General features: G+C 37.2%; 3 protein-coding genes across 6 annotated transcripts; 2 read left to right on the top strand and 1 right to left on the bottom strand.

The window, feature by feature from the left end:
• Positions 1 to 1,962: 1,962 nt before the first annotated feature.
• LOC116262325 (uncharacterized) lies at positions 1,963 to 11,583 on the bottom strand. The gene is made up of 8 exons (XM_031641577.2): positions 11,270 to 11,583; positions 10,158 to 10,523; positions 9,801 to 10,060; positions 9,361 to 9,502; positions 8,712 to 9,083; positions 8,441 to 8,572; positions 4,664 to 4,792; positions 1,963 to 4,581 (listed from the first exon to the last, which is right to left on the bottom strand). The coding sequence occupies exons 1-8, from the start codon at positions 11,390 to 11,392 to the stop codon at positions 2,215 to 2,217; spliced, it is 3,891 nt and encodes a 1,296-aa protein (XP_031497437.1). The 5' UTR covers positions 11,393 to 11,583; the 3' UTR covers positions 1,963 to 2,214.
• Positions 11,584 to 44,419: 32,836 nt separating this feature from the next.
• On the top strand, positions 44,420 to 54,900 carry LOC116261784 (protein gamma response 1). 4 transcript variants are annotated; one of them, XM_031640638.2, is made up of 6 exons: positions 44,420 to 44,783; positions 44,883 to 45,032; positions 45,206 to 45,322; positions 46,265 to 46,338; positions 49,031 to 49,869; positions 53,532 to 54,900. In XM_031640638.2, exons 5-6 carry the CDS (start codon positions 49,074 to 49,076, stop codon positions 54,257 to 54,259), a joined length of 1,524 nt encoding a protein of 507 aa, XP_031496498.1. In that variant the 5' UTR covers positions 44,420 to 44,783; positions 44,883 to 45,032; positions 45,206 to 45,322; positions 46,265 to 46,338; positions 49,031 to 49,073; the 3' UTR covers positions 54,260 to 54,900. The 4 variants fall into 4 exon arrangements, with proteins under 4 accessions (XP_031496498.1, XP_049936288.1, XP_049936287.1 ...); XM_050080331.1 differs by having other exon boundaries at positions 46,265 to 46,396; XM_031640640.2 differs by lacking the exon at positions 46,265 to 46,338 and having other exon boundaries at positions 44,424 to 44,538; positions 44,711 to 44,783.
• Positions 54,901 to 56,954: 2,054 nt separating this feature from the next.
• On the top strand, positions 56,955 to 58,078 carry LOC116261913 (ATP synthase delta chain, chloroplastic-like). The gene has a single exon (XM_031640852.2). It carries the CDS (start codon positions 57,090 to 57,092, stop codon positions 57,849 to 57,851), a length of 762 nt encoding a protein of 253 aa, XP_031496712.1. The 5' UTR covers positions 56,955 to 57,089; the 3' UTR covers positions 57,852 to 58,078.
• Positions 58,079 to 72,089: the final 14,011 nt, after the last annotated feature.

Genomic DNA, 72,089 nt, shown 5'->3' with positions numbered 1-72,089 from the left:
TGGCAGTTCAGATGTGCGTAGGGAGAAGTATAAAGTGTTGTAACAGGAATACTTTAAAAGTGTTGTGTATGAAAATGCAATTGAGTACAGTTAGAGAATGGTCTCAAGGGCCATAGTGTTGCTAGTCGAGCTAGGGACTTGTGGAAAAACAGTTATCTAGTTAGATTCTCATGGATGGCTATACCTCGCATTGCAGTGGTAGGGTGCAGCACCTAAGTTGCACTGCTGCCATAGTTGATGTCAGTATAACCCAGGACCATGGAGGCATATGGGATGGAGGGCCTTTTGGGCCTCATTTCTAGGTAATAGGTTGTTAACCTCCTGTTCACCTGGAATACGTGAGAATGGGACCACCCTTCTGCATCTCCTTCGTATCGACTGAGTACAGAAGCTAGTTTCCCTTCTTTTGTATTTTTTTTTTTGTACAGATTTCACACCATTTTTTTGTTAATAATATTCTGGGAGGAATACTCCCAGCCAGTTTTTTGTTAATAATATTCTGGGAGGAATACTCCCAGCAGGTTTGCTTTGGAAGGGATAGAGTTTGTAGTATGATACATCACTGGTCCACATATAGGGACCCAGTAAGGTTCAACAGCATCCAATTAATGGGCTCACCGGAGTCACCGTGTTGTTTTTCTTTTTTCAATTAATGGGCTCAATGTGGAAGACAGGTTAAAACTGCACAAGCAAATAAATTAAGTTTCATTTCAAAATCTAGTTTCCATGAGTTTGAGAACCTAAAACTGGAAAGCCAGTTTCATGTCATCCAAACACCGCGCAACGAGACCCATGAATAGATTTGTGACATCAACGGCACAATGTTCCTTGCTCTACCAAAGCAGAGGCTTATAAAACACTTGAAATCAGGAACAGCAAAAGCCTTCTGGGTCTTAATCCCAGGATCTTTCAGTTGCCTACGGGCTACAATAAAGTCGCCTTCAAACGTAAGATGCTCAAAGGACCCAACTTGGGAAAAATAACTATGAAAAGTGAAGCCTCATTCTGCTGGTCGAAATAAAAGTACCTGGGTTTCAGGGAACCTTGACTTTCAAAGAGTTTTAGAGTGTCGTCCAACTGGTAACCCTTTGTACTGTACAGTTACATACTGTAAGATCAAAAGATTTGATGTTCAATGTCTTCCCCCCACCATACGAGTGGTTTCAGTCATCAGAAAATGCTGGAAGAACACATATAACAACCACAGAGAACTGTGGATGGAATCACAAAATTAAAACTTAAGAAGCATAATCTATTGATGAACCGTCTAGGTTGCCAAAACATAATCTTATGACCACTCATTTTCAACAAGCTCAAACTTGATTTCATAACCAACAGCTCAACACAACACAGCAGTGGAGCAACTGGCAATCAGCTCGTCTCCTGGCCAATATGCACATTCTTTTCCAGCATTAACGATCATGTGCATTGGGCCTAGTCACGAAGTGGACGACTCGTGAGCTAAAGCTCTGGAATCTGAACTCTTATGAAAAAGTTTACACGGTTTTATAGAAAGAGCTTGTTTCTCAAGTGGAGCGATTCTGAACACACTTTGAGATGGTGCTCCCTCTAGCTCTAGCCTTAATTCGAGATGACGATGTGGATAAACCCCAAGACTTCAATATTTTTGACATCTTGTGCCGCATGAATCAACATGTTTTCTGATGGTCGTTCAGTTTGTCAACCTGAAGTAACAGATCTTTTGCAAATTGAAATGCTACCCGATATCAGAAAATAACACTCCCATAAACAGTTTCAATAATTTATTTGACTTGAAGCTAATGGTAGCACAATTCGATGCATCTTCATGGTCGATCTAACCAGACAACCATTAACAGTTTCCAGTTTGAAACAAGATAAGTTGGTCTTTGGATATCACCAAGTTCGTTGCCTCTTCAGATATCTTCAACAAGCAAAGCAAATACAATGCATAGTTGAATGAAGGATACCAATTTTTGCAACTTAAATATCAAAAAATATTTCATTGACTGGAAATCTCACCTCATACAGGAAAAAGCATTAAGAACCTCGCAGTATTTTTACAGTCAAAAACAATAAAAATTTGAATAGCAATCAAATGGAAAACAAAGACTCAATATCTTAGAATGTATAGACTATACTGTACCTAATTACAGGTTGCAGCATGCCCACAATGGAGGACCTCGGAGGTCTGTTCTTGCTGAAGCAAAACATTTTCAAAATCTAAGGGAGCAATCAAAAAAATGCAAACCGACTCCCTTTGCTTGCTGCAAATAGGCTATATTCTTCAACCTTTCCTTCCTCCTTTGTTTGTGCAACACCAGATTGAATAGGAGGAGAAATCTGAGAACAAGATCTCAAGTCACCAATAACTTCCTCTTTTAAAGGGGCTGGCTTCACAGGGAATCCAGCAGGCCTCTCTGTTGAGCTACCAAAGTGGAAGAGGGAAAATGTTCGTTCATCATGTGATGTGAAGTTCCCTACTTTTCCATCTTGTAAATGTGAAAAATGCTCTGGTCCAATATGGCTATGACTTTTGTGAAAGGGTATTCCAAAATGATTATTCACCATTGGAAGTGCATTGGATTCAGAGGACAACCATACATCATTTGCTTCATAAATCACTGGTTTTGATGGCCTGCTATGTTCTCTTAAGTCCATGCTAGTTTTAAATGGATAAAGCGGAAGCTGGCCAGCATTTAATGCAGGAGGCAGGGTTTGATAGGCTCCATATGTCATGCAGAAGCGAGACGATCCATTAGTTTGTAAACCGAAACCCAGGGGTTGGGATACTAGGAAGCGATCAGGTTGAGGAAATGGCATTAGACCATTGGTTGACGCAGCTGGCCATGCAGTAGCTGTCTGATAGTAGCCCACACCATGAGCAGGAAATCCAGGAAAATGAATGCCCTGACTAGGCACTGTGTGCATGTTTTGCAAAGGTTCCATATCAGCCATCCTTTGATTAGTCCACACTCCCATCCCATTGCCTTCAGGATAACAAACTTTGGTTTGCTCTTTAGCTGAGAACCCAGGATTAGAATCAACCAGGGCCGATGTTGCGGTACTAACATCAGGCAAACAACTAGATGAAATCATATCTGCGCAACAATCTGATGAGTTCTTGTTGTACATACTTAAACTTTCTCTTGATTGAGATGGGCTAGCATCTTCGGAATCAGATGTAGACAAGGATTCTCCATTATGAACACATGAAGTAGCAGTGCTGAAACCTCCTTCGCTAAGACATGATGAACTACTATCAGAGCAAGAAATGATTGTTGAAGGATCACATGCAGGATTCATCCCGTCAATGAAATTTGTTGGGCATGAAAGAGCTTCAGTATGATGAGAAGCTTTCATGTTCTGATGGGAAGGATCAATTCTAACTTCATTCCCTTGGCAACACATTTCTAAGCTAGAACTTCTTAACCCATTGATGTTATGATGGTCTTTGGAGTTCACTGCAGAATGACATTCAGCTGAAATTCCTGAGACGTCAGAGGAATTCTCATCACATGACGACTTTGGTAAGTCACTTGACTGGCATTTGTTCCCAGTCATACCATAAAGCATCTGATCCTCATTTCTGTCATCCTTCTGAGCATCAGCATCCTGTAAAGTAACCATGAAGTTTGAGTTGCTTTTGGCAAATTTTCTCCTTGACTCCAAAGGTTCCCACACTTTTTTGGTATGAAGAACTCCACGACTAGTATGAGAATTCCCTGATCCACCCTTAGCTCTAGAAAGTTCACGACCATCACTTGACAAACCATCACCTCGGAAATTACCACCATTATACAATGGCCTACCACATTCCACTGATGAATCAGACTGTAGTTTAGTTCCGCAAGATCTAATAATAGACAGTTGGTTTGTCTTCACCCTGTATCCATTATGAAGGGTACGACTGCCAGAATGGGTTTCATATCGTTCATGTGTCCTAAAGCTAGAAAATTGGAAATGACCACTGTTTTTCGGAGCATAGCTTCTGAAGCTGGGTTTTGAAAGTTGGCATCTTGATTGTCTTTGAATTCCATTAATATTTCTGGAGGAGACTCCTCTACGACCATGTATTTTTGTGTTTGATTCACAATCATGGATCTCATTTCCAGTCACAAGACTCTGTCTGCTATAACTTTTTGATGCAGGATCTACAAGAGGCTCCTTCCTAAATTTCATCTTCCTTCGTGACAATTTTAATTGTTCAGATGCCAAGAAACTATTATCATCTCTGGAGTTGAGCATTTCATCATTTATACCTGAGACCTGCAAGCTCTTCTTCTCTGTTGAGGTAACGTCACTATCTTTAACATCAAAAGACTGGCAATTAGTTGGGGCAGCATCTCCTTTTTCCAATACTGAATCAACTGAATCAGAGAAGTGAGATGACACATCTTCAACATCCAATAAGGAATTATTTGTGGATGCAGTAAAAGAGGGATGATCTTCAGTTTCACCAATGTTATTATCTACTTCCTTTTCTCTTCCCCTCATTTTTTCCTTTCTTCGCAATTTTTTCTCCCTTTCCTTTGTTCTTTTCCTCTCCTTCTTTTGTTCATTGTCACGCTTTTCTTTCTCTTCTTCTTCAAGTAACTTGATCTGTATAAACCAAATAAATAGTTCATGAGATACCAAATGGATAGAAACCTTCTGCGAAGTCAACAAATGAATGGACTCTTACTTGCTTCTGAAAGGCAATAATCTCTTTGCATGCCACATGAACACGATCTTCCAACAGCTTCAATGCCAAACAAACAAAAATGCTATGTGCATTCTGCCTGGCAGTGCCTTCACGAAATGCCTTCTCAACCTGAAACAAACTTTGTAAGCCTCAGTTGCAAATTCTCCCAGAATGAACATGCACAAAGAAACAAAATTAGCATGGAAATAAAATTGTTCCTGACAATTTTGTTATTCTTCGACATGGCAAACTTGTTCAAGTAGCAAGACGTAAACCATAACTAAGATCATCCAACAACTGCAGAACTAGCAAATCTCCCATCCCATAGGAAACCTGTTATGTATTTAGCTTTTAGGTAGTCATATGGGAGTGGAATATAGTTGCAGCATTTTATTTATTGTAACTCTTATGGATTCCCATGGAAGAGTGCATACATACATACATATTTACATGCATATGAGCACATATATGTGTGAAAGAAGATTACACGTTCACGTATAAGAGAATAAGGTGCAATTGGGTTAAACTATATAGTATAATATATTTTCACATTAGCACCACTTGTACAACAGGCAATTGTGGGTCCCTGTAATGTAGCTTGTAATGAAGATTTGGACCTCAAACAAGGGTCTCCAACATTGCTAAACCTCCACATTTTTGGTTTGTTGAGCTATATAAATTAATGAATGATTTCCACCGGACATGGTCTGAGAAAAGCAGACTTTAGGATATGGTGTAAAAGAAACTTCATATTCAGTGGTATGAGAAAGAATCTCACAAGCCCTCTCTTCCCAGAACTGGTCTTATGGAGCAAGGATTGGACTGACTAGGAAGTGTAGGAGGGATTTTCTTTCCCTAAAGTTAACGCTTCTTCTCTTATTGGACAGTAAACCACCCATCACTATCCTCTTTCATGGTACATAGCTTCAATAACTGGAGGTTGAAGGAACGGCTCAAGCACACCATAGGTTGGAGGTCTGCACTTTGCTTTTTCCCATTTGTTTCAACTTCCAAGTCAACCAGATACTCATAACAATGGGAATACAACCTAGCTATCCAACATGTTTTACTCATAGTGGCCTTCCTTTTTCTCTATGAGAGGCCTTTCTAGTAGAGGTTCTTCATTAATAAACTGATGGGGGCATAACCCCAGCAGGTAGCTGGAAGCAGCTCTATGCATTGATAGCCAAAGGAGGAATTCTCAACAGAAAGCAGTAAATACATCATCTACAATTTTATGACGTGTTTTGAACATTCTTACCCTTAAAAATAGAATAACTTCTTGTTGACTCTGCTGAAGCTGGCCTTTTTTTTAACAAGTACTTTTGCATAGAGAAAAACACAGTTGTGATATACAAAATGCAATTTGCAATAATCCCATGCATGGTTTTAAAAGTTCAGTAATCTCATAAAACTATTACAGGTGAAACCTCTCCATGGTTCTTTGCCATTAGAAAAATTAATATGAAAAAGAAAGTTCAGTATCATTGTGGGCATCTAAGATAATTGCAGCTCTCTTGCTTATAATTAAAACAAAATTAGACTGGGTCACCAATAACTAATACAATGATACAAAGCGGATTAGATTGTTACATGGTTTTCAGCAATCCATCATCCTTTATATAAATATTATTGCAAGACAGCCCAGAATATTCAAGAATTCATCTAGCTAAGCTTAAGCTGGGCAAGTTTGAGTGAGTAACCAGCCAAATTGGACTAATCCGCTGTGAGTTAGTTTCACAGGTTGACCAGAGAATCCCCCTTTAAAAGATATTTCTGGGTTAGAGTTCAGGACTTGGGTCAACTGTGGTCATGGCAGGAGCAGGCAGTTTTGGGAAATCTATGAAATATAGTGTCATAACTCTATGTGCATGTATAACGATGCATAGGTCACGAAATAACTTCCTGCCATTCCCTCCTGCTTAAGAATAAAAAAGGGAATCACATTGTTACACATATAAATACTTAAGGTCCTGCCTATGCGTCCAAATTCCTTCTGAAAATACCTACACATCCAAATTCATGCCTACATTTCACATCCATATGACTCGTACAACTGAAGTTGCTATGGTTATATACATTAGTAAAAGCATGCCTGTGGCTTTTACTTTAGTAATTCAGTTAATGCTGCCTGACGCAATCATAATTTCTTAGGAATGTCCAAGTACTATACAAAGTGCATCTTTCAAATTATATCAAAACAACTTGATTCTGCTCCTACCACACATTGATTCAACAAAATTGTGAAGCATATGAATTATAGTGGAAACTCAAAAGAATGTGTTCTATTCTCAATATGCTACAACAAGTAGACTTTAAAAATTAGAAATATTAGAAAAGAGAGCAGTGGAGGTCCTCAAAAAGGTTTTAATCTAAGAATTAAAATAGACCATATAGATGCTCTCTAAGATGTACAATAATGCAAATTATACCAAAACAGCAAGGGTGCAACTAAAGCTCCCAGGAAGAGAACTCTGCTAGTTGTCTTAACAACAGGTCCAGGGCCTTGATTTGTGTTATCACCTAGGCTCTGTTCTCAGACCAATAGGTTTCTGTATCACAAGTAGATTTATTAATATCCAACACCCCCCCCCCCCACCCTCTCACCCTCACACTGTACTACCCTCTCTCTCTCTCTCTCTGTGTCTAAACTCTAAATAGTATTTGCATTTTAAACAGTCAGATTTTTGTCGGGTAAAATACAGTGAGCTTAAAAAAAAGGGGAAAATATGGTAAATTGTTAAAAAATTAAAAAATCTTAACAATTATGGAAAAGTAAAATAAATGAGAAACTAATAAGACAACATCAAAAAATAAGTAGATAAGCAACAAATAAAAATTTTAAAAATAGAAAGAAGCAGTGTGGCATTAAAAAACATAAAAAAACATGTGTTTTTGTGTTTTTTTTCAAAAAATGGTATTTTTTGTGTTTTTCAGCTTACTTATTTTTCCATTTTTAATGCATTTTTTCCAAAAAAAACATATTTTTTAAAATATATCAAAATTTTTTTCCCCTCAAAAACTCAGGAAAAATATGAAATAAGAAAATGATACTTCCACTTTGGCATTGTTTTTTATGTGTGTGTGTGTGTGTATGTGTGTGTATACACAAACACACATGTGCATGATTGCAGCTCATTTTCTTAAATCTGGCTTCACAAGTGAACTCAAAATTTTCATACCTAAATAAGAAAAAAAACAAAGCCAGATACAGATATTGGATTTCATGGAGTTTTAGATTCAATGGCATTAATTGCTTTACATTTGCAAAAAAATAGGAATCCTACCGTCCAATCCATGCATCAAATTTTGGACGTTTTTATCCAGACCTACAGATTTGAGTTGTATAACTTCATTGCTGGAGCTTGATTTCAAAAAAACAGCCAGAGTCCAGCTGGACAGCAAAAAAGTAGTCAATTGCTGAATTCACTTTATATATATACCTTGTCATGCCTGCATCCAGGGTTTCTTGAAAAATAGTGCACTGATGCTCACATGACATAATACCCAAAGATAGAGTATTCAAACCAACTAGTCATTTAGGGCCTTGGGCCCTTCACTAACCAGTGTCCACACTCTGACTTTGATAACTTAGGCCTTGACCATTAATCCTTATAGCAAGTAGGTATACCGTATACCAGCTTTCTTTTCATAATCAAGAACTCCAAACTATAGCCTTAGTCCTTTGACAATAACAAGATATACATTCACGAACAGAAATGAGCTCAAAATTGGAAGCAAAAATAAAACAGGACCAATTTGCAGGAGTAAACCCACCTGTTCTTTGAAAATAACAGTTGCAGCATCCAATAAGAACTCCCTTGCAAGTTCCGGGCTCTTTGCATGCCTTTGAGGTCGAGAGCCATCACCATCAATCTCACTGCCATCCCTATCAACAGAATCATCATCCTACAAAAGGAAACTAAGACATCTTAACATTGATATGATGAACAAGAACTTTGGGCACTTCTACAACTTGCAACACTATCATGACTTTAAGAATCATGATCAAGAACAAATTCAGAAATCATTAGAAAGAACATATTACATCTTCTTCTTCAGCATCTTCTGCATGTTCAAAGAACTCTTGAATATTCTCCCCCTTGTTAATAGTAACAAACCCATCTCCCACCATTAGCCTGCGATGGACACATGCCCGGCCCTTTAAGGCATGTGCTTTTACAGCCAACTCAACACAACGACCATCAAGCCTCCAAGCTCGCAGTGTGATAAAGCATCCACTCAGTCCAGATAAATCAAGACCATCCACTTGGACATTGCCATTCATACCAACATCCTGAAACCCACAAATGTCTGATTTTCCTTCTGCCGTTCCAACAGCCCATTCAAAGTGATGGTAAGTATCAGCAGCTTCACTGAAAGACTGGTGCCAATCAGCTTGAATTGAAGTATTTGATACCTGAAAAAAAAAAAGGAAAAGAAAAAATCATGGATGGCCTATGTCACTATTATAGCTCAAATTTGTGTCCATTTATCAACAACACAGTTCTGCAACATATAATAGATGTACAAGGTCATACTATTTTCCACAAAGGGCAAGATGAATGTCGTTAACGCATAATAGAGAAATAACAAAACAAACCACCATATGAAACACTTGCGGAAAAGGTACCTGTTACCATAAGTTAACTGGAGAAAAATACTTCATCTAAGAAAGCACGACTAACCAAACATACCTCGTAATGAAAGGCTGTATCTGCAACACAAAACCAATTGGTACAACGAGGTTCTCTTCTCATCCTCTTCAGTTCCTTCAATTCTTTGAACTCACGAATGACGTTCCTTCTACAATCTCTGCAAAATCTTTTGCTGTCAAACCTGCAAAGATTAAAACTAATTCTTACAATTAATAATGAGAAGTAAAGATGAACATTAAATTGACTGACAAGAGCACCATGTATATGCAACTGTAGCTATTTCTCGTACGCTAAAGAGACCTGTGACACCAATATATATGGGAAAACGTTTGTTTAAAGCCCAGTCTCATACCATTGATTAATTTTTTGGAACAAATTCACTGTTGCTAAAGCCCAGTGCTTCAACAAGTTTAGATCTCCCATGTCCCATGCAAGCATGTTAAACTAATCAGATCCACACCATGTTATGGAATACTGACCTATATGTAAGTCTTTCAATAAAATCTTCCTCCTTCATGCGCAATAGAGAATTTCGTGTTCCGTCACCCAAGGCAGACCAGAAATCCACAAGAGTTTCACAAGAAAGTCGTGCTGTATGCAGAGCACAAGTTTCTCTTGTTCCATGCCCCCTTCCATAGTTTATCATCCCTTGGCTTATCCAACCTCGAACTCCACCCCCACATGCATCAGGGTAGAGCAATTCCCTCTCATGCTCTCTTGCTCGTGCACTGTCAAAAACCTGAGAACAGAAAGATTGGAGCATAACTTACTTCAAGGAAAGAAGGAAGCAAAAAAATCTGATTAATCATGTCTACTGGTACCAACGTCTCACATACATTTTGAAGTGTATCAAGAGAAGCCCCATCAAGAAAGCAATTCAACAGAGTCAACGTCCCATCTCTGGTTGCAACTAAGCCTCCCCATGGATGAACCAATGGGTCATGGGCATCATCGTGACAGTGCAAGGACGCTCTCATGGATCCATAGCCACTCTTATTTCTACAGCTTGAAGATTTGGCGTTGAAATTCCGTTCATTCTCCTGTTGTAACGACTTCCCGTACATGACAATCTGCGAGAATCCTTCAAGAAGTAGCCCATTACAACGAGAACAGTAGAGATTCTTCCTTGCCTGTTCAAATAGCGCCTGTTTTTCGACTCTCAATAGCTTATGCCTCGACACAGGTGACAGTTCACTCCAGAACTGATCCAAAAGTAACATTCATATAAGAAAAATTACAGACGAAGCCGCGAAAGCAACAAAATAATAGTCTATTTTACTAAAAAATGTACTCCAAATTGAGAGAAAGGAAACAATGCAGCAGTCATAGCCGCAGAATAGCATAACAGGGCAAAAAACAAATCCTACAGTGATCAATGACTGGTTCAGCTCATCTTATTACAGAAAACTGACCTTATAGATGACTTGTACAAATCTGTTGGTAGCCTAGCAACTATAATGGAACTTGTGATTGAATAAGCTAGTTAGCCTTTAGAGCTTCATATAAAATCGTTAGAAACTAAAAATCAATATTTTGACAAGCTTGTCAGACATTAAAGGAAAAGAAAACAGAAAGTAAAATCATCAATAAAGACGCAAATTCGCTAAAAACTGTTAAAGTTTCTCCTGGAATCGGATGCAAGTACTCCACAATCGCATCAGATTTTACTTTCTCAAATATCATACACCCCATATGCAGCGAAAATAATCAATCAACAATTTCATCGCCTAACTAGAGACCACTGTTATTCATGAAAACACTAATTCATATCGAATAAGTTATTAAACATACAGGTTTCCGATCGAAACTCCAAATAATTCTAAAGAAAACAAACCACATCCATTCGATTTTCTCAAAACGTAAAACAAGAAGGAGCTAAAGCCCAAAGAACGAAGTCGGGCAGAACCAAAGAGGGAAAACCGATGGCGGTTTCAAGTTATGCGTTCACCTTCTGGAGCTGATCATAGGAGACGTCGTCTCCAATCTTCGACCAGAGGCCGTTGGACGGCCTCGATCCGGAGACGCCCGAAGAATTACCGAGCTGAGCATTCTTCTGCGTAATTCCAGGCATTTTTTAACCGATCGTGCGCGCTTCCATCCCCTCCGGATGAACCCCGCGACGAGACTTGTCAATCTCCACCGCAGGATCCCGTCGATCGGTCGGATCGGATGACCAAGATTCGTAGACAACAGATCGGAGAATTGCCGGTGGAGATCTATCGGCGGAAGGGAAGAACGACGAGGAGGAAAAATGGAGGAGAAACGTGGGATTGGAGATGATGGCTCTTATAGTTCGGACTGGAGAAGATTAAGACGATTCTCGGATTTGGATCTGTCGCTCCGCTTTGCTATCTCGGCAGGCGGAGGAAAAAGAAAAAAAAAATATAAATATCTTTTTTCTCTTCTTTTCCCTCTCTTCTCGAGCTTGGTGCTAACAGATCATCGAACTGAACTGATCAAATATCGTTTAATCTTGCTCAAATTAGAAATCCAATTCGACTTCGAAAATTAGTTTCATCAACAGAAATTGTAACCAAATTTGAATTCGATTAGCAATCGGATTTGAATTTTCTTATGGCATCGATTGTACTGGACTTTTAATCTAATGGAAGATCAGCTTGTATTTCAGCAAGTGGCATCCTCTTTCCAAGGCTCACTTGTATGATGCAGTCAGAATTATGAAGTTCTAAAAGTAAAATTCATATTATTGATGAAATGGGAATTGTGTTATCAAGCGAAGAGTTTTGCTTATGGAATTATACACTCTTTTCAGAATCAAATTTCCAGAATTATGATCCTACCCTAAGAGGTGGAATTATGATTTCTGTATTCTAGAATTTTTTTTACCTTTTTTTTTGGCACAAGGCAGGAAGACTTTGATTCATGAATTCTACAATTTTACATCTCCTTTCATCAAACAAGTAATTTTCAATTCTAGAATCAAAATTCCATAATATCAAATACAAAAGCCAACAGGAATTGGAATGAAAATTCCAATCTAGTTTGAGGTTGAATTTTGATTTTGGAATTCTGATTCCAAAATCAAAATTCTAAGCCATCAAACAACCCCTAAAAAATGAGCACAGCGAGCCTTAATCAAGTTGGGTTCATTAACCATGAAATGTGAACCTAAGCATATTCAGAATGAGTTGGGCATGAGCGCAACTTTTACTACTAACTTTACACGAGCGTTTTGTAAGAACGTTTATTTTCAGTAACTGCTTTATAGACTTTAGTATTATAAATATGATTTATTTCGTTAGAGGAGATGTTTGTTAATTTAGTGTTTAGCCCATCTATAGCAGTTGTACTATTTGTTTAGTGAGTCATTCAGTAACTTCCTTTGGCCATCAACTGAACTAATCAATCTGGACCATAAGTGTTTCTATGTGGATGGCTATTTCAAGTACTGGCCCAAAACATAATATGTCAAATGTGAATCACATGAAGAGTTTGAACCTGGCTGAACGCTGGTGGTATTCTTTAATACATGAAAATCAAAAGGACAATGGTGTTTTTGAGTGGCGAACGGGCGAGTTACACGTAAGAACTTGCCGTCGAGAGGGGGATGATGACTCGAAACAGCTGCTAATAACTCATAGGCTAAGGAGCAGAAAGAGGAATCTACTTAAAAGGTGTTTGCCTCTAGTTAGCTAGTTGGTGAGGTAATAGCTTACCAAGTCAATTTCCAGTAGCTGATCCTCGTGGATGAGTTGGCCATATTGAAACTGAAACTGGCTTACTTGTAAGCTTAATCATAAGGTATGTGTTACATGCTGCTTTTGGGCAACCTTCTCAACAACTAAGAGATCTACTTGAGCCTCCAATAATGTGATCTCACCCAACAACTTTTTTCCATTCCTCTTCTTTGTAGTACCAGAAAATGTTCTTGTTGGTCAATGCCAAGTATATAGGTAGTGATTTCAAATTGATAGATTAATTGCGCTCTAGCGTATCATAGGCAGAAGATGATATATATATATATTTTTTTGAGATGATAGTGGAAGCTCTCTGAACTAAGAGTATATTGGCGTGCTAACACACTTTCAAGAGTTAAATTGCTTTATGTTGCATATTAAAGTTCCTCAAAGCTTGATTTGCATTCCTTTGAACAACTGGGAGCTGAGACAATTATTCTATCAAATGATATTGAGTATGTTTCTTATCTCTTCTTGAAAAGCAAGTGAGATATGTTTCTTATCTCTTCTTGAAAAGCAAGTGAGATATTCTTTGCAAAATTGTGTTCAATTTTATTTGTGACATTTCTATCAGGCACCCTTCTATCAAATGATAATGAGTATGTTTCTTATCTCTCCTTGAAAAACAACTAGGATATTCTTAGCAAAATTGTGTTTAATTTTATTTGTGACATTTCCATCAATTACCCTTAGTTAGTTGGGGGATGAATTAGTACCAATTAGATTTTTTGAGAAACCTATTATGAAGGAATTTGATTTGGTTAAACAATATGATCTTCACAACTAACATTAGTTTCCTAACAAACTCAATATGTTATCTGCTATTCAACATAGTTTTTTCTTTTTTCAAAATAACAAATTGTAGCCAATCAAAAAGATCATTTAACAAATCCAGAGAGAATTTAAAGCCCACTAATAATGAAGATTCAAAACATCATACATAGAGCCATTTAGAAGCTGAATTGAGCCAGCTCAAACCTAGCCCAATTTTCATAAGCCACAACTTGAGCTCAAGTTAACTAACTTGACATTGGCTCTCATGCTTATGAAGTTTGAACTCAACTCAAGTAAGCTCAGCCGAGATATGGTTTGAGCTTAGCCAAAACATTTATTAAAAATTTATTTTTTTTACATGAATGGTGATGACTAATACTGTTAGATTTTTTGAGAAACCTATTGAGAAGAAATTTGATTTGCTTAAAAAATGTGGCTATGAAGAACCATATATATTTTCTTTTCAAAATAACAAATAGTAATCAATCAAAAGGATCATTTGACAAATCCAAGAGAATTTAAATTCCACTAGTAATGAAGATCCAAAACGTCATACATAGAGATGTTCACAAGCCGACCTGAGCCAGCTCAAAATTAGCTCGAGTGCCAGAAACCACAAGTTGAGCTCAAGTTAACTTGCTCTATATTGGCTCTCAAGCTTAAGAAGCTCGAACTCAGCTCAAGCCGAGATATGGTTTGAGCTCAGTCGAGCCATTTATTTAAAAAATATTTTTTTACATGAATGGTGACAACTAGTACCAATTAGATTTTTTCAGAAACCTATGGAAACAAAAATTGATTGGCTAAACACTATATGCTTCAAAACCAATTTTAGTTTCCTAGCAAACTAAATATGTTATCTAGTATTCAATATGGTTCTGTCATATTTTTTTTTTCAAAATAACAAATTGTAACTAATCAAGAGGATCATTTAACAAATCCAGGGAGAATTTAAAATCCATTGATAATGAAGATCAAAAGCATCATAAATAAAGTTGTTCACGAGTTGAGCCAAGCCAGCTCAAACGTAGATCGAGTGTCATAAGCCACAACTTGAGCTCAAGTTAACTAACTCGACATTGGGTCTCAAGCTTATGAAGCTCAAACTCAGCTCAATTAAGCTCAAGCCCAGATATAGTTTGAGCTTAATTGGGCTATTTATTAAAAAATTATGTTTTTTACATGGATGGTGATAGTACCAATTAGATTCTTTGAGAAGCCTATTGATCAGAAGGAATTTGATTTGGTTAAACAATATGTGCTTTATAACCAATATTAGTTTCCTTGCAAACTAAATATGTTATCTAGTATTTAATATGGTTTTGTCATATCCATTTCTTTTTCAAAATAACAAATTGTATCTAGTCAGACAGATTGTTTGATAAATTCAATAGAATTTAAATTCCATTGATAATGAAGATTCAAAACATTGTTCATAAGCCTGACTTAGTCAAGCTACTTATTAAAAAGTTATTTTTACATGAATGGTGAAGACTAGTATCCAATTAGATTTTTTCAGAAGCCTATTCAGAAGAAATTTGATTTGGTTAAACAATATGTGCTTCATAACCAATATTAGTTTCATAGCAAACTAAATATGTTATTTAGTATTTAATATGGTTCTGCCATATATATATATATATATATATATATATATATATATATATATCTTTTTCAAAATAACAAATTGTAACCAATCAAGAGGATCATTTAACAAATCTTGAGAGAATTTAAATTCCATTGATAATGAAGACTGAAAGCATCATACATAAAGTTGTTCACAAGTTGCGCCGAGCCAGCTCAAACCTAGCTCGAGTGTCATAAGCCACAACTTGAGCTCAAGTTAACTAACTCGACATTGGCTCTCAAGCTTATGAAGATCAAACTGAACTCAATTAAGCTCAAGCCGAGATATGGCTTGAGCTTAGTCGGGCTAGTTATTAAAAAATTATGTTTTTTACATGAATGGCGATGACTAGTACCAATTGAATTCTTTGAGAAGCCTATTGATCAGAAGGAATTTGATTTGGTTAAACAATACGTGATTCAATACCACTATTAGTTTCCTTGCAAACTAAATATGCTATCTAGTATTCAATATCGTTTTGTCAATTTTTTTTTCCAAAATAACAAATTGTATCCAGTTAGATAAATCATTTGATAAATTCAATAAAATTTAAATTCCACTAATAATGAAGATTTAAAACATCATTCATAAGCCAGGCTTAGTCAAACTACTTAGTAAAAGTTATTTTTACATGAAGGGTGAAGACTAGTACCAAATTAGATTTTTTGAGAAACCTGTTTAGAAGGAATTTGATTTGGTTAAACAATATGTGCTTCATAAACAATATTAGTTTCATAGCAAACTAAATATGTTATCTGGTATTCAATATTGTTCTGTCATATCTTTTTTTTTTTTCAAAATAACAAATTTTAACCGATCAAAAAGATCATTTGATAAATCCAAAGAGAATTTAAATTCCACTGATAATGAAGATTCAAAACATCATACATAGAACTATTTGCAAGCCAAGTTGAGCTGAGCCAACTCAAACTTAGCTCGAGTGCCATAAGCCACAACTTGAGCTTCATTCATGTTCATTTAATTACTCTTTTATCCTGGGATGCAATGTAAACATTGGATTTGCTGATCTCCACAAAAAGTCCCAATTGTCTTGTACTTTCTATTTTTAAGTACTTATAAAATTCTCACGAAGAGAATCAATATTTGAATGGCACACGTGTCCTCAAACATGTAGAGATACAATCAAATTGATTTAAATATTATTTAAAATATTTATTATTCATAGAATGTAGGAACCAAATTAAATTTCTTGCACTACTTGTCTCAGCCCTCCCAATTCATTTGAGTCTCTTTCTTTCCGACATACTCCCAAGTAGGAATATTTCTCTTTTATTGGTAGTATGATAAAGAAGTAAATTCTACTAGTACTACCATTTGATATAATTGAGTTGACTAATTTCCTTATTGTTTAATTTCACAATTGATTTCTTTATATTTGAATAAGCATATATTTTAGCTTAGGTTGTGTCTGATCCCCATGAATCATATTAGGGAATGAAGTTTCAGATTTTTAAAACCCATTCCACTCCAACAAATGTTGGATGAATTTTTTGCCCATTTGAGGGCTCAACAGGGATGTTGGTTTCCAAATTCTCATCCCACGCAAAGGAGTCAGACGAGTTTCCAAGAAAGGAAAACTTGACAATTGGCACCCACCCAGTGACTGAAACCCATCCTACAGTCATCCACCTGATGGCACAACAGCTGGCAGATGGCCTTTAGATGATCACCTATCAGACAATGCAACGAGCAACGGACAATCAGACAATCATCCATCATTAACTATGAAAAGAAGAAAGAAAGAAACCCTTGACAAAGAGGGTTTTAGGTGATCAAAACCTTGACATATATGGCTTTGATCTCCTAAAACCCTTTACATAGTCTGTTTCTAGTGTTCGAAAGGGTTTCAGTCGCCTAGCCCACTGCATCAAGGGTTTTATACATACATATATATATATATATGTATATATATACCCAACGATGGTAACGTGTGTGTATATACATACGTGTTACCATCGTTGGGTCGACCAGCAACATGCTATTGTGGTTGTGTTAGGGATTTTTTCTTGCCTTGCTATCATGCCATCAATTTGTTCCCATTCAATCAAACAACAAAAAAATAACTCTTGGAATGACAATTTGACACACTGATGCCAAAATGGAATTAGGAACTTTAATCCTGTTCCACCTTTACATGGAATGTATTAGGAATTTCAATCCCATTTCACCGTAACAGTGAATAAAATTTCTAAAAACTTCATTTGAAAGCTTGTGGGAGCAAATGTTACCTCAAATGTCTACAAAAAAAACTAATTCATTTCCTTTAGTTTGAATTTAACCTTAAACAATAGAAGTTAGATTTTTCCATTCAATCTAACTTCATTCTTCATAAACATTTCTTACCATATGATCTACATCATTATTGATGTTACAATGAGGAGCAGCAATCCTTGCTTTATTTTTTTCTAGGGGGAGTCATTCTAATCTTATGTAGATAAAACACATTAAGGAGAAAAGAGAGCCCAATGATCCACATATACTTAGACTCCTGAAATTTTGTTAGTTGATGTTTTATCATCTCAATATCAAGGTTCTATCATGAAAAACATTATGCTACAAAATTCCTTGTATATCTAGTTAGATCATCCAATCAACAATTATTTATTTTTCCTCAAAATTGAAATTAAAAAATTGCTTATCTATGTGCACACTACTCTACTCTTTTGAAATATTCAAATTAGTTTGTTACCTAATCAAACATAAATTGTAACACCCTAAAATTTAATCTTGTATTGAAGATTGTGGGAAATCTTCAAGGGCTTATAAGGGGGATTGATTAAGAGATCTATTATTTTGATTCCTAACCTTTCTGGGGTTGGAACAGAAGCATCTAGAGGGTAGATTGGAATTTGCCAAATTAAGAGTTGTAGTTATCAAATGATGGTTCAATACTCGGACTTGCATCTCATATGTGTGGACACATGTACCTTAAGAGGGAGTGGCTTGTAAGACCTTGAAGTTTAAGTGTCACACCCCAAACCTTTTGACACTCCATTACCCTTGAAGTTTAAGTGATAGGGCGTAATGTCACAAGACTTATCATGAAAGCCCATCACATATACCACAACATGTAAAGGTCTCTCAATGGCCACACAAAACACACTTAACAATCATATTCACTTCATTCATATTCATTTCATTTACATTAGCTTTAGTGAATTTACAGTTCCTGTGGGTGGAAACAGAGACACGTGCACACCATGGGAGACCTATAGCCAGGAGACAACCCCCGTGGTGGCTTGAAACGATATGGAACCATTCACGCTGTAGTAGAAGAACATTCGTCCATGGATATGTGAATTCTAATGAAAGATATTCAGCATTTCCAAGGACACCCAGTTTGGAAAGGTGGGAGCCGAACGCTCCAAACACATCATATAACAATACCCTGGGGCATTGCATCGCCTGCGCTCTAAACAGGCGAGAGCAGTGGCGAAGGTGGGACAACTCCAAATACATTGCCACAACCCACTGGCCTCTCATCTCTTATTTTTTCTTTCTTATCATTAAGATTGCACATTCACAAAATGACTGGCTAGCTCATGAGGTTGGTTCAATTCACGAGTGCACCCATACCTTCAATTGCCTCCACACAAGGGCTACACATAACGTTAACATTCTTAGCTAGCCATCATGGCATTACGGGTGCAACTACCCTTCAATTTATTCATTTGTATTATGTCCATGGCAATGCATATGAAATATTACAACAATCACATCACTCATTACATCAATCATATCTTTCAAAACTTAGCGGAACCACAGAGAGTAATCTTGATCCATGATTGGTTCATAGCTGTCCTATGCAGTTATCATTCTATGAAGCTTTGTAATGCACAATTGGGGTCGAAAAGAAACTTGACTCGATACCCCACCTCATTTGTCCTAAGCAGTTATCAATTCTAGCATACACATGCAATTGCATAGTAATTTTCAAATCAAAACTTATCACATAAGCATTCAGTTCCCATGTACACATTCATTCAATTGCATCACAATCATTCATTCACATCACAATCACAGGATCCAACGATTCTAGAAACACACATTTAAAAGTTGGTCCTAGGCAGGGATTTACCGTCATACTTGTCGCACATCCACAAAACACTCAAAATTCCTCGAGCTTCACGTCTTATTGCTCAAGGTCTACTAAACATGCCCGATGTACCTACAAACACAATCAAGCGATAAGTTCTCTACTCATTTCGCTTTACAATTTATACAAATATGAAACATAATCATTGAGGCATGTCATCGCCTCAAGAGGGTGTCAACGAGTAGTATCGACCCACAAAGCCCTCAAAAAGATCTCTTCCCAACTCTTTGATGTTACCATCAAATGATTAGAACTCAAAACTTGGATTCGACTAATCACATGTACATTTCTCACTTGCTATCCTTAGTTGAGGCGTCTTCTCAAAATTACATCCAACTCACATGCTCTTTCTCAACCAACAACGCAATAAGCCCATCGACAATTGCATGCACCACATGTCTACAAAAACGGTTTTAAATCTTTTCAACCACATCAAATCTCTGTCATGTTTCCAAATCGCTTTGAAAATCAACTTATCATGCTAAAAGGACAATTATACACGTAGATCCTCATCCTTCTCTAAATAGTCATAAACTTTCTTGAAAATAGCAACATCGCTAGTATACATTCCAAAACATCGAATCATGAGTCTAGCATGCTCAATCATTAATTATATATGCCCTAATAGGTAATATTAGTCAATTTAGGCTCAGTTAAGCCTCGCTCACCCCAATCTTAGAGTCCAAACTACTACAATGTTCCCGGCAGCCACCTCAAATGTTCGATTGAGCACCAACACCAATGATTACTCGCTGCCTTCACCACTAATACCTTCACTTCACTAGTACGAGGGAAAAGATGCGGCCCCAAAGCCCCAAACTGCAAACCGACCAAACAGCTACAAAAGAGTCAAAATCGACAAAAAGGGAGTTCAAGCGAGGGGTCTGTCATGGGTAGGAGGCAGTCGGCTATGAGAACTTGGTTTGACTGAAGGCGGGAGACACTCGGAATGAGGAAATACCCAAAACAAAGAGAAAAATATCAAGAAGAAATGACACATCTAGGGGGAGACAAGAAATGACTAAATAAAGGGAGGTAGAAAACGAGAGATGTGAGTGGGAGGAGGCTGGCGGTAAGGAGAGAGTGCAAGCAGTGAGACGGAAGGGTCACGAAGGGAGAAAACATGCAGGACCGAGGGCGCAGACTGAGACAGTTTGGGTAGAGGGGAGAGCATGCGGGAGACTGGATAGGAGAGGATAGCAGAGGAAAAGGGACCGTGCGGGAGAGAACTAGTGGGAAGGAGAAAGAGAGTGGCGAAGGAGAGAGAGTAGGTGCGAGAGAAAGAGGGCGTGGGCAGATAGACAAGGAGCGGGACATGAAGGAGAAAGAATATGGAAGAGGTAGAGAGAGGTCGAGAGGGCTTACCAGAGCTCTGCCACCACCGTCGCCGTACCTCCGCCACCCCAAACATCGCCGCTGCCACACCCTTCACCTCCTGTTTTCTTGTGTGTTGTGGTCGTAGCAGAAGAGGAGACGAAGAGGGAAAGACGAGGGAGAAGAGGCATCGGGCTCCCCATCATGCATGGAACTTAGGTCCGGGTCTGGACCCTGATCCGACTTGACCTACCAAAACGCAATGTTACATCCTACCCTCCTTAAATAAAATTTCGTCTTCGAAATTTAGATCATACCTCAATGCAAGAATAGGTGTGGATATTTCTTTTGCATATCATCTTCGAGTTTCCATGTGCTTTCCTTCAACCCATGGTGTTGCCATTCCATATTCACTAGAAGAATACTCTTAGTGTGATGCACTTGTTTTCTTTGATCCACAACACTAATAGACATTTCTTCTATTGTCAAAACATCTTGCACTTGAATACCTTGAAAATCAATCACATGTGTAGGATCCGGTACGTACTTTCGAAGTATGGAAACATGAAAAATGTCATGAACATGACTCAAATTATGCGGTAGTGCCAATCTGTACACCACACACATCTCCAATCTTCTCTAATATCTCAAAAGGTCCAATGAATCTTAGGCTCAACTTTCCTTTAACACCAAATAAAAAAATGTCGTTAGTAGGTAAAGTTTTCAAGAACACATGATCACCAACCTCAAAAGCTAACTTTCTGCGTTGATTGTCGGCATAGCTTTTTTGTCTACTTTGAGCAGTCAACAACTTTTTCCTTATCAATTGTACTTGGTCGGTATAATGTTGCAATACCAAAGGGTTCTTGATCTTGTCATCACCCATTTTGATCCAACAAGTTGGCAATTTGCATGGCCTTCCATACAAGGCCTCAAAAGGTGTCATCTCGATACTAGAGTGGTAACTATTATTATATGCGAACTATGTCAGCTTCACATATTTATCTCATTCTCCTTTCCAATCCAAAACACAAGCACGTAATATGTCCTATAAAGTCTGAATGATCCTCTCAGATTGCCCATCAGTTTGGGGGAGAAATGTTGTACTTAACTTAAGCTTGGTACCCAATGCTTTTTGCAATTGCTCCCAAAACCTAGAGGTAAAACGTGAATTTCGATCTGCGATAATAGACTTTGGCACTCCATGCAATCTCACTATCTAGCAAATATATAACTCTGCAAGACTTTCCAATGATTGACTAATTCTGATTGGCAGAAAATGAGCGGATTTCGCAAGTCGATCAATAATCACTCATATGGCATCATGTTGTCTCCTGGTGTGTGGCAAACCAACAAAATCCATAGCAATGTCCTTTCATTTCCACACTAGAATATCAATCATCTGCAACAAGCCTCTTGGTCGTTGATGTTCTGCCTTGACCCACTGACAAACTAAGCACTTGCATATTCTGCAATTTCACGCTTCATTCCATGCCACCAAAACTTTCTTTTCATATCATGAAACATCTTTGTACTGCTAGGGTGTATAGCAAATTTGGATTTGTGAGCTTCATCAAGCAACTGACACTTCACCCCTTTATCTCTAGGGACCCACAATCTTTGTCGAAACCATAATGAACCATCTCCATCTCAATATCAAGAAGAATCTGTCTTCTTACTTTTTTTTGTATTTTTAGCAAAATCAAGATCTTCCTTTTACTTCAATATAAGCTCTTCCAACATAGGACGTCGTGTCAAGACAGTCATTGTTGTTTTGTTCTTGTAACAAAGGTGAGGTTGCCTTGCTATCACATCTTGCAACAATGTCCAAGAACAAGTCAGCATACTGCACATCGTTGCCTTAGCATTTCTGCTCAAAGCATCAGCCACCACATTCGCCTTTCCCGGATGATATGATATTTTGAAATCATATTTCTTTAAGTATTCAATTCATCTTCTTTGTCTCAGATTGAGATCCTTTTCGGAGAATATGTACTTTAATGACTTCAATGCGAACACAATTGCTCCCAATTGCAAATCGTGAGTGAGATAGTGTTTCTCATGTGCTTTCAACTATCTTGATGCATAATACACTACACGACCATGTTGCATCAATACAAAACTATAACTGATTCCTAATGCATCGGTATACACCACAAATCCAGAATGACCCGATGGAAGCACCAAAATAGGGTTGGTGGTAAGCTTGTCCTTCAAAGTTTGGAAACTCTTTTCGCACTCTTTGTTCCAAACAAACTTCACTCCTTTTTTCAATAACTTAGTCATGGGCATAGCTATTTTTGAAAAGTCTTGTATAAACCTATGATAGTATCCTGTCAATCCCAAAAGACTTCTAAACCCAGTTACGCTACATGGCGTCCTCCAGTCTTGTACAGCTGATACTTCAGCCAGATTAACAGAAACTCCATCCTTTGAGATCACATGATCAAGGAAGTTTACCTTCTCTAGCCAAAATTCACATTTTGATTACTTGACATATAACTTATGTTTGTGCAAAACACCCAACACATTCCTTAAGTGATCTATGTGCTCTGTCTCCCTATCTGAGTACACCAAAATATCATCAACAAACACAACAACAAACCAATCCAAATAGTCTTGAAAAAAAACCCGATTCATGAGGTCCATAAACACTGCAGGAGCATTGGTCAACCCAAAAGGCATGACCCTAAATTCATAGTGCCCACATCTAGTTCGAAAGGCAGTCTTAGCAACATTTTCCTCCTGAATCAAGAGTTGATGGTAACATGTCCTCAGGTCAATCTTAGAGAATACCTTCGCATTCTTGAGCTGGTCAAACAAGTCTTTAATTCTAGGAAGTAGATACTTATTCTTGATGTTGACTTGATTCAACATGTGGTAATCTATGCACAAACGCATAATTCCATCATTCTTCTTAACAAACAATACGGGTGCTCCCCAAGGTGACACATTGGGTCGAATGAAGCCCTTATCTAAGAGCTCATGCAATTGCTTCATTAATTCTTCTAACTCTGATGGTGCCATATGGTATGGTGCCTTAGAAATATGAGTTGTCCCTGGTAACAACTCTATCTTGAATTCAACTTCTCATGTTGGAGGCAAACTCGATAGCTCGTTAGGGAACACATCAGGGTATTAACTCACAATGGCAGCATCATGTAACTTCACTGGCTTAGTCTCACTGGTCAACACGTTGACCAAGAATGCAACATTTCCTTTTTCTAACAACCGTTTAGCCTTTAGTGTAGACACCATTATCTTATCGGTTCGACTAGCTTTTCATGCTTAGAATTCCATTGGTTTCATCTCATTAGTCAACAATTGTATCTGCTTCTTTCTGCAACTTATGTTGACACAATGTGTGTATAGTCAATTCATGCCCAAAATGACTTCAAACTCACTAAGACTTATGGTCACCAACTATGCAGGTTAGTGGTGTTGATAGATCTTCATGTTTACATCAAGTAGATACTAACTACATGAATCTTGTGCATGCATAGGGCTGACCACTTTTAAAACATATGGCATCATCCTAGCTGACACTTCAGTGAAGTGAAAAATTGACTAGATATAAATAAATGAGTCACCCCTGCATCCAACAACACTCTAGCAATATGAGAGCCAACAAGTAAAGTACTTTCAATAAGATCATGTGCCCGTAGCTCCTTCACGGTAGTTGCGTAGACACGTCCAGTCGTCTTTTGTGCACTAGAAGGACTGACCTTGGGCTTCTTCAACTCTTTTCCTCGCATTGTGGGGCAATATTTGATGAAGTGCCCCATCCTTCCATAGTGCAAGCACACTCTGGTCTCCTGATAACATGGCTTTCCGGGGTGCACACATGAGCATGTGGGGAACCTTAGTGGAGTCGGAGTAGTCACTGCCCCTTAAGTGGTGTCACTACAGTTTGGCATGTTCTACCAGAATGCTCGGTCATCATGTCTCTCATAAGGCTTTGCCCTGCCTGCACAATGGTGGTGCTTGGCTTGTATACGTCCACCATGTGTGTGGGCTTGTCTTCTTGTGATGGTCCTTTTGTGTCCTAGCCTAATCCTCTTCCATGCATCTAGCCATGGTGACCGCCTCGTCCAAATCGCGAGGTCTGCTTGACATAACTCTGCTTCGCAATCCATCACACAACCCATGCACAAACTTGTCTGCTTTGGCCTCATCTGTGGTGTAGAGGTGCATGCAATACACCTCCAAGTGTCGATACTTAGTAACATATTCTTCCAAGCTCAAATGATTTTGCTGCAATTCAAGAAACTCTTGCATCTTCTTTTTTCTGGCATGCACTGGAAGGTAAGTGCAGAAGAAGGAATCTCTGAACTGCTTCTATGAGATCGATTGTTGGCCTACAAACCGAATTTCACTGGTCGATTGCCACCATCTTTTGGCATCACCTTTCAACAAGTAAGAGCCATAATTCACTTTGTTTCATTCTGGCATCTTCAGAAGCTCAAAGATGCACTCTACCTCCTCAATCCAATCCTCTACCTTGTCTAGACTACCACCTCCAGTGAAGACAGGTGGCTACATTGACATAAATCGCTTGAATGACACTGAAGTTGTCTTTTCCTTAGGTGGTGCAGTTGTGTCTCCTGTAGGAGATGCATGGCTCCTCTGATTACTGACCATCGACTGTACTAGCGAGGTCAGTGTCTGCAAAGTTGTCAACAGTATAGTCTGCTGATCAATAGGTGGAGTCTGCCTTGGTGGGGTTTGGGCACTCACACTAGTCTGGGCGTACTGTTGCCCTGACGTACTATCATCCAATGGGGTATGTGCATAAGAATGGGCCAAACTTGGCTCTCTTTGTGCCTCTGCAGCTGGCCCAGCTCGCTTCTTACCCCTATGTTGGTACACCATTCAAATCACAAACGTGCATCAACACAATATCTCAAAATATCAATCACATTCTATACGTATGTTACTATAAAATCAAAACTATAATAAAAATTCAATCAAGTAGCGCGCACCTGGGCAACACGGCTTCACATGTAGGCTTTAACTCACATCCGTAGTGGCGTTTGCCATAGTCCTGATACCAAAGCTGTCACACCCCAACCCTTTTGACCCTCAATAACCTTTTTTTTTTTAAAAAACATAAAACATTGAGGTACGTCGACACAACAATTCAAAAGGAAATGAGCCATGCAATTCAAAACAATAGGAAAAACTTTCCATTATATAATCAAATTTCGTTCATACAAAATTACTCCACATTTCTCAATAACATATGAAAAAATGCTCCAAAACCATGACATTGATGCCTAACAAAAACAAGACATCAATAAGACCAAAACAAGACGCGTCGACACTACAATTGACCCAAAACCTCCCTAGTAGGATGTGAGTTCAACCATCTGATCAACCTGCTGTCCCAGATCTGTCAAAACCTAAAAAATAAAACAACAAAAGGCTTAGCCTTTATAGTATGACAACAAGCCAGATAAATCCCTAACCCTCTAAGGTAAGGGCTCAAATAGGGGGTATAACAATTACAAAAGCAAATCACTATCATGTTGTGATAGGAAGTACAGTCACAAGACTTATCATGAAAGCCCCTCACATATACCACGCCACGTAAAGGCCTCTCAACAGCCACACAAAACACATTTAGCAATCAAATTCACTTCATTATTATACACTTCATTCACATTCCTTTCATTTATATTAGCTTTAGTGAATTTACAGTTCCTGTAGGTGGAAACACATGCACGTGCACATATGGATCCATTCACGCTGCAGCGGAAGAGCACTCGTCCATGGATGCATGAATTCCAAGGAGAGATACTCAGTCTTCCCTAGGACACTCAGTTTGGCAAGGTGGGAGCTGAACGCTCCAAACACATCACACAACAATACCCTAGGGCCTTGCACCACCAGCGAACTAAACAGGCGAGACCAATGGCGAAGGTGGGACAACTCTCAAACACATTGCCACAACCCACTGGTCTCTCATCTCTTATTCTTTCTTTCTTATCATTAAGATTGCACATTCACAAAATGGGTAGCTAGTTTATGAGATTGGTTCACTTCACGAGTGCACCCACACCTCCAATTGCCTCCACACGAGGGCTACACATAACATTAACATTCTTAGCTAGCTGTCATGACATAAATGGTACAACTAACCTTCAATTCATTCATTTGTATCATGTCCATGACAAACAATCGCATCACTCATCACATTAATTATATCTTTCAAAACTTAGTCAAACCACAGAGAGTAATCTCAATCCTATGATTGGCTCGTAGTGGTCTTATGTAGTTATCATTCTAGGATGTTTTCTAATGCATAATTGGAGTCGAAAAGATACTCGACTCGATACCCCACTTCATCTGTCCTAAGCAGCTATCAATTCTAGCATGCACATTGAATTGCATAGTAATTTTCAAATCAAAACTTATCACATAAGCATTCAACTCCCATGTACACATTCATTCAGTTACATCACAATCATTCAATTGCATCACAATCATTCAATCACATCATAATCACAGGATCCAATGATCCTAGAAACATACATTCAAAAGTTAGCCCCAAGAAGGGATTTGCCTGGAATGCTGTCATACCTGTCGCGCGTCCACAAAACACTCAAAACGCCTCGAGCTTCATGTCTTATTGCTCAAGGTCTACTGGACATGCCCGGTGTACCTGCAAACACAATCAAGCGATAAGTTCTCTACTCGCTTCGTTTTACAATTTATACAAATATGAAACATAGCCATTGAGGCATGTCATCGCCTCAAGAGAGTGTCGACGAGTAGTATCAACCTACAAAGCCCTAAAAAAGATATCTTCCCAACTCTTTGACGTTACCATCAAATGATTAGAACTCAAAGCTTGGATTCGACTAATCACATGTATATTTCTCACTTGTTTTCCTTAGTTGAGGCGTCTTCTCAAAATTACATCCAACTCACATGCTCTTTCTCAACCAACAACGCAATAAGCCTATCGACAATTAAGCCCATCGACAATCGCATGCACCACGTGTTTACAAAAACGGTTCTAAATCTTCTCAACCATATCAAATCTCTACCATGTTTCCAAATCGCTTCGAAAATCAACTTATCATGCTAAAAAAACAATTATACATGTAGATCCTCCTCATTCTCTAAATAGTCATAAACTTTCTCTAAAATAGCAAGATCGCTAATATGCATTCTAAATATTCGAATCATGAGTTTAGCATGCTCACTCATTAATTATACATGCCCCAATATATAATATTAGTTGATTTAGGCTCGGTTAGGCCTTGCTCACCCCAATCTTAGAGTCCAAACTGTTGTAATGTTCTTGGCAGCCACCTCAAATGTTCGATTGAGTGCCAACGCCAATGATTGCTTGCTGCTTTCACCACTAACACCTTCACTTCACTGGTACAAGGGGAAAGATATGTCCCCAAACTGCAAAGTGACCAAACAACCACAAACGAGTCAAAATCGATGAAAAGGGAGTTCAAGCGAGGGGTCTGTCATGAGAAGAAGGCAGTCGGCTATGAGAAGTTGGTTCGACTAAAGGTGGGAGACACTCGGAATGAGGAAATACCCCAAACAGAGAGAGAAAAACGTCAAGAAGAAGTGACACATCTCGGGGGATACAGGAAATGACTAAAGAGAGGGAGGTTGAAAACGAGAGGCATAACACGAGAGATGTGAGTGGGAAGAGGCTGGCAGTAAGGAGAGAGTGCAAGCAGTGAGACAAAAGGGTCACGAATGGAGAAAACGTGTGGGACCGAGGGTGTAGACTGAGAGAGTTTGGGTAGAGGGGAGAGCATGTGGGATACTGGACATGAGAGGGTAGCAGAGGAAAAGGGACCGTGTTGGAGAGAATTGGCGGGAAGGAGAAAGAGAGTGGCGAGGGAGAGAGAGCAGGTGCGAGAGAAAGAGGGTGGGTAGACGGATAGACAAACAAAGAGTGGGATAGGGAGGAGAAAAAAGGATGAGAAAGAATAAGGAAGAGGCAGAGAGAGGTCGAGAGGGCTTACCGGAGCTCCACTGCTGCCATCGCCCTTCCTCCGCCGGCCCAAACATCGCCGCTGGCACACCCTCTGCCTCCTATTTTCTTGTGTGCAGCGGTTGTAGCAGAAGAGGACACGAAGAGGGAAACAAGGGAGAAGAGGGAAAGATGAGGGAGAAGAGGCGTCGAGGCCCCCATCACGCGTGGAGCTCGGGTCCGGCTCTGGACCCTGATCCGACCCGACTTACCAAAATGCAACGTTACATTAAGTCCTACAAGGGTTTGTAGGGGGTTAGTCAAGTGAACCATTGTCCTAGTTCTTACCTTTGTTGGAACTAGAACAAAGCAGCAGGAGGTAGATTGGGATGGTCGGGCAAACCCAGAGCCTAAACTCAATGTTGTAGTTGGTATCAAAGCATGTTCAATGCTCAGAAGGTTTCCTATATGCATAGATGTATGTGCTTCAAGGTTTAATCCCATTATTAAAAATTGGGAGAATCTTCAAAGAAATAAAGGTTAATTTAATGATCTATTGCACTGCTTCTTAACCTTTTTCAGGCCGGAACCGAATTAACTAGAGAGTAGGTTAGAATCCATCAAATTAAGCACCCAAGCCCAGTGTCAGAGTGGATTAGTTGTTGCATAAACATATCTTGATTACTATTTACCATTATCAAAGTTATCAATTTAATTAAGTAGAATCTTTTGAACATGAACATTTACAATTTTGTGTGTATTTGATAATGAATTTGCTTCCACATGTATAGATACATATTATAGATTAAGAACATAATGATCTTTATCAATTCCATATTTTTATGTATTACTATCCTTGAGAGACCAAAAAGCTACTAAAAGAAGGAAGTTGCAATCTCTTTATTAGCATTTTAAGAGAAGATGGTAGGGAAGAATCCCTGATGGGGGTGGCACAACATAAGGAGAAGAAGTTGGTGGATGGTCAGTTAGCATTGCAATTTCCTAGCACGTCAACTTCTTGGTATAAAAAAAAGGCATCAATATGCATGTTGAAGCATAGGGGGTGTCACTTGAGGCATCAAAAACAGACCTAGTAAGTTGTGTCATCCATGGAAATAAGTTGTTTTTGCTTGTTGGGTCTATGATAGCCTTTTTTCAAGTGTAGTTGCTTAGAGATCGTCATTGACTTATGTTGTTGTACTAAGTTTTAAGTGGCTCAATTATTGTTGGACATGCCTTTAGGAATTGTCGATTTTATATATATATATATATATATATATATATATATATATATATATATATAGAGAGAGAGAGAGAGAGACACACACACACAGGGGAGGAGCGAGGGGGCCCGTAGGGGCTGTGGCCCCACCCTAGGGAATTGACAAAAAAAATTAGATTCAAATAACTGAAAATGTTTAGTTTGGACCTGGGTTTAGTTTGGTCCCTATAGATCTTAACCTAGATCCAACCCACAAAAAATGCAGTCCGCACCCTCCTTATTGTTGCCCTATTTTGAAAACTAAGGGGGGGTTTTCAATTCTGATTTTGAAAAACGTAGTCTGCAGCACACAGTGGCGCAGCGCAGCCCACAGCCCACCGGCCTCCTGAGTCCCTGACTGCTATGGTGCTACCCACCACCACCGACCGCCACCCACCAACCGCATGAGTCCCTGTCTCCTTGACTCACTGCTGCCCACTGCCACCGAAGTTCAGTAACACTTGTCAAAATGAGTATGTGAGAGGCTCAAAAACAAAGAAGAGAGGGAGCCGACGTGAGGTGGCTAGACTGGACTGCGGCCTGCTGCCGGCCCGCCGTGAGTCGGACTACTATCTCCTATCTGTTTGGCGTTTGGAGTGCCATTGGAGCGTTGATGGATGTCGTAGCCATTATAATGTTTTTCCTTAATTTGCAGTGTTACTGTGGTCTGTCACTGCCGCGAAGCTGCCTCGCTTCAGCATTCATTGTTCTGCCTTCGCCCTTCAGGTCTCCTTCTTGGCTTCCTCTTATTTTTTCTTCTTCTGAATCTTCTCAATCTCAGACAGTAGACATCATATTCATGAATGACTCATGATTCATGATAGAAATAGGGATTAGGGTTCACCATTCACTGTTTAGGCCAATTGGGGAGCATAGGACTACCACCTAAGCTGCCGCCAAGCCTGAGTATGTTGGCCTCTTCTACGCTAGTAACTGGTTTATGTTATTTTTGCTCATAGAGTCATGATAATTCCATGCTCACTCATAAATTTATGTTTTTTGTTTTGAATTAAGCATATAGTTGTCCTTTTTTTGCTTTTCTTTCAATATCTATTCTTTTGTTGAACCAATGTGCCGGTTCTGATTTTTTTTAACATGTTTTCGTGAATTTTTGTTGTTTTTACTTCTTAAGGATTAAGAACCATTTCTGCAGAAGAATGGTTTTTGTTCCATAGTTTTTGTTTTTTATTTTTTTTACTACTATGCTCGAGTTATAACCAGTTGAACTGGTTTGAGTTCGATTACTTCAATATGTTTAAATCTTATTGTCTATTTTAAATTTCAGATTTTTCGTGTTAACTTATTGAGAAGATGATGAAAAATATTCAAGATCATTTAAAAAAAAAACAAGTTAGTGATCAAGAGGGAGAAAACCAAAATGTTGTTTGTTCTAGTCTGAAAGCTTTTGATGTTGGTCTTTTTGATTCAGATTCTTGACCTTTTAAGTATTCAAAAATTCAAACTGTAGAAAGCATCGTGCGTGATCCAGGGTTGTGACATCATAAAGTTAGGTGAACATATATTAATCATAGGTCATATCAATACAAGCTTCATAAATACCTAATGTCAGGTCCTTCAAATCATCCTCATAAATTTCAAGTTTCATGGTTTCAAATATTTCCATGGTTAAAATATTCTCCCAAGAAAGATAGTGCATATTGTTTGCTATGTTATCATTTCAGTATTGTAGTTTCAAATCACAGTCCATTTATTACCGAAGGATTCAGAGCTTTGAAAAGGCCCGTAGTGAGAAAACTTGTGCATTTCATAGTCACGAGTAGTCAAGTCAAAATTCACCCCATAATATAAACGTACGAGCATTCAATGACTTACGTCATCAAAGCAAACACATAGATAGAATGATTGAAAAGCAAAGTTCATAGCTTGTTCACACCAACTGCTTGAGATTGAAGGCATATGTACACATAGTTCGTTGGTTAACATTTCAAGCTTGTGCTTCTAGAGACCATGATGAAAGTTCAAGTTCATTGAATCAAAGTAACTTCATTGAGTTCATTAAAACTTTAGTTAGTTATAGTGACAAAGTTGCACAAGTTGTTTTGGATAATGCCCCAAAGGATGCTAAATATATATCACCAACAGTTCAAAAAGAAATTTTACTTGTTTTTGTAAGTAAAGTGAAAGCTAAAATTACAGAAGAAATTGGTGATGCTAATATTATATTATTATTAATGAAGCCCGAGATGAGTCCAAGAGAGAGCAAATGGTTGTTGTTCTTAGGTTTGTTAATAAACAAGGTCAAGTTCAAGAGCGATTTTTAGATATTGTGCATGTGAGGGATACTACAACAATTACTTTGAAAAATGTAATTTTTACTTTGTTGTCTCAACGTAATCTTAGTATTCAAGATATCTTGGGTTAAAGATATGATGGTGCTAGTAATATGTGAGGTGAATGAATTGAAAGCATTAATTTTGAATGAATGTCCTTATGCCTATTATGTTCATTGTTTTGCTTATATATTATAACTTGCACTTGTTGCAGCTTCAAAAGAAGTTGTTGATGCTCATAACTTTTTTGGACAGCTAATATATGTAATTAATGTTGTTAGTGCAGGTAGTAAACATAATGTTGAATTGCATGAAGCTCAACCAAATGAAATTGCATTTAGAATTGCTATAGACGAACTTGAAACAGAAAGATGACTTAATCAAATTGGATCACTATAGAGGCCTGTTGATACTAAATTGAGATCTCATTTTTTATCTATGTGCAGTTTGATAAAAATGTTCGATGCAACATGTGTAGTATAGGAAAATTTAAGAGACAACATATCAAACATGTGATGAAAGTAATTCAGCTTACAACATGATCACATCATTTGACATTTTATTTATTTTGCACTTGGTACAAAAAATTTTAGAACAGAGTGATATTCTTTGTCAGGCATCGCAAAGGGAAAAACACAACATTTTAAATGCAATGGCTATGGTTTAAAATTCAAAAGAGTTCCTATCAGAACTTAGAGAGACTAGTTGACATTCAATTATAGATACTGTGGGAGCATTTTGTATGGTACATGATATTGCCATTCCAAATATGGATACCCAATATTTTGTCAAAGGATCACGTTCTCATCGTGAACATAATTTTATTACAATAAGACATCATTATCATGTCCATATTTTTATTACTACCATTGATTCTTAGCTGGTAGAGTAGGATAGTAGATTTAACAAAAATTTTATAAAAATACTTTGTTTGATGTCGACATTCGACCCTACAGATCAATATGAGTCGTTTAATGTACGAGATGTATCACTCTTGTACGAAGTTTCATCTTGAAGATTTTCTATACTCAAATTTTATCGGTTTAAATAATCAGTTGAGACATTATAAGATGATATTTGTCATCATTCAAGTTTTTATAATTTGGTACACTATCAGATATATGTCAAACATTGATACATAATAGAAAAAGTGAAGGATATCCTTACGTATACAGGTTGCTTATTTCATTATAATGCTTCTTGTCTCCACTGCAACCACAGAAAGGACATTCTATGTTGTGAAACTTATTGAAACAAGGTTGCATAATAAACTGGAGGATGAATTCTTTGTAGATTGTCTACTTTTGTATATTGAAAAAGAAATTGCTCAAATGTTTGATTCGAATGATATTATTAATGCCTTTTACAATATGAAAAGTCATAGAGCACAAATGCAATAGGTAAAGTATTTTGTTGCATCCTTTTTATGTTAATGTTTATGAATCATTATTTAGTTTCAATAATAAGTGATGTAGTATTTATTTACGTTTTATTGTGTAAGTGAATGAATGATGATATGTAACTGATGTTTTTGTTTGCTATATTTTGGGTTGTGATATTTGTGTGTCCACCTTATGCTCACACCTACGTCACTGTAATAGAAATAGAGCACTTTATCTGTTTAGGACAGATCACACTTTGTGCTAGTGACACAAGCAATTATTAAAATGTGTCATAGGACAAGTCGCGCTTCACGTACATGATGTAGACAATTGTACACAACACACACACACACACACACACACACACATATATATATATATATATATATATATATATATATATATATATATATATATATATATATATATATATATATATATATATATATATATATACACTCAAAGGCTTCTCTTTGTTTTGGGTTTTGTGAAAGGCTTGTTCACATCTGATTGCATAATATCTTGCTTTTTCTTCTTTTTCATAGTCATTGATAGCAAAGCTTCTAAACACAGGAATGGTGACAAGGAAATGAGAGGAAGTACTGCAATTTGTAGCTAATTATTGTGATAGATAACATGATATGCACTTAGACAATTCATATTTAGTATATGTAATTTAGTTGGAAAGAATGTATTTGGGTAAGTTATTCTTTTCACTAAAGAGGTAATTCATGCACATGACCAACTTTTGGTAAGATCTATAAGAATCTGATTGAAATGCGAATCAAATCTCTAAACACACTAAACAGCCAGAAAAATCTAAACTTTGATAATCAAGTTTAGTAAAACCAATTTTGAAACTCAATTTTTTCCTTAAAAACACAAAGACTATTAAAACATGAATTCTTAGACCCTGAAAAAACCAAAAACACAAAGGAATAAAAGAAATCAAATGAATGTCACAAATGAAAATTTGGGTGATTGTTGATTTTGTCACACCCCAACCCTTTGACCCTCAAATAACTTTTTTTTTTGTTAAAACATAAAACATTGAGGTACAACGACACAACGATTCAAAAGGAAAAGAGCTATGCATATCAAAGACAATGGAGCAACTTTCCATTATATGATAAATTCAGTCCACATAAAATCACATCATATTTTTCCAATAATACATATGACAAAAATACCCCAAACCACAACATTGATGTTTAACAAAAACAAGACATCAATAAGACCAAAACATGACGTGCCGGCACTACAATAGAACCAAAACCTTCCCAGTAGGATGTGAGTAGAGCCATCTGATCAACCTGTTGCCCTGGGTCCGCCAAAACCTGAAAAAGAAAAACAACAGAAGGCTTAACCTTTGGAGTATGACAACATCCCAGATAATTCCCTAACCCTCTAAGGTAAGGGCTAAAATCTAGGATAAACAATTACAAAAGCAAATCACTATCATGTCATAATAGGGCATAAGTCACATGACTTGTTATGGATGCCCCTCACATATACCACGACATGTGAAAGCGACTCAATGGCCATAATAACACATTCAATAGTCATATGCAATTCATGCCAAAACACTTCATTTAGAATCACTTCATTCACATACACTTCATTCACATTCTTTTCATTTACGTTAGCTTTAGTGAATTAACAGTTTCTATGGGTGCAAACAGAGACACGTGCATACCACGGGCAACCTACAGTAGAGAGACAACCCCCATGGTGGCCCGAAACAATATGGATCCTTTCACGCTGCAGCGAAAGAACAATCATCAATGGATGTGTGAATTTCAAGGAGAGTTGCTCAGCCTTCCCTAGGACACCCAGTTTGGGAAGGTGAGAGCCCAACGCTCCAAGCACATTACACAATGGTACCCTGGGGCCTTACACTACCTGCACTTCAAGCAGGGGAGACCAGTTGCGAAAGCGGGACATCTCCCAAACACATAGCCACAACCCACTGGCCTCTCATCTCTTATTCTTTCTTACTTATCATTATGAAAGCACATTCATTCACAAAATGACCGGCTAACTCATGAGGTTGGTTCACTTCGCGAGTGCACCCATACCTTCAATTTCCTGCACATGAGGGCTACACATATAGTTAACATTCTTAGCTAACCATCATAACATTACAGGTACAACTACCATTCAATTTTATTCATTTGCATTCATGCCCATGACAATGCATGTGCAACATAGCACAACATTCATATTAGTCACACACATCAATCACATCTTTCAAAACTTGATCAAACTATAGGGAGTAGTCTCAATCCATGATTGGCTCATAGCTGCCCTAGGCAATTATCATTCTAGGATGCTTTCTAATGCACAATTGGAGTGAGGATATACTCGACTCTATACCCCACCTCATTTGTCCTAAGCAGTTATCATTGCTAGTAGCATGCAAATGCAATTGCGTAGTAATTTTAAAAACAAAACTAATCACATAAGCATTCAATTCTCATGCGTACATTCACTCAATCACATCACAATCATAGGATCCAACAATCCTGGAAACACACTTCCAAGTTGGCCCCAGACAGAGATTTGCCTAGAATGTCGTCATACCTGTCGCATATCAACAAAACACCCAAAACACCTCGAGCTTCAAGTCTTGTTGCTCAAGGTCTACTCGATGTGCCTGGTGTACCTGCAAACATAATCAAGTGATAAGATTTATACTCATTTTTCTTTATAATCTCTACAAGTATGAAATATAATCATTGAGACATAGGTCATCGCCTCAAAAGGGTGCTAACAGGTAGTACTGACCCATAAATCCCTCCAATAAGTCACTTCCCGTGACCAAACAACTTAGGCTCTGCGCTTTCGATTGCACAAATCAATAATACGTTTCTCCCTTGCTTTTAAAGCCGAGGCGTCAACCCCGCAATTAAGCTTACCAACTTACATATTCTTTCCCAACCAACAGTGTAATACATACATTGACGATAGCATGTGCCACGTGTTCGTAACGATGGTCCTACATCTTCTCAACCACTTCTCTCTGCCATGTTTCCTAATCGCTTCGAAAATCAACCCATCATGTTAAAAAGATAGATATACACATAGATCCTCGTCCCTCCAAAATAGTCTTAGACCTTTTCCAAAAAGTAAATTTGCTAACATGCATTTTAAATAATCAAATCTTAAGTCTAGCATGCTCAATCAATAATTATACATGCACCAACAGAGATTATTAGACAATTTAGGCTCGATTAGGACTCCTTCTCCCACTCTTAGAGTCCAAACTACTGCAATGCTCTCGATAGCTACCTCAAATGTTCGATTGAGCCCCTAGCGGCCGAAAATCATACGATACTGCCGCCACCAATGTCTTCTATTTGCTGTTATGAGGGGAAAGACATGTCTTCAAGCTGCAGTCCGATCAAATAGCCACAAAAATAGTGAAAAAGAATGCAAAAGGAGGCACTGTCGTTAGAATAGGGTCTCTGGCAGTGAGGAGCTGGTTCGGCTGAAGATGGGAGACACTTGGAGTGAGGAAAAACGAGCAGGAGAGAGAGTGTGTAGAGAGGGAGAGCATGCGGGGACTGGAGACGAGGGGGTAGTAGAGGAGAGGGAGAGATGCAAACAGAGAGACGAGAGAGCTAGAGAGAATGTAGAGAAAGAGAGAGACGGGCAGAGAGGGGGCGTGTGAGGAGCATGGGAGGAAGGGGGGACTTGACAGGGAGAATCGGGATAGAGGGAGAGGCAACAAAACAACGAAAGAGGGAGGAGGAGAAGAAAGAAGAAGAATAAGATATAGAGAGAGAACGACGGCTTACCTACGCGCCACCGCTGCCGTCTTCACCTTCGTCGCCGTTGCACTTTCCGGCCTCCTGCTTCTCTATAACACCTACCCACCAGTGAGACGAGAGACGAAGAAGAGGGAGTTGCTGAGGAAGGCAAGGGAGAAGATCCCTCGCATCGGGCTCTCACGCTGGTGAGGTTTGGGTCTGGGTCTAGACCCTGATCCAAATCCAACTGCCAAAATGGTAACGTTATAGATTTTGTACACAAGACACCTATTGACATGCAGGTTCTAGGAAGAACTCTAGCCAAATAACAACCAAATGAAGCACCTTTTTGTTCCATAGTGGAACACAACTCTCAAATAGAGACTGATCAACTATTGACACCTAGATCAAGGAGAACTAAAATAAAGAAGAATTAACAAATAAACATCAAGAATAAAGGGTGTCAACAATAAATAGTGCTTCTAAAGAATTGGCCAGATCAAGCTTGATCATGGCAACTTTGGATGGCTTTCCACTGTTTCTACAACCTATTTATGATTTGTGCAGGATTTTCCAAATTTTTTATAAAAATCAATCAAACACATAAAACCTACGCTATGAGGTGATTAAATCAGAGAGGAAACAATGTTTATCTAAGCTAAACATGCTGAAAATAGAAACAATATGCAAAAAACAAAACATGCCATGAAAAAAGCTTAAGCTACAACATGCGTGATGCAAAACCTTAATTTATGATGCAATGCAAACCTGTGAACCAAGAAGAAGGTAATGAATTAACTTGGGTTGCAAAAGAGGAATGAAACACCATGCATCTACACCTCCAATGCTCTATGATACCTCCAAGAACAGTATGCCTCCTTTGACATGAGTACTCCAACACTTAAAGATCTTGGCTATAGAGAAATAAGCAATGAAGAAGGTGCTCTATCTTCATGCACAAATAAGAAAGGTTTCTGGTCACCTTAACTGGAATATTGAGTATTTAGAATAGCATCTCCATCGCCAAAGTGCTTTGAATGTCCCTCTCTAGATGTTTATGTAGATCTTCAAAACCTAATTGCTTAAATTTTTGTGGATATTGATAATTCATTAAAAAAAAATTCCTATTGTGTGCCACCTCCAAGCTTGTAGAGGCTGGAGTGTATCCTTGGAACATGAATCCGAGTTGAGGACCAAATATGGGGTAGAATCCCGATGTTCTCCATGAACAAAAATAACAATTTTGCCCTTAGAGAGCCTATTTTGTTGGTTTTAACTCTATTTTCAAGCAAATTTGGACCAAAGCTCATTGCAACACATTTCAATACATTCGTGAGAGTTTAAACAATAAAGACACAAAAAATGCATAGAAAAATGTTAAGAAACATACATTTCATGTATTATTAAAATCCCATAAGTTCACATGCTGCTAAGCCTCCAACAACATTAAGACTATGAAAGAATGTGAGCAAACTAACTAGCAAATTAAAAGCACATGAATGAGAGCAAGCAAACCATTATATAACATCTGAAAATGCCTGACTCATTTTTACAGAAATCACTATTGCATTTAACATATGCAAAAAGCCCTTTAAGCCTAGGAATTTGATCCTTGTGGACAAGTGAGGTCTGATAAGGTTTTCGAGAAATGATACCTACAAACAACAATTAATATCTAGTATGCACATCAATGTTGTTAAATGTGTGTGCATCACCACGTATCAAATAAAGAAACACCTCAAAAATCAATGGTGAGGCATAGTAGACCTGATAAGATGATGTGTACCCAGTGCGTGAAGTGTGCGCATGAGGTGACAGCTAAGAAACAACTATTCCCAGCAGTAGTACCGGAAGATGCATCCCAGCAATAACCAACCACTGGGGGAAGTCTTTCCATAACATCACATAGAAAAGATTTTCAACTTTCGAAAAGGGTTTTTCGTTCTACATCTGCATGACAATGGTGTTAGAGTATCTTCACTCTTCAGTGGACTCTCTTACAGCTATTGCATGACCTTCTGTGAATATTTGATTAAACTCATGTGATCATTTGTGTCAATTCCTCCTATCTTTTTCTCCTCCTGTTGAATGGCTGATGCTTGTCGACAAGAATATCAAATTGGCTGGCAGCAAATTCTTACTAGTTCTCCAAGATATTGCATGTTTTTTGGTTAATCTATATTGTATTCAACATCTGGATTTGATATTATGTGACATAAAATTTATTTTATGGAACCAAACTTGTCAACTTGATTTCATCGTTGTTAGGTATATACTTATAAGTTCTTATATGTTAAACAATTTAATTTTCATTTCACAAGTTTTATGAATTGAAAGTCAGGATTTTCTTTCTTTTGTGCACATATAGGAGTTAACAATGCAACAAAGTAACACAACTTGGCCCAATTAATTGCTAGTGCTCCATTTGTTGATGCCTTTTTTTGTCCTTATAATAACTATGTGCATTCATAACAGTGTCCTCATAATAAATATGTGCATTCATAACAAATCCACATCTTCTATCACATCTTCAATAGTAAAACCATGGACATTACCTTCTAAATCTGCAAGAACACCGTGATTTTTGAACAAAAGTGCTACAACATGTACATGTACTCATGCCTTAGAAATGACTCTTTTGTTTTGCTACATATTTCTTTAATATGAGTTCCTGAAATATTATTTTTCCTACTTCATGGCATCATAGCATTCAACCTAATGATTAGATGAACCAACTTTTCCTCTTGAAAACCACCTTGTCTTTTTTCCCAATGCATGTAGACTTTCCAATGTGATCAATCGATTTATCCACTAAGGCAGAATAGGTTGATCGTTCACTCCATGATAGGGAAGTATCTCTTTTTTCAGGCTATATCTTCTTCTTCACCAATGCAGTCAATCTTCAATGCAATCAATTAAATTCTTCATTGATGTAGAATATGTCAATGTTTACATGACATTAGATATTATGCTACGTAATGACTTCTAGTAGGTCCCAAAATAAAAAGTATAAAGAATGCATCATAATTTATTCAACAACATTTAATAAAAAGAACAAATGTGTTGCCATATATTCAATGGCATCTAAATAAAGTATTGAGAAAAGCCTCATACTCTATTGAGAGCATATAGTTAAGAACATGAGTTTTAAGTTTGGTAGATTTTTTTTTTTTCATTAGGCATTTGTGAGAACTGATTTTTCAAAACGCACCATGCTTGTTATAGGGGTAACACACAAATCAGTCCTAAAAATATTTCATAAAAAATAATTTTTAAAGTTTGAATGCTTTTTCTTATACACGCTGATTAAGGAAGGAAACAACAAATAAATTTAAGAACCTCTTCTCGCTACTTTGGAAAATTAGAATGACAATAACAAAAACTTAAAAATCTAAGTCCAAATTGAAACTTTACCATCACATCCTCTTTCAAGATCTCAAATAATTAATAGAGGTCGATTTTCCTGTTATGGTTTAACATGGGAACACATAGAATCCGCTCTTCCCCTGTGATCACGTGCCTTGAGGACGCCCTCTGCCAGGGCCCCAGGAGACACATGTTCATAGGGGTAGGGCCGATTCCTTGCCTTCCCCCATTATGTCATAAGACATAACAAGCTCTGCAATTAATTGTAGGAGCAATTTTTTGTGAAAGCTCTATTGATGAAATTTTCAAGAGGTAAAGATATAAGAAATTAAAATTCTTAAGAAACCTCATCAAGAGCATCTTTTAGCAAATCTATAGAAAAAAAGCTGAACAGGTTGTAACTTATGATAGCATTTGAATGACACATTGAAAAAATGGTTTTTGCGAAGACTTGGTTTTGTGGAAATCAAATTTTTAATGAATTTTTGTATTTGAGAAACATGATAAAAAACTGTTTTTTGTATTTGAGAAACATTATAAAAACGAGGTTAACTATATAAAACCTGGTTTTTGTTTGGATGAGAAAAAATGGGTTTTGGATTTGCCTTTCAAAACTAATTTCAGCTGAATGGTAGTTGAAATTGTAGGGTGGCAAAGGATTGCAAATTGAAAAGCTCACCAACATAGTTTCCAACCAAGGCATTTTGGCAAGAAGTGCTAGCGACGCCGTCGAGTCATTGAAAAATTTCCTCTTGTTTCTCATTATCATTCTCATTGAATTTGCTTCTCAATTGCACACTTCTTGGAAAAATTATAGACCGAAACTGTCTGGTTTGAATTCATTTATAAAGAAACATCTTCATACCAAATGTGTGTTCAAAAAGCAAGTAAACAACAAATTCTGAAGTACCTTTACCACAAAAGATAATACATCTTATAGATGACATGCATAAACTTGTACTAAAAAAATAACGAAACATATTCAGATACAATGATGCTCATATAACAATGTGATTCAAAAAACATGGCCAACTTCAAGCAGCCGCCTTGAGTTTCTTTCCAATGCCAGTAATGTACTTGCCCTAGTGGAAAACCCTGTTCTAGTTTCAGCTCAATTGGCAATCTAGAACCATCACCAGCATAGGTGCTTGTACCATAAGGACTGCTGCCTTTGATATGCTCCATCACAAAAATTTTCACTCCAAAAGTGTATCCCAAAGACACATATACCATTCCATGATTAACCTGTCAATTTGCATAAATGAAATTAAAACTAGATAAACAAATAAGTTACAAGTGCAACATCTTCATATTCTAAAAGTCAATGAAATAATATGATCATATAAGTAAGTGAGGCATTCCCATATGCCAAGAAGATGAAAAAACAAAAAATGCTCATCCTTGAGCATTGCAGACAAATGATAAACAAATGATACAAGTCAGACTTCAATAGATGATGGATGCCAGATAAACATATGATAAATGTTAGGCTTCTTTAGATGAAAGCCAATATGTTTAACCAAGACACTTTATCAAGTAAAAGCACAAGCAATGACATATTTAAAAGTCTTAAGCATAAAGTACGAAAAAAGTATGTGGTACATTGCAAACAGAAGGATGTAATTGGGTTACAATTAGTGATAATCACATTCTTTTCATAGATTCTTCAATCAGCAATACATGCAGAGTGAAAAAAGGAGATGGTGATGCTGTCACAACCAAAGCCAACCAACCTAAAGTAGCACCCTATGGAATTAGGACTTGCAAGATATTGGTGGAAGATTTCTCAAATATACTGAGATTATTGATGCATATATTCACCCAATTGAGAAGAGGAGAAGCATCTGCTTGGGGTTCGTAGGCTTGATGATCATTTGAAGAGCGAAAGATGACCATGACTATGGTCTCCTGATCTTAACAATTAATCACCAAAATTGATGCTTCTAATGCCGAATGGAAGTGGTGTTTACATTGCGCAGGTATCACATGTTGCTTATGTACTTGGACATGAGATTTTCCATCCACAAAAATGTCACCAAACTTGAGATTTTCACCTCACATACAACAAGAAGTGTATATATATATATCATATCAGAATTGAAAAAAGTTGAGTGATAATCTGCATTTTGCGCGAACTATAAACTGCTTAATTGGAATGTCTTATATAATCGAGAACTATCTGAATAAGCACATGAGGTTTGGTCTACTTCAGAAAGATTTGGATCAAAGTTCATATTCAAGAGTGACGCTACTTAGTTTTCAAGCTACATAGGAACAAATGTTGATGCAAAAAATTAAAATCTAGAGACCACGAATTAACATTAGTAAAGCCCAACAGAGGGTCTTCGCTTTGTTGTAAACCTGATCCTTGCTTACTCGTATTAAATGAGAATGGGTAGCATAGAAGCAACGGAAACAGCTAAGAAGAAGAAACTGTACACCTTTTCCGGAAGGGAAGAAAAAGGACACACGATGGACTCCCATCTGAAAAACACCAAGCTGCATGCTCTTTGTTGCTCAATCATAAATGGAGTCGAGAGAGAGATGCCTCGATCGAATAATTAATTAATAAACAACCAAAGGAAACACAAGAACAGAGTTCACTTCATTCATCCTTGCTGACAAGCCCAGCAGCTTGCTAACATGCTTCCTTCCCCTAGTTAGAGATGCCGATAGATCATATTTGAATGAGATGTATATTTAACGCATCATACCCCTTTTTTACCTATCTATATATACATATTCAAATTTAGATTCAAATTCCGAGAAAAAAATTCTATACTATATCCACATTTGAAAATTGAATTTTAAATTAATATCCCAAATCTGAATCCAACTTACATTATAGACCTTGTGTATAATTAAGATATTTATTGAAAACTATATCCAATTCCAATCCAAATCCCATCAATATTTACTCTTAATCCAATTAAAAGTCATTTAATTTGATCCAAAAATTCTTAATTGGATATCAAATTCTTTTCCGTATCAACTTTTTTATGCAATTCGATCGATAATGAATCTGAAATGGATTTACAACATTCCTACCCCTACTGATTCTTTGCAATCATCCACATCCCATATCGACACGCTAACAAACAGGCACAGGTAGGACGACACAGTTGGACACAATTTAAAAAAAAAAGACATTATTTTTTGCATTTTTCTTATTAATTTTAAATTTTGCATATTAATTATATAAAATATATTGTCACCTATTTTCCATTTTTCTTACGTGCGTTGTATTAATTTTACATATTTTTTTTATACACATTTATATACACATATACTTCCTTTACTGTATTCTTGTACCTTTAAATTTTAAATTTGCGGTGTCCGTAGCTGCTCAACACTTATCCGTGTGACTTAGATCCAAATGTCCCCACAGCGGAGCTAAACCCGTTTTCGAGCGTGTATCGAAACACGAACTATCCCTTCGCTGCCTCCCAAAAAATTGACGCGGGAAAACAACTGAAAGAAGATAACAGCCTCAGGAAAGATGAGGGTCGTTCTTGAAATTTTAGAGATAGGTATAAATAAGCCTTTCCCGCCTCCCCCATTTATTTTTTTGGGCTTCTTTCTCTCTCCTATCGTGAGCTTTCTCATAGGGTTTTCAGGTTTCGAACGGCCACCTCCGGCCTCCCCTGACGGCTGGCCGCACGCCGGAGCGGCGAACCAGGAGTGGAGGTGCCGAAAACCGTTGGGGGGTTTTATCATACTTTTTTCACACCTTTTCGAGTCCCTTTGTTCTTTGATCGCGCCCCTTTTCTTCTTATTAGATCCTTCAAGGGTGCAGGGCCAAACATTGGCTAGTTTCTGATTTGATCTGTTCGTTTTCTATTTTGTCTTGGGAACGAAGGTTTTTTCCGAGTTCAGAAGCAGCGGTGAACAAAAATGTGTTCAGAGGAACTGGATGGAAAAAGCAACAGAAGGTGTCTTTTGCTTTTTTTTTTTTTTCTATTATTCTTTTCGCGAGCAGAAACAATATCCGCCTCAAAGACAACTTAATGCCTCATTTCGTTGACATGTAGCAAATGCACTTGAACCTCAAGAAGGAAAAAAGCATGTGCAGAAGAGAAACATTGGTAAGGCAACTGACGGCAAAGAATAAGATAAAGCTCCTTTGAGGTCTGTGAACGTAAACAGACGAGGCAGGGAACACAAAGAATCAAAGATTTCCGGTTTGTTTTTTTTTTCCTAACTTCCTGGGATTCTTGAAAACACCTGTGGCCAAAATTGGGTTGGGTTTTGTTGTAACTTTCATTTCTATCTCCCTCTCTCTCTTTTCTTGACAGATAAACAGAAAGGTAAAAAGAAATTGACTTTCAAGTTTTGAATTGATCTACTGGTTCAGGTGTTCCGGACATAAAAGAAAGAGAGGGGTTGCCCCAAGGAAACAAGAGGCTCCGACAGTCTAAACAGGTAGCAGAGAAACGGAAGCAATCGGTAGCAAAGACAGAAGCAAAAACAGGTTTTTTTTTTTTTTTATCAACTTGAGGAGCTTATTATGTATTGAAAGCACAATTCTCATATTGTTAAGCCATTGCATCGGTGGCAATTAGCAAAAAGAGAGATCTCTTGTGAGATCATATCCCGCATGGGACGACGAAGTGGATGGATATCTGCAGTATCTTCCTTAAGTAGCAGTTTTTAACGTTCCATGTACAGAAGGAACATGGACATCCTGTTCTGCATATCACTGTCTTGTCCCAGTGGGCAGCGAATGAATCTGTCTGCATTTAGATGAAATCAGAAATCCAGAAAAGTATCTGATCTGTCTGCCATTTACAATGGCAGGACAATGGCACTGCAGAAATTCAAATGAAAAAATGAAAGAAAAATAAGAAAAGGCATTCCATCAAACAAGTTCCTGCCGTTAAAGTTGGTTGTTACTCAAACAACTTATGAATAACCATTTCAACAAATAGTTTATGATCTAACTAACATCCCACATCTCCCCAACATCTTGAAGGCTTTCATGCTCAGAGAAATATACCCAACTTGAAGCCACAGTATTATGGAGACAGCAACTATGCGAGTTATTCCATTGAAAACACTTGGGCAGCACATGGGATACCCAACTATGCGAGTTATTCCATTGAACACTTGGGCAGCACATGGGATACCCAACTATGACACATATGCCACCATCAACACATACAGATGCAACTATGCAAGACATAGACCCCAGCTTTAACACTTGCTTATCACAGCATTTCACATATACAGCCATCAACCTGTTGGATGCATATAGCTGCAGGAAATATACCCCAGCTTCAACACCAAACGAATCTGCACTACCAATGCTAAAGCCAGCAACCACACAATCTTGCTCGGGACATCAACGAAGCTGAAGATGATCGATGAAGCTGAATTCTCCCAGGATGTTGATGAAGTTGAACTTGTATTGCAGATGACCGAGCTTTGTGTACATGGTGATGATCATGGCGAAGCATTTTCAGGGAGAGCCTAAGGGCATATGAAAGGGTTTCACACTGTTCCACCATTGCTGTTTCATGTAAAAAAAAAATGCAAAATATGAAACGTACTTGTACCAAAGCCCTTGCGTTTGTTCCATTCTGCCAGTTCTGTGTTCGATGTTTGCATTAATTTGAATTACATGGATTGTGTTTGTCCATTCTAGCTGCCGGAACAGTGGTTCGAATGACCTTTAAGTAATATCATACAATTCATAATTGGATTCCACATGCACAGTAAAGTATATATATATATATATATACTTTATGAGGAATTGAAGTTAGCTTGGCTGCCAGATGTTATCTTGGTTAAAGTTTTAAAATTTTTTGTTGAATTTTTAGCTATAGACACACACACACACACACACACACACACACATATATAAGAGAATTCTATCCTGCCGTGTGCTGGATGCTAAGTCACATGGGTACGGGTACAGTTTGGGTACGGGTACGACAGGGGCGAAGCCATAATTTTTTTTAGGGGCGAGCCAAACGGTCCAACGAACTTATCCGGGTAGGGCCAAACTAAATTAGAATCTAAAAAATACACACAACTAAATTTTTTTAATGTAATTTTTTTTTTAGTTAGTTGGGGTGGGGCCATGGCCTAGGGGTACGGGTATGGACACAATAACTTTAAAGAATGTGGGTACAGGGTTACTGCAGGATATATTTATGTAATATGTAGATATGCAAAATAACACAAAAAAATCAAAATGAAAGCAACATTTTAATGAACAAGTGATATAAATAAAAACATTATATGTTAATGGACAATAACTCTAAGAATAGAATGAAAAGTAAGGTGGAAAAAATTAAATCAAAGTAAAATTAAATAGTTTGGATCTAAAGGTACCCAAGTGTGTCCAAGTAGCCATTTTGGGTACGGCCGTACGGGTACGGCGACACGAGTACGTGGACCTTATTGAAGTACTCATATGACTTAGGCTGGATGTTGTCAGATAGCTAAAAACTAAAAAACCATCGTTAAAAGCACCATATATATGATAGAATTCTATCCTGCTGTGTGCCGGATGTTGTCGGATAGCAAAAAATTAAAAATCCATCGTTAACAGCAATGTTATCCGTATCGTACGATACGGACGCGTATCGTACGATACATATCGTATAGGACAAGAAGACCTCTACGATACATCGTTTAAAGACGATACGTGTCCGTATCGTACGCGTTTCGCACGATACATGCGATACGGTAGTCGTATCGCACGATACGTGCGATACACCCCCGTATCGCACGATACGGGGGAAAAATTAAAAAGGGGCCCGACGGCCCCTTTTTTACGCCTTGTTTTAGAACAGACGCTCCTCTTTCTCTCTTTTCTTGTTTGTAAACGCTACAAGAGACGTGGGAGGGAGAGATTTTCTCCATTTGCATCAAGTTTTGCCAATGAAGAAGCTTTCTTTCTCGTTGTGGGGAGTCTAGGGACGGTGGGAAAACTATGTCAATATGTTTTGAGTTTTGACTTCTGAACTTATGAATTGTGATGTAATTGATACTCTTAGCCTCTTAGGTTGCTTAGTGTGTTATTTTGATTTTTTGAATGTTTGATTTCTTATTTTGGAATGTCTTGTTCATATGCATACTTCATAGTTCATACTTCATATACATGAATGATGAATGTTCCTTTAAATACATTTTTCTTGAATTTTTCTGATTTTTACTAGTTTTTTCGGATTTTTTTTAGATTTTTTCTGAGTTTTTCTATTTTTTATAAATTTTTAACATTTTTTATAAATTAAAAAATTAATTTTACGATACGTTACGATACATTTACGATACGTTACGATACGGCGTATAGGTCGGCCCGACCGATACCCGATACGATACGGTAGTGATAACATTGGTTAACAGGACCATAAATTTTTGCTACGCCATAAACCGTCACTAATGCTCATGTGACGCTCGTTTTTTAGTGACATTTTTTAATTTTTAGCCATCCGATACATGACAGCATAAAACCCTATATATATGTATACTTTGCCACAAAAACCATCCACTGTCATTACAATTTGATGAATACTATCTATATCAGTGTTATTAAATTGGTTTCTGAACTGAATCCCATTTAAACAAATTGAAATATACACAAAAATTAATTGAAAATACCAATTTTCAAGATTATTAAAAAATTAGTCAAAACTTGACATATGGCACCTCTAAATCATCTGCACGATTGGATCAGAAGATCCAGGCTGACTGGGGCCAATTCTGATATCACTGATCTATATAGTTTAGTTTATTTAACAAACAACAAGTTTTGAAGCAATGTCATCAAATAGATTAACAGCTTATAGTGCTGCTTGAGTGGTTGAAGCTCATGTTGCTTTTGGGAAACATGATGCCAAAAAACCTGTGAGCCTATCTATGCCATCAGATTAAGTGAAGAAACTAAACATTTTAGCATGAGACACACAAGGGCACCAACGATATTTCTCACTCTCTCTCTCCTCTCGGTCTCTCTTTTTTCTTTCACATTATATCCATATGTTATTATCTACACACCTGTGTGTGTGTGTGTTTGTGTGTGTGTTTTGACTTTTGAGAGATGATATATTACTGGTGCATCTGGTTCTTGTATTGCACTTTATGTTTGAGTGGCATATTTGTGATTCTTGATTCCTCCTTTGCTAGGCTTTCATGTAAATTTTCTTGATTGAGCTTTCTTCATGTCTTTCAGGATTCCAATTGCCTAACTGAGTTGTCCTTTGTTGCCTTCACACATGGGATTATCCTCAGAGAACTGTTCTCCTTTTGATGTTTTTGATTCTGATGAATTCCCCAAGTATTTCAGTGGCCTTAGCACGTTGCTGGTTGCTACTATTCAAGAGCTGAAAGATCGAATTTCTCAGATAGAATTCATTTTCTGCAGCCAATTGTTCCCTAATTTTCAAACTGAACTTAGCAAATATAGGAGCTTGAAGGAAAGGTTATGTCAGGCTAAGAAGGATGCAGAAGCTGACTGGAAGCAGAAAGAGGACTCTTTACTGCTGTTAATTGAGGATCTTAGAAGAGAAAAACAGGAGGCACTTGATCAGATTCCTCAGATCCAAGCGTCTTTTGAGCAAGATAAGGCAGTTTTAGTGGAAAATTTTAAGGCTGAGAAGGAAAAATTATTACAAGTACATGAAGCAGAGAAAAACCATTTATTATCCCAAGCAAAAGGTCTGCAGATGAATCTAGATGCTGCTGGGTTCAGAGAACTGCAGCAGAAGGTAGAAGAAGTTGATGGTGGAAAGGAAGTGCAGAAGAAACTACAGCAACAGATCAAAGAGGAAGAAGAGGAGTTAAAATGCAGAGAACTGAATCTAAATAGTATCCAATCAAAGTTGTTAAATGAGCAGCGAACAGCAGAACTTGTTCTTCGTAAATTTAAACGATTGAAGAAGATGTACTTCAATTTAAGGTATCAGTATGAGATACTTATTAGCAGGTCTGGTTTTGTCGCTGAAAGTGAGCTCCCCTGCCAGGAAATGGAAGATGAATTTGGTTTTCTGTCCAACCCTACAAACTCACCTTGTAAGATTTTTAAGTCTCTTTTTTCCTTCTTTCTTTAGAAACTTTAATCAGTCATCTTCATGGTAAATTGTTTTCTTCATGTTTATGTTCCACTTTAAGCTTTGTTCATGGAGTTGATTTATTCATAAATTTATTTGTGCTATCAGATCTCACTTCCTAACCTTGAGGTTTGCTGAATGCTAAGGTTAAGAATAATGGTAGGCAGGAAACTGTAAGAAGGTGATGATGATCTAAATACGGAATTGAATCTGAATGTCCACAATATGTGGGACAACTAAGTTGTTCCACATGCTGTTCTCAAGGGCTGCCATCGGAAGTCCAGAAATCTTTGATTAAATTTAAGTGTAGCACTTGAATTAATTTCTGACTTACAACATTAGGAGGTTAGAGTGAATTTATTAACTTCACTACCAAGAGGGAGTAAAAGAGACTCTCTCTCTCTCTCTCTCTATATATATATATATATATATATATATATATATATATATATATATATATATATATATATATATATATATATTATATATAGCTAGTTCCAACTTCCAACAGCCATACAAGACTGATGAAAAGAAAAATAAAAGAAAAAATAAAAATTATACAGAAAGAAATAAAAAATATGAAAACAAAACTATAGACGACCTTAGGTACATAATTTTATCAGCCCCCTAAACTTATGGTGAAATAAACAGAAGCTTTCTAAGATGACAAAAATCATGGGGATGCCAAGGGCTTGGTAAAAGGATCTAGTAGCGGATGTTTTGTCTACATGTTCAGTATTTTTCAAAAAGAGACTTGGATACAAGTGGCAATAAATAAATAGATATGCATATATGCATTTATGTGCATGTGTAAAAATTACAAGCTAAAAGAAAAGTTGGAAAGTAATATAGTAAGACACTAAAAAGAAATGGGTTTATTTTGGAAATGTTAATAGAAAAGGTGAGGGGAGTGTTTTTTTTGGGGGGGGGGGAGGGGGTGGGGGAGTAAAACAACAACTATACGCTATACGTTTTCATTATCCTTTGTTGGGGCTAGGCACTCCTTCTAGTGTTTCAGCCACTTTATCATCTAAACACCTGAATTTTTAATAATGCTAGAGGCAAACTGCTTTATCCATTGTTGTTCTTATGCCAAGTTGCTTCATTGATGGAGCTACTGCTTTAGCTTGTGTAAAAGAATCAAGTGTTCTGTTTTGGTTTTTGTTGCATATTTGTCATACTCGTTTTTCCTTTTTGAATTTTTAGAGCCTCATCACTTTCATCTGACAAGTCTATTTTATAATTTTCATCCTTGTACATCTCAAAAGAACCAACCTCATTGAAAATATGCTTCTTATATTTCTTTTGTTCCTTAAATGACTCTAAACATTTACAAATTTTCTTCCTTACCTCGTCTGCCACTTCATTACATGGTTCAACTTCTCCCTTCACTCCGGCAATATGATTCTTAAGCTTATGATACTACCACTCATTTGTTTTTGTCAACAGTTATATTTTACTCTTTTTTTGCTTATGAAGAGGGATTCTCCACTCCCATACATTATCTTTTTGTTGTGGAAATGAAGGGGTCCTTGGAGATCCTTCCTCTGACATTTTTGTGGATACTAGTCTAAAGATTAATACTCCAAGTCTCCAGTAACCCTGCATTATGACAACTTTTCAAACATATATAAACCCTACAAGTACAACCAACAATAATCACTAATGTAAAAATACAAACACTTAACAGATTTGTGCATAACTGCATATTGCATAACATGTAAAGAGGCAATAGTCCGTGTGAACAAGGTAAAATCCAAATCCATCTTATAGTAAGTAGTAACTAGTAATGGTATCTTTGCACGTGCTAGATGTGGTGCTAACTTTGAAGAAGATAGAGAATATGAATAGCCTCAAATTATTCTATTTAGAATTAGTCCTGCAGTAATGGTAAGCTTTTTAGTTATCCAAGTTACTGAACCTACTTGTGACTTAATACAACACGATGAGTCTGGGTGGAGACAGAATTACGCGGTTCATGTCACCAGGAAGAAGGGGATATATGCTCAGGTAAGTGATTGGGACAGAATGACTAAACAAGAAACTTTGAGTGTGTACAATATTGATTATTGAGTATTGAAATTCAAAAGAAAAAATTTATGTGATTTACTGTTATCAATAAATAACAAATGAGGAACACGCAGGGTAAACATGAAAAAAATATGAAAAGGAGTAAACTTGCAGGGTAAAAATATGATGAATAAATTTGATGAGAAAAATATGAAAAGGAGTAAACATGCAGGGTAAAATAGCATTGGCAGCCTAAATAACATTCAGATGAAAACATTGAACGATTGAAAAGCATGAGAATAACCCAAAGTTAAACTTCGACACCTTGATTGAGCGGCTGAGCCTTGAGGGCCTGAGGCTGAACGCATTAAGGCGAGACATCCCAAGTCAATACTGTCAATGGCAGCTAAAAGAAGGGCACATGAGCAGAGCGAGAGAGAGGCGCAGGAGCAGCGTGAGAGTGTCTGAGAGCGAGCAGAGAGAAAAACAGACAGTGACATAGAGAGGGAGAGAGAGCACGACAGGTTGGAAAAGAGAGAGAGAGAGAGACCGGCTTGTACTGGAAGAAATGGCAGTCACCGGAATACTCAACTCAAAAAAGGTGGAAAAGAGAAACGTTAGAAAACAAAAGGGAAAAAAACAACCAGAACGTACCTGAGAAGCTGGTTTTTTTGTTGACGCTGATGCAGTCACCGAAGTCACTATTCTTGCTAGAAAAGTTGTTGATGCTTGTCCCTCCTTGTTAAACCCTTTGACCTTTGTTTTTTTTGATGAAAACGATGATCGAAGGTTTCTTTTTTTATAACTTACCCTTTAGTACCAAAGCCCCCAAGGACTTGTTCCTTTTTCACGCTGATGCACACACAAAACTTGGCCAATTTAAACTCACTTGGTTCATTGTCAGTGAACAAGTCTACATATTGACTCTTTTAAGTTTTTGTCAAAAAATTCAACAAAACTCGGACTAGTCCTCTTTGACTCTTGGCCCAGTCAACTGAGTCAAGGTCGAGTCTCACTGAGCTTTTAACTAAACCGAGTCCCCCTACTGGGTTGATCCAGTAGGGGGCGAGCCGAACCGAGTCAACGATCTGACTCGAGGAGTTTTTGAACATTGATTAGCATTACTGTTCACTTATTACATTCACAGATTAAAAATGAAAAGCTTCGCTGAAAAACTTTTAGGATTTTTAGGACTTTTTTCTTAAATAATTATCAAAATTTTCTCGATATTTTCAGTTCTACTGCAAAATACCGAGAAAAATCTTGCCATTTAAAAGTACATACAACAGAAAGATAAATGAACAGAGGAAACTAAATGATGCAAAAAAGAGAAAAAAAATACTTGAGAATGAAAACTATACAATAGAAAACTATGGATATATACACACACACACACATATACATATTGGTATAATTACACATATGGAACCATGGTGACATAATTTAGGATTATTGGTATTCCATCTCATCGCTTATCTTCCCATTTCCTCCAGTCTCACATCTATCTGCCAGGCAGCTACAATCATTTTTGCATGTTCATTATTTATGCTGAGAAAGTTCCATCGTCTGTGCAAAAGCTATGTCAATTTGATCTTGGTGCCTCAACTTTTGCAGATTCTAATGATGGAGACTCTAGTACGAGTGCTAGTCCATGTGATGAAAACAAAGTGAAAGATATCCAATTTGTGACAAAAGAATTGGAAAACGTTAAAAATTCTGATAAATTGGGGAATCCTGTTGCCCCGTGTTTGAGCAACAAAACTTCTTTTCATCAACCACAGAAACGTCCAGTGAGAGTACGAGCAGAAATCCCTGCTGGTCTGAAGCGTTCCAACATATCATGGAGGAACACCCGATCTCGGCAAGGACCTGGAGGAGCTGATCCACATGATGACTTCCTTGACACACCAATGGAGCATATTCGGGAGAATCTGAAGAAAGTTTCTTCTTGTAACCTTCATCTGAAGATTCCAAAGGAAGAAGTCCAGGGAATTTTGGTGGCACCGCCAGAACACACGGATGCTGATTCAGAAGAGGAGACACAGGAAACAGATCCAGGTCCTGCTTGTCCCAGGCAGAAGACAACTGCTGCAAGAGGAGATGGTGGGGGTTTTAAGTATGTAGAACCAGTAAGGAGAAAAGGTGACCGTGAGTTCCTTAAAGGATTTGAGTGTAAGCAATGCAAGAAATTTTATGATGCTTTGCAACAGGATGGTGGAATTGATAGCAGTAACAAAATCCAATGTGAGCATCATGATGGTGTTTCACGACATAGGTATAGATATCTACCTCCTTCTACGCCGGATGGGTTCTGGAATATAGGGTTTGATTCAGATGCATGAGATGATGCTTGTTTCTGCATTTGGCTCAAATATAATCTAACCCAAGCAATATGAGAAATTTTAAGATGCTGTGCTGGATGACAGTGGAAAAACCCACTGGGGTTTCACAACATTGATATTGATATCTACTTCCAACACTGGAAGGGCTCTGGAATATGGAATTTGATTCAGATTCATGAGATGATGCTTGTTTCTGAATTTGGTTAAACTTAATGAATCCTAAACAATCTAAGAATACAATGCTGGAACGAGATGACATTGGAAAAAGCAGCAGTAACAAAATCCAACCTAAGCATCATGTTGGTGTTTCATGGCACTGATATGAAGATCTACCCCCAGCACCAGATGGTCCTCAAATGTAAGGTCTGTCTCAGATGCATGAGGTGCTTCTTATTTCTGCATTTGGTTGAGACCTGATGAACATATCACTTGCTGGTGTTTCCAGACCGTGATCCTGGGGTTGATGTAAGTTTTGATGTACTGCTTGTGTAGTGGAATGTGCATTACATTACTTTGAATCCTTTTTTTTCCATCTGTAGGGCTGGGTTATGAGTTTCTTTTGTTAGCAATGTTGTCAGCTACATTTCCCAATCTGTTAACCTATTTGATCTGCTCTAGCAATTTGACTACTCTTATGTCTATGAGTAGTTTATTGCTTCATTTTATGCTGACTAGCTGAAAAGTAGGCTTGGTCAGGTTGAACTGGCTTTGTTGGTATAGGCTTGAAAGCCGCAGATTGCATCCCACTCTGCTCTCACTTTTCACATTTGGTGGGAGAATTTAAACTTTCTGGGGCCTAATGCAATTTGAAATCTACCTATCACGAACATGCTACAGTTTGATCCAATATCTTGACCACATAAGAATCTATTAAGGTCTTATTCATACCAAAGATTGTAACAAAGAGTTGAGTAACTGCTTACTTAGCCTGCTTTAATAGGTCGAAATGGATCTACCGACAGTTCTTTTCTATATTCTCAGAGGATTTGGAATATTTTTGTGGTAGCTTGAACACTTTTTTTTTTCCCACTAGAAGAATCAAGGAAAAATTAATTGTCAATATTTTAACAGGACCTATTACATATACCATTGATCCTTTCCAATGTTGATATTTGTGATGTAGACTCATAGCACTACAGCTGCAGGTTGATTGTAATCGTCTAGTGGCTACTCTGGTTTAGTTTCACTGCAGTTTTGTTTTTGTAGAAATAAGTTTTAGAATGAATTTCTAGTGGGATACTTTTTGGATGTTTAGAAATTTATGTATGCCCTAATGCATTTGAGTTTTAATAGCCACTTTTGTAGCTTTGGGGATTTCTTTTGAGAAAGTTAACGTTTCAATCGGAGAACAACAGCTTCAATGCATTTCCTGAGTGTTACAGGCTCTTAGGGAATTTTGATTGGACCTATAACCGTCTCTGGTGCACTGATCCAGAGGCAAAGGCATGCCATGAAGTCCGAGTATATGGGCACTGTTAAACTCGAAGAAGCTATTCAGGGTGTTCATAACAGTGTTTGAATGAGTACCGTGTGGTGCATAATTGCCTTCTCAGACCAATTATCCAGGCAATCGGACATGCCGTTATAGTCGTTAGACTATCAAGAATGTGGTAATCCAACTCCCGAGGGCCTATCCTACAAGATGCACAAACTCTCCGAGGGTCAATTGTTGACACGATTGGATGTACCGACACCGACATTGTTATACTGAGTCCGGAAGCGGCTGTTGCGTGTGAGGCAAGAAATGAGAAAGAACACCTTGTGAGATGCCGCTGACAAGGCATAGCTAAGGAAACCCTGTTATGTGCGAGACAGTTAAAAATTAAAATTCTATCATTAATGTAGAGTAGCATGAATCATTGCTAAAGATATCATGAGCCCTGTATCATAAATCGTGTTAATTCTCATGTGGCAACTGTTTATTAATGATAGATTTTTAATTTTTCAGTATATGACGGCACACTGCATCCAATAAATATATATATATATATATATATATATATATATAATTGTTACCACCAGATGATGAAAAATTTAAAATTATTACTAAAATACCATGTAACGGTTTATGGTATAGTGATGCTTTTTTATGTTTTTAATAATAGATAATAGTATATTTAAGTATGATTTTTAAATATTTAACTATTTGACAAGGATATATATTCTATATGGCGACAGAGAGAGAGAGAGAGAGAGAGAGAGAGAGAGAGAAAAGATTTCCTTGATAGCATTTTAGGCTGCATAAAAACGTGTGTTTTGAAAATCTTAATTTGTTCAGTTCCATATTATATGTTAAAAACTATAGGTTTAAGATTGGATGGAGGGTGGTTTGATCTTAAGTATATAGATATGAGATCTTAAAATTTTAAATCACTATGAATCTCAAATATGAAGTGGAACAAACACAACTTCACGGTCTCTAATAATTCTGCATGAGGCATAGGACGACCTCACGTATCACGAGACTGCCTGAACTAAAGTAAACGTGAGTACTAGCGAGTATCGGATCCTTGTATAACAAAAGCAGCAGTGTGGATCCATGTCAGGTAAGATCCGGGTCAAATTCGGTTCAAACAGAGAACCGCTCCATCATCGATTGGCAACGCTCACTCGTTTCAGTCCTCAGGTTGAGAAGAGGACCATCCTCCGCTCCAATTGGCAGCCGCGCAACCACGTCCTCCATCCACGTTATCCTTTCCCATCGCACGCCGTCCGTTCCTCACCCAAACGCCTTCCTTCGCCACTCATACTCCAGCCTCTCCATCGTCTCTTCCTTTCACCTTTCGAAGCCCCAGAGTACGAGAGAGAGCCTAGCTTGCCGCCGGAGAAAATGAACGCCCTCCAGCAATCTTCCCTGGCATTCCGCCTCCACACAGCCGCCCTATCGTCAAACGCCATCCCCAGGGCTGCCAGCGGCGCCGCGGCCCTCCGTTCCTCCTCCATCTCCGGCATCTCTTTCCCCTCCCTCCGCCTCCTCCGCTGCGCCGGGCGGAGGAAATCCGGCGCTGCGGGGGCGACGATGGTGGACACAGCTGCGTCGAGCTACGCTACGGCCCTGGCGGACGTTGCCCGCGCCAACGACACGCTCGAGATCACGAGCGGCGATGTGGAGAAGATAGAGAAGCTCTTCGAGGACGAGAACGTGCTGGAGTTCTTCGCGAGCCCCGTGATTGGTTTGGAGAAGAAGCAGAAGGTAATCGATGAGATGGCGGCGGGGTCGAAACTGCAGCCGCACACGGTGAACTTCCTCAACATCCTGGTGGAGATGAAGCGGGTCGACATCATTAGGGAGATCGTCAAGGAGTTCGAGGCCGTCTACAACAGGCTAACGGACACCGAGCTAGCGGTCGTCACCTCCGTCGTCAAGCTTGAACCCCACCACCTCGCCCAGATTGCGCAGACGGTTCAGAGGCTCACTGGAAAGAAGAACGTGAGGATCAAGACGGCAATCGACCCGTCGTTAGTTGCCGGATTCACAGTGAGGTACGGGAGCTCTGGGTCGAAGCTCATCGACATGAGCGTCAGGAAGCAGCTCCAGGAGATCGCCGGGAATCTTGACGTCAAGGAGCTGGTGGGATCGCTGAAAGAATGATCCTTCTGCCATGTGGATGACATCCTGTTCGGTGAGGCCTGGCCGTTCCCTCTCTTCTTCCTCTGCGTCCTTTTCTCCTCTTTCAGTTTCTATGTAGAATTATTGTTTATTCCCCTTCTGTTGCCAGCAAACATGTAAGGGCCGAGAGACGGGCCTTTTCATTCCGAATGCTACTCTTGCCTGTTATGTTACGGGAGCTTAACGAATTGAAGTTGGATTCTTTCAAAGCTGTGCTTTATCGTGGAAACGAAATTTGACGGTACTTCGTTATGTTCACGTTATATCATCTGGTTGTGGTCTGGGCGAAAACGTAAGTGGGATGATAATAAACGGGAATTTTGTGACTGCGGAGCCGGAGCTCTATATAACATTAAACCACACTTCGTCCAACCAGTTTTGAACTCTCTTCCTTCCTCACCTTGACCCGGTGCTCATAGTTCTTGTCGCAGGTAAACTTATTTATCAATTCTAAAGTTTTTGATTTTAGTCTGTTCAACGAAGTTGAGGTTTCGTAGATGAATAGCAAAATATTTCACAAAAACATGCTTAAATTTTTAAAGGAGCAACAGGAATGCATTATTGAATTAAATGCGTGCATAGATGGTGGAGAACGTCTGAAGAAAGCGTTATTGTCGAGCAAACGGTTTTTCGATTATTCTATTGGATTGCAATTGCAAAATTTGTTTTCATTTTGCCAAAACTCAAACCAATTTGAACCGTTGTTCAGGATTTCATCGAACCATTGCGCCATCAAATGGAAGAGTCCTTCGTTCTAAAAGCAAGTGTCCAATGTGACGGTATTTCATTCACGAAACTCGGTGTCATCTGAAATCCGACAATTTCCGTTACGTACATCAGTTGTTCGATCAAATGCCTCAAAGAACCATTAGTTCATGGAATGCAGTTGTTGCTGCTTGAGAAAGGTTTGCAATTTGTTGACCAAAAAGTGGGCATCTATTGAACTGTTTGATGGGATCTAGGAAGGAAGTTCATTCCCATACACATGGGGTGCAAGCTAAATCATGATCATGTTTTTATTCCCATACCCAAGTGTTGTTCTTGATAATGTACCTAAGAAAAATGTCGTTGCACCATTGCTGCGATTTAAGGGTATATGAAATGTGGAAGAGTTGAAGATGCTAAGGGAATATCTAAACGGTGAGTTAGTGGGTATGTGATACTGTGGAATGCAACCATTTAGCGGAACACAATTTGCTATTGAAAGTCAAAGCAGAGTATATGTTCGGGGTATCCTCAATTGCCATGTTCCCAAAACTTGAGAAGCTCACATCCCCATCATTTTCTTCATGTCCCAAGATGCTCCCCTCTTATGTCTATCCCCTCCTCTCCTACCAACATACCATGTTGCTGCCCTATCCTGCTGCAGCCTCTCTATTCCCAAGTCCAAACTAGTTTTTGAGCTCTAAAAGCCCATAAAGTTTACAGTATGCACCTAGGAGGTCCACACCTACAAAATTTGCAGTTAGCCATGAGGTGATTACCCACAATATAAGACCATTGGCGAAATATAACATGCATGATCAACTACCATTGACAAACAACTCTCTTTCAAGTAGACTTGTTAATGTTATTGGTCATTCCCTCTGGGTAGGATTGTTTGCTTTGAACATGTGCCAGTTCATATTCTTGAAAGACACTTTCGGTTCCCCATTGTCCATACGAATTTAAAGACTTACTGGCGCAAATACAAATATTTCTTTTGCCTTTCTATGCGGAATTCCATTCTTTAATCTTTGTACGTGGTTTAATATATAATAAGTTGTGGTAGTTGATTGCAAAAGTTGTGAGATTCCACTATTTCATCTTTGTATGTGGCCTAATGTACGCAATAAGCAATAGCAGATTGCAAAAGTTATGGTTACCTACAAAGAAATAGTAATGATTCTAAATAAATCACAAGGCCTACATTAACATGTGTAAATTGTGCGATCAGTAAAATATGATTAGTAAGGTTCATTATAAATTGCAAATGTGGCCATCTGTGAATTCATGTGAAATTGAAGTATTTTGGGTAATTACATTACATAATGACTGTAAATCAAGAAAACTACAATGACTTAAATCCCAATTGCCGACAAGTACATAATAGACTACCATGGCTTATCATTACAACAAACAAGTAGTTCAATAGATTATGATACCTACTTGAATAAATTTATGGCATAATACTTGAGTACATTGCAATCTTATTTGTTATGAGTAAAGCGCAAGAGATCACATTAACCTAAGATTGCATTCAAACACATGTCGTTTGATTTGCTCTTACAGTTTGCATAAATTATTGATCATGTGTTTGAGGATTCATACACATTTTACCTTCGTAACTTGAGTACATCACCAATGGTTGGAACACACCATTGGCAATTTGGTCAAGTCAAAAGGTATTTCTGAGTAGAGCATATAGTCGACTTTGGTAGACTGTATATTCATTGGTAAATAAGATGGCAGTGAAGAAATCTCATGCAAAAAGGATAAGCGGATAGTTGAAGTTATCATTCCTATGTTCAACAAAGGTTGATGTGGCAAAATATAGCATCAATGTTTGATGGAGTTATGAGGGACTTATGGTTGATATGTTGTTGAAAGGGGAAAGTGCAGTAGAAGATGGTGTGTGATAGAAGTTGAATTGGATATATAGATATATTTATAAAGAGTACGTGACAGAATTATAGGTGAACCATTGCTTAAGAAAATGATGTGAAAGAGGAAAGACAAAGAGAAACAAAAGGTAGAGTTAATTTGAGAAAATAAGAACAATGAAAAATGATGAGAAGTTAAAAAGGAGAAGAAAATAGAGAAGAGAGGCATAAAGAAAAAAAAAGAAACGAGAAATGTAGAAGAGAAAAGAGAAAATAAATGATAAAAAAAGAAGAAAGAAGAGAAGGGGAAGCACACAAAATAGGAGCATAAAAAGGTAGAACAAATAAAGAGAGAAGAAGAAAGAAAGAAGACTGAAGAGAGAACAAAAGGTGGAAGAGAGAAAATAAGGCAAAAGGAAGAATGAGAAAATAAGAGAAGAAGAGAGAATAGGAAAAGAGAAAAAAAAGACGAGAGAATAAAATAAGAAGAAAGGATGTAAAGAGGGAGAAGAGAGAAGAAATGAAAAAAGTAAAAGAAATAATAAAAAGAAGATAAAAGAAGAGAGAAAAGAGAAGGAAAAATAAGAGAGTAAGTAATGGAAATGAAAAAGAGAATAACAAGTCAAAAAGATGTGATGGAAGAGGAAAGGAAAAGAGAAGACAAGAGAGAAGGAATATAAAAGGAAAAGAGAGGAAGAAGAGAGAAAAAAACTAAAAAAGGAAAAGAGGGAAGAGGAAAACAAAATAGAAAAAAATACAGGGAGAAGATATAGAACATTGAATAGAAGTAGGAGACTCGCGCAAAGAGAAAATGAAGGTAGATGAGATGAGGCACGAGATTCAAAGAGTTGGGAACTTGAGCATTGGCATCAACCAACATATAACAAAATGATTATACAACATGTGAAGAAGGGGATATGTATCTCATGTTATTTAAGCATTGTATTAGTAGTGTGTGCCCAACTATAAAGCCACAACCCTCCCATATGCACACTGGTTGACCAAGCTAGACCATGCCACATAAGTGGCTAAGACATAGGCCTCATATGTGCATCAAGTCTCCAGTTAGGTTGGGTTCAACATGGCCAATTTTGCAATTCACCAACACTAAACTTGTGTTGGGGTTGATCCCATGCCCACCAGCTATTTCTACAAACCAAATTGTGGTCAGTTTCTTGGGTTTCATGGACCTTCTATGCAGGTGCACATCCTAGTTGTACTAAGGAAATTACAACTCAGTTATACCTGTCCATCTATTGAACTAGTGTAAACTATAGCGCCTTAGACAAAGATGAGTCCAAAATGCACAACAAGCATCCTCCATAGAGTGAGCCTGTTGCAAGAAACATTGGATCATGTTTCAATTAGAGCATCAACAAATTAGGCCTAAACCCTATACATGCCTAGGAAGAAAACAACCTTCCAAAATCCATTACTGACTTAAGGATAAGTATAAGATAAAATTTCCTAAAATTAAGCATGTTCATGCCAAATCATTGAATTAAATGAAAAGAACACAACACGTAAGCATTGAGAGAATTACTGTATAATCTTCCAAATTTTACAAATGCTATTACTGTTTCTTTCTAATGAGGGTAAAAAACAAAATCTCACTATGGATGATTTTGGGAACTGCTACCATTTTTAATTTTGTCAAAGGAACATCTCCAGACCCTATGAAATAATAATAAACTTAACTTCGTTGATCATTTTTTGGGTTTTACTATATTGTCAATGACATATGTAGGCCCTTAAATATATTCTGACAGTCTCTCACTTCGGCCACAATACATTCATACATTAAACAAAACTTTATAAGGTCAAAACTACTTTTATATCAAGTGTCATTTCTTCTAAGTTCATCTTGGGCCATATTATTATAGCGGTAAAATAACATTCGTGACAATTAATTCAATTAAACCCAACAATGGTCACAAATGTCAATATAATCAATGGCATAAATTAGGATGAACATATAGTACGAGAATTATATGCAGTATAATCTAAGATGTCTGTTGTCAACTCATCCCTCCTTAATTTTTTGTGAAGATCACATAATTCTTTGTGAAGATAAAAACACATGAGCACTAAATGAAGCCAAAACATAAACTACATTCTAGAGAAAATCTTAACATGAACTTCTCTTATGTAAAAACATTCACAATATAAACTTCAATTAAACTAGTGCATCATCAAGTGACAACACATCCATGTGAACAACATGTTCAAAAAAGACCTTAAGTGCTAAACCTTTAATGAACTGATATGCAGTTATGGAGAATGTCACGAGATACTCTATATATTCCAAACCATTCTATATTATTCCTTTAATAGTTATGGCTTTGAATTTGGCAAATGCTATTATAATTCTACAATGTTCAAAAATTTCAATTGAATAACTTTAGTGGTTTTTCAACGTTGTTCACAATATACAGTTTGTAGCCATATCTTATGATTGGATGCCTCATAATAGACTATGAACTCTGCAGCTATAGTGAAGGTAGTTATGAGTATCTATTTAGCACTTTCCCATAATATAGCTCATTTGATGAATAGATAGACATAGCTTGATATGAATATATAATTGTTTTGACACCTAACAAAGTTAGAGTTTGAAAACATAATGATCTGTAACTGGTCTGACTTATTGTATATGAACATGAAATAATTTATTTTTTTGAAATATTGCATTACTTCATTTGGCAGCCTTCTAATTATCCATATTAGGATTATTATATTTGTCTAATATCTCAATGATATATGTAATATCTAAATGAGTACATACTTAAGCATACATCAAACTCTTCATAGTAGGCACATATGCAATCTCTTCTATCTCTTTAACTATAATTTTATTCTTGGAGCACTGCCTAATGTTCAATTTGTCTCTATTAGCAATAAGAACATCTTTTTATTTACAGTCCTTCACACTAGATCTTTGTAGTACTTTACCCATATATCTCTTATGTGATAACCTAAGAGTACACTGATGACGACATGGGTACATTTGGATCCTAATATAAAAAGGTCACTAAAATCTTTCATTTCAAACTTCGTCACAAAAAAAATCTCTTAGTTTCATGCGTTAAATCTACATTATAGATTTATCTACATAAAACTGATTACATATACATTCATCAATTACATTTATCTCAATATTGATCGAAATCACAACATGATAAAACTTATGGTATCAATGATGGAAACATTGCTTTACGTCATGGATGGATTTCTTTTTAGTTTGTATATAATTTGCTTTGCGTTACATGAAATAAAATTTTCTAGTTACATGACGTATATCATCTCATCAACCTAGCTTTACTTTTGGCTAATGTAGCTTCAAATCGGAATAAACCACCGACACCATAATGGTTATCAAAGAGTTTTTCAATGAAAGGAAGTAAAAAAGTCTTTGTACAATCAATGCCTTTTATTTTGAGTAAAACCCTTTGCCACAAGACATAGTTTATACATTTCAACATTATTGAAGGTATCTCTCTTGGGTTAAAATTTTATTTGCAGTTAATATGTTTCACATCTTCAGGTAATGGGACAACATCCTAAATATTCTTATTTTTTATGGACTTTATCTCCTCATTCACGACATATATAAACTTTTGAGGGCTAAAACTCTTTAAAAATTGACTTGGTCATCTTTCATTAAACTTATATTATCCTGATGTTCATGAAAAAGGTAACATGATCATATAGAAATTGCACTTCTCATTCTAGTAAATCTCCTTAATGACATTTCTTTATTGGACTTTTTCAAGGTTAATGAGTTTGTTCTTCAGTACTTCAAATACAAAAATCTTCAAAATTGCCTTCATTTGTAATTTGTTGGTTGAATAATGCCAGAAATAAAACCTGACCCACTACCCAAAAAATGTATGAGAAGAATTAGCTTCCCCTTGAAATATAATGTTTTTCATGTTATCACCGCTCACATGCTCAACATCCTCAAAAAAGCAAGCAATCCTTATATCAAATAGTACTTATAGCTAGGTCATATAACATGTAACTTTTAGAACTTTCAGAATATCTAACAAAATAACAACTAACTACCTTAGGGTGCAATTTATTTTCACTTAGTTTCTATGGCATTACTTCAAGTAGACATCTCCAAATACGAAAGTGTCTCATACTAGCTTTTTACATATCAATATATCTTATAGAGTTTCTAATATAGATTTAATTGAAACTCTATTACTAAGAATATAAGTTACAATTTCTAGTGCCCCTTACTGTAAGGACTCTAGTAGGGAAAAATAATTAATCATACTCATTCCCATGTGTATAAGAGTGCTATTTCATCTCCCGACAACACTACTGATGCTAAGAGAACCTGACATGATATACTAATGGACTATGTGACGTTCCACTAATATTTTGACAAATAACATTGGATGTTGTTCACTTGATCTCAAAATTTCCATAGTGTTTACCACCATGGTCAGATTTGAAAACCTTAATCCTTTTGCTGACTTGAATCTCAACTTCAAGGTTAAATTATGTGAACATGCCTAAGGATTAAGACTACCCATGAGTCAAATATAGGTACTCAAAGCAAGAATAGTCATTTATAGAAATGATAAAATATTGTTGACTATTCCAACAAGATACCACATGATATAAATTCTCTTGACAATAAATCATCCCCACTGATTCATTGAAAATAAAAATTGAACTAAGCGTATATGTGCACTTGAATCCACATTGTATTTGTTCGGGGTGGGGGGGTGTAGAGCTTTCTAAACCTTTTATGCAATAAATAATAACCTCTTTTTGATGAGAATGATAAAATGGGGCTATGGAGAACACTACAATATATCTATAGTAAATTTGTGGATCTAGCCTATCATAGGATCCAAAATCTATATTTGGTATTCACACATGAAATTATCTATGCTCTTAGACATGTCAATTAGCCTCAATCTAATTGTTCATAACTATGAGTCTATCCCTCAAGTATCATGTAGTATATAAACTGCTAATAATACATGTGGATCCACAATTACATTTTACAAAGAATCAGTTCTAAGACATCCAAAAAAATTTTGAAACACTATTTTTAGTGTTTGTTCTTTAGCCTTTATACACTTAACACAAATTTGAAAGCATACAAAACAAAGAGAATCAAAAATTCCATTTGACACAACTTGCTTGATTATTTGTTTGAAGATGTGTTATTACCCCAATTTTTTTCAAAAAGGGGTGTATATCATTTCCACTCAAATCTCAATTATTTCATTTAGATTTAATTCCTGGGCCTTAAGCCTGACCCTAGAATCAAAAGATACTTCCATATACTTACCTAAGTCCAATTCATGACTATTCGGTCCAAAATGAATCTCCAGACCCTTGTCTGAGTCCAAACGCAAGATTCAAATTCAAAATACATCTCTCAAACCCAAACGACAAAATTTGATGCTATCGAGCGCCACATGCATGCACAAACCTTCCCTTTGTTTTATTTCTCGTCCCCGCAACAAAATTGTGTTTTTGAGTTTAGACTACTCAGTAGAATGCGTCGGCCACCAATTGAACCCAATCTGGATTTAAAATGAGCCCGAAATCATTCAAAATGGAATCGGCTCTATTTGCAACAAAAACCATTTTTATCCCTTTTAAATATATATATTTAAAATATGATTTTTACATTCTTTTTATTTTTTTATTCTTTGAATGACTCGCTGGAGGCGAAATTCGCCCCTTAATGGTCTAGATGAGACAATAAGGGGCGTTTCGCCGCCCTTTGTGAAGAATCGGCGTAACGGTACCAAGAATCGGCACAACGGTACCAAGAATCGGCACAACAACCCCGAGCATCGCGCGCTGGCAGTGGCAATGGGCCTGCGATGTGCATAGGCCCTATTTTGGGTCAAAAAGAAGGGGCGGTTTTGACCCTAAAGGATGTTTGTAGCGCTACTGGCCAATCCCACTTAACAAAGCCTATTTTAAAAGAAAAAATTTAAAAATTATTCAAAAATACTTGTAATTCGCATGAAAATCTTGCTAAATTAAAAAAATTCAAATTTTTGAATTTTGGCTCCAAAACTCTTTATAAATACCATCATAATCTTCTCTCTTGGGCATGAGCTAATCATTGGGAAACCTCTAGTGCTTTCTCACATGAAGACTTATATTTTTTCCCTTAGCTCTATTTCCATTATTCTTTTCTTTTCTTCTTCAAGAGAGCATAAGAAAATATTAAAGGTATGTAGTCCTTATCTTATTTTCATTTTTTGCTTCCCCTTGCTACTTCCCCATGGTCATGCAAGAAGGCTCTCAGGACTTCCTATTCAGAGTTCAGAACTACTCTTGAGTGCATCAGGAGTATGAGCAAAACAAAATAAATCTCATTTGTTCATTTATTTTTGAAAATATGTTTGTTTTACTCATCGTTTATGTTTAAAATGATGCTTATGGATGATGTATTAATTTTTTTTAATTAACGAGCAAATGCACTGTGAGAATGAGTATTCAGGTTGGAATCTGTTCATTGTTATGATGAATTTTGAGGTTGAGATTTGTAAACCCCAGGAAAACCCTTCACAAATATATACATGTTAAAAAGCATTTTCATGTCATTATCACGCTCAGTTTTTGTTTTAATCACCCTAATTAGGGATCCCAATGAGTGCTATATTATGTTTCTTGATTTTAACTCTCATACAGACATATACCTATATATATGTTATATAGGTATACGTGCACATTATTATTTCTCTTTGTCCTTTTATTTTTATGATTTAATACATTCATTTACAAATTCTCATAAACGTACATACGAATATATATGCATGTATCCCTTTCTCTTTCTCTCCCTCTCTAGAATCTCTCTCTCTCTAGAGTCTCATTTTCTTTAAAAACCTCATTTTCTCTAAAATCTCTCTTTTCTTTTTTCTAAAATCTCATTCTCCCTCTCCATTAGAGTTAATACATTCTTTTCACAAACTTATATATATATATATATATATATATATATATATATATATATATATATATATATATGTATATATGTATATATATGTATATATATATAAGTATGTATATGTATATATATATAAGTATGTATATGTAGACATACCTCTCTCTCTCTTTTTTTTTTAAAAAATATTTTATTTTGTGATTTTAAAATCTCTTTCTCTCCCTCTTTTTCTCTATTCCTCTTGAATTAAAGTATTTTCTCTTTTTCATTCTTTTGAATATTTTTCTCCCAAGATCTAAGGTTTCAACTTTCCATTTACTGACTTCACCAAAACCAAAAATCAAATAATGACCCAATATTAGAATCATGCTTGATGGTCTACAACCAAATTTCATTTTCAAACATTTTTCTCTTTTCATAACAATATTTATGACAATCTTATAAATAAAAATGAAAAACTTAGATGTATGTGGTTGTAAGATTGCTTTTAGATAAATGTCATGGTATGAATGAATGATTCCCTTCTGATCATGTAGGATCAATACATTCATACATTCACTTTCACTTAACATCACGAATAATCACAAGCATATCTTTAAAAGAACTTAAGCAAAATCAAATAGAACTCTAGTTAGGTAGTAACCGAATTAGAGTAACATCTCAAACCTACTTAAAATCTTAAGAGAGCACCAAATTAACTTCAAAAAGTGATATTCAAATGTTTCCAATCAATATTTGTAAGGATTTTTCAATTTAAAATTTATCAAATCAAAGCGTTTTATACTCTCAAATGATTCTTCCAAACTTTCTTATTAACATTTTTTCAAAAACTACACTACATTTAGAATGAAAAGATGTTTAAGTCAAAACAAAATACATTAAGAATACACATAGCCCTTGGATTGATTACCCCCAGTAAAGGTGCCAGGAATGGTCAATCATTGTACCGGTGGGTGAGTCTCTTTTTCTCTCATTTTAAAATAAAACCTTATTTTTCTGGAGCACTCCAAAAGCTAAATATTTTTGGGGATGCGAACAGATGGCGACTATGATGAGACCCGTCATCGTTTGATTATGATTATCATTGATGCATTTACACAATCTTGAACATCCTATATATTGCCGATGATAAAGTATGTTCCATTCTTTGGCCTTGACCTCATCGGTATTTAATTACATTGCTTGGTGATTGTATTTTCTTTCTTGCATATAAGACTAATTGAGGAGGATCAATCATGGTGTTCACCTAAATCTAGGATCAAATACAAACCTCTTCAATTTAAGGCTTGGTTAAAAACAATGCTTGCTCTTCTACTTTTTTTAAGCACCATCTTAGGCAACATTGTATTAGAAATAACTGATTTTGTATGTTTACTCATATTTCAAAAACTTCACACACCTATTTGTCTCGGTCATCATGCTGCAGGGTTTGGTCTTAGGCAGTAGCACAAGATTAAGTCTTACAACTGGACCATACATTGAGCAAAAAAGCTCCATCATTAGTACCATAAGTGGTAACTTGTGGTATGTCGACAAGTATCCAAGAAGAAGTATGTAAACCATACCCTTAGTTGCTTAATGAAGGAGTCTATGCACGTACTAAGCCTTGTGGCTAAGGTATATTGGCATATCTTATATGGAATAATCATAATTGATCAAACCAAACTCAACTAGGGTCCTATGCCTCTTTTTCAAATATATGCATGATAAATATATGTGACTTTAGAAAGTGTTAAATGCTTGTCATTATATGATGAGTGCATGCGTACCTTCCATGCACTCCTTGATCAATTCAATAATTTTACATCTCATCTCCCTCATTTAAATCAATGCCTTATTCGAACATCTCTACAACATGACCATGTCATAAACTCGTGTTTTAATCTTATTACCTAATTGACATTGATTTGTCAAATTTTATCACTCAGCAAGTCCATTTCATTAAAAAAAAAAAGATTCAAAATCTAGATTTTATCATACCTTGTCAATCCCTCATTTATTCATTTGTTTAACATTCTATTATTAAACATGATAGTTTTGTATTGGCTCAATTACCAACTTTGCTTGACTCAGGTCATGCATTATTTTTTCCCTCATTTACATTTAGTCAAATATTTTTCTAGCTTCAATACCCATAGTATGTCTTTCTTTTTATTTTACTACTTCCATGATTTTATTAGGTCATCAATTAATCCAAGTTGATTACCAATCTTTGCTTTACTCGAGTATATTCTATTTTCAATTGTCGGACACTTGAGTTTGACTTATTCATTCACTCCTATTGAGTCTATATCTTCCTGAATCAAAACTCATATATTTATACTCTACTTAAGATTTAATCATTTCAAAAATTAATATTGTTCACAAGTAATAGATTGCTCATAATTTTCTCTGTTTCCAACAAAATGCTATCAACTTGATATATCGCTATGAGAATCAGCATCTACCGATCATATTTTTATAACAAATTTCTTTCCTACAAGCTTTGTCCCGCTTGTCATTAAGGAAAAATCGAAAATTCTTTTATATGTAAGCTCGTATGCATGATGTGACCTCCCCCCCTCCCCCAAATTTTCTTATTAGCAAAAAATATATACATCAATTTTCTTCATATAATTTTGTCCATGCTTTCTTTTATTAGGGCATTTTCCATTATTTTCTTCGCCTATATCAATCCTAGATATCAACCATTTATCTTTTACCCAGTACATTGCACATTCTATTTTGAATAATATCCTATCACTTATCAGTTATGGCAATTGCCAACATTGGGGCATTTTTCTATTATGAATATTTTGAGGCATTTTCTAAATTGCTTTTGCAACATATACTTTTCTTTCACAATCATTCTTCTCCATAAAAAAAATGAGTCATATCCCAGTCAAATCAACTCAACTGCTAAGCTAAAGATTTGATCAAGCGTGATTTGGCCTCGGTCCCAACCCAAGACATCAACTATCTATCTTTTACCCAGTAGATGGCACATTCTGTTTTAAATCAGATCCTATCTCTTATCAATAATGATAATTGCTAACACTGGGGCATTTTTTTAAAATTATGAATATTTTGAGGTATTTTCTAAATTATTTTGTAGCATATATTTTTCTTTCACAATCATCCTTATCCATCAAGAAAATGGTCATATCACAATCAAATAAACTCAACTACTAAGATAAATATTTAATCAAGCATAGCTTGGCCTTTAGATTCGATGCATTCTAAAGCTAGCTCAACCTTGTCACTAGACAAGGGAATCTTATGAAGTAAGCGCAACTTGGCCGTTTGGCCAAGGGCTTTTCAAAGCAAGCTCAACCCAAGTGTTAATTTGTGGAATTTTACTAACCAAGTTCAAAATCCAACCTTAATGGAAACAAAGACTTCACCATAAGGCAATCGAGGTGATGAGAAGTCTTCTTGTCATAGCCAATGAAGGAGCAATAGGGTCTTATTCCTAGCTTTAACAAAGGTACTCGAGGTGATGATGGCTCTTTCCTAGCATTGCTACTTGTTATCGAGTAACCCACTTAGGCAAGAGGTAATACTTGAAACTATAGACAAACCAAGAGCAACCCATGCAGGTAAGAGGTTAAACCTACAATGCAAACCAAGAGCAACTCACGCAGGTAAGAGGTTAAACCTGCAATATATGTCAACCAATTTAGGGTGGTTAAACTTGAATTCAATTTCGGCAAACCCCTGCACGTAAGGGGTTAAACCTGCAACATCTAAGCTCAAGCAACCCATTTAGGTAAAGGGTTAAACCTGAAGCACAGTTTTGACATTTTAATCATTTTAGCCAAAATTTTCATTAATCAAAATTTAGGGTGCTTATCTTTGCCACTAAGCACCACAAATGTTGGCTTAGTAACAATGAGGGACATCTGTTATCACACCAATTTTTTTTAAAAATGGGAGTATTTCATTTTCACTCAAATTTCAATTATTTCATCTGGATTTAATTCATGGGCCTTAAGCCCCACCCTAGACGCAAAACAAGCTTCCATATCCTTACCTAAGTCTAATTCATGACCATTCGATCCAAAATGAATCTCCAGACCCATGAACGAGTCCAAACACAGATTCAAATTCGAACACAAGATTCAAATTCAAAATCCATCTCTCAAACCCAAATGACAAAATTTGATGCTATCAAGCGCCGCACACATGCACACAAACCTTCCCTTTGTTTTATATCTCGTCCCGCAACAAAATTGTGTTTTTGAGCTTAGACTACTCATTAGAACACATCGGCCACCAATTGAACCCAATCCGGATCTAAAATGATTCCAAAACCATTCAAAACTGAGTTTGCTCTATATGCAACAAAAACCATTTTTACCCCCATTAAATATATATTTAAAATATGATTTTTACGTTTTTTTGTTATTTTTATTCTTTGAACAACCCCCAGAAGGCTAGGGAGGTGAAATCCGCCCCTTATTGGTATAGACGAGACAATAAGGGGGTGATTTGCCCCCCCCCCCCACCCCACCCCACCCCATTTGTGAAGAATCAGTGCAACGGCACCGAGAATCGGCACAACAACGCCGAGCGTCGTGCATTGGGGCAGGGCCTGCACCACGCGCAGGACTTATTTTGGGTTAAAAACTGCTCCTTGGGGGGAGGTTTTGGCCTTGTTGGGTGAGCAATGACCCTCTCCACACCTCAAAGGGATGTTTGTAGGGCTAGTGGCCAATCCCTCTTAGT

This window comes from Nymphaea colorata, chromosome 10, assembly GCF_008831285.2.
Source record: "Nymphaea colorata isolate Beijing-Zhang1983 chromosome 10, ASM883128v2, whole genome shotgun sequence".
NCBI classification, from domain to species: domain Eukaryota; kingdom Viridiplantae; phylum Streptophyta; class Magnoliopsida; order Nymphaeales; family Nymphaeaceae; genus Nymphaea; species Nymphaea colorata.
The sequence above is the reverse complement of the archived record's forward strand: the minus strand, read 5'-3'. Positions and strand labels throughout refer to the sequence as shown.

What these genes read in the sequence shown, in the direction of transcription:
- LOC116262325 (XM_031641577.2), bottom strand. Translation starts at nt 11,392, where the DNA reads ATGCCTGGAATTACGCAGAAGAATGCTCAGCTCGGTAATTCTTCGGGC. An exon ending in ATACAGCCTTTCATTACGAG is followed by an intron (nt 9,084 to 9,360) that starts GTATGTTTGGTT and finishes TTTTTTTTTCAG; the next exon opens with GTATCAAATACTTCAATTCA. An exon ending in AAGATGCTGAAGAAGAAGAT is followed by an intron (nt 8,573 to 8,711) that starts GTAATATGTTCT and finishes TTCCTTTTGTAG; the next exon opens with GATGATGATTCTGTTGATAG.
- LOC116261784 (XM_050080330.1), top strand. Translation starts at nt 49,074, where the DNA reads ATGGGATTATCCTCAGAGAACTGTTCTCCTTTTGATGTTTTTGATTCT. An exon ending in CAACCCTACAAACTCACCTT is followed by an intron (nt 49,870 to 53,531) that starts GTAAGATTTTTA and finishes CAACTTTTGCAG; the next exon opens with ATTCTAATGATGGAGACTCT.
- LOC116261913 (XM_031640852.2), top strand. Translation starts at nt 57,090, where the DNA reads ATGAACGCCCTCCAGCAATCTTCCCTGGCATTCCGCCTCCACACAGCC.